We start from the raw sequence: 72,089 nt of genomic DNA on the forward strand, positions 1-72,089 counted from the left end.
CCCCAATGACGGCAAACCTCTCTGGATGCTCGGGGTCAAGGGGTATCTTCTTCGTCTCCTTGGCCGGCTGGAAAGATCCTTGATCATCATGCTCCTTGGGGTCGGGGGACACGGCCGGCTGCTTGCCGGCTAGAGCCGCGACTCGGTCCAACATCTTCTTCTCTTCGGCGATCACAAGGGACTCGGCCAGCCGGCTGCTGGCCGTTGCGCACTCGTAGGACTTCTTGTAGTCGCCGGCTACGGTGATGACGCCTTTGGTGCTTGGTATCTTCATCTTGATGTATGCATAATGGGGGACCGCCATGAATTTGGCCAAGGCAGGTCGGCCCAACAGTGCATGGTAGGGGCTCTCCAGGTCCACCACTTCGAACCAGATTGCTTCCCAGCGGAAATGCTCCTTGTCCCCAAAAAGTACATCAATCTTCATTTTGCCAATGGGGGCGCAGGACAGGCCGGGCACGATGCCGTGGAACACTGTCCGAGTGGGCGTGAGCTGCTTCGTCCTGACGTTCAGCTTCTCGAGGGTGTCATGATACAAGATGTTGATGCTGCTCCCGCCGTCTATCAACACACGGGAGAAGCGGGCGACGCGTCTGTCCATTGCAAGGGTGGCTCCCAGGACCAGAGCGTAAGAGCCGGGAGACGGCATCACCTCTGGATGTTCGGCCCGGCTCCAGCTGATGGGCTTTTCTGACCAATGCATGTGTTCAGCGGGGTTGGCAGCGACCACGCTGACTTCCTGGTGCTCTCGGCGTTTGCTGCGCCGGTCTTCGGGTTGGCTGGTGAAGATGACGTAGGTTGCTTGCTCATCGGGAAACTCATCGCGCACGGCTCCGACTGCGGGCCGAGCGGCCGGAGGCGGCGGAGGCGGAGGCGGTGGGCCGGCAGGCGGGGGCGGCAAGAGCCCCTCGCCCTTAGAGATTCGGGTGAGCTAGTTGCACTTCCGGGTCGTGTGGTTGGACGGCTTCGCGCCGCTGTGGAACTTTCAAGGGGCGTCGAGGGTTTGCTCGTAAGAGAAGGCGGGCTGCCAAGCCGGCCTGCCGCCCTTGGGCTTCTTGGGCGCCGGTCGTTCTTCAGGCGGCGCATCTTCGACCGTGGCCACCTGCCGGCTAGCGGGAGGTGGCGCAGGGCCCTTGCGCTTGTTGTCGTTCGAGTTGGGGTGTCGGTCGGGCTCTCCAGCCGGCGTCTTGGGCGCCGGGTTGAGCACCTTCCCGAACGCGTCTACCCGAAGCTCGGTCTTCATCGAGGAGTCGGCGGTGGCGTACTTGTCCGCTATGTCCAGAAGCTCGTCGAGAGTAGCCGGCTCGTCGCAGAGGAGCTTGTGCTTGAGGAGGGTGCCTTCTCGGCATCCGGCTGTGAAGTACTCTATGGCTTGTACCTCATGCACCCCTTCACAGGAGTTGCGGAGCTCGGCCCAACGCGTGAGGTAATCGCGAGTGGACTCGGCGGGGCCTTGTACGCACAAGGAGAGCTGTCTGGGCTTGGGAGCCCGCTTGTAGGTGCTGGTGAAGTTGCGGATGAAGGCTTCTGTGAAGTCTAGCCAGCTGTTGATGCTACGCGGCTTGAGGCTGTTGAGCCAAGTCCGCGTCGTGCCTTGCAGCATGAGGGGCACGTACTTCACGGAGACTCGCCGGTTGCCGTTGGCTATGCTAACTGCGGTGGAGTAGTCGATCAACCAATCTTCCGGCTTCACGGAGCCGTTGTACTTGGGCGTGTCTCTTGGGAGCGAGAACCCTTTGGGAAAGGGCTCGTCGTGGATGCGGGGGCCAAAGCAAGGCGGGCCGACATCGTCTTCTTCTTCCAATGCCAGGGATCGTGCCAGGTGGTCGATCCGATGACGGGCGTCGTTCTCGCCGATTCCTTCGCGGCGGCCCAGCCGGCCGCTGAGAGTCGGGTGCGCCGCTGGCGGTGAGGCGGGTATCTCTCTCCGCGGGGCGGAGGCGGAGGCGGGTCGCCCCGCCATTCCATGGCTCGGGGACGACCGTCCGCATCCAGCTCGATGGAGATCCGGGTCCGGCTGCGGCTGGTAGCCGGCTCCTTCTCGCCTCGCGCGCGGGTATCGCTCGTAGTCGGCGTCCGGGACGTCGCGCCGTGCTCTCGGCGCGGGGGAAGGCTTTCCGCGCGAGCGTCGGCTTCGTGCCGCTGCGTGGCGGCATCGATCAACTGCTGGATGCGCCGGGTCATGTGGGGAAGGTCTTCGGCCTCCATGCCGTCCAGCTCATCTACGGCCGCCTGAGCGGCACGCAAGTTCTCGAGCGGAGTGGCATAGACCGGGCGGTCGACTCCCAGTGTGTCGGCGATGACGGCGCCGCGTTGCTTGACAAGGCCGGCCCAGCTTGGCCCGCCCGGGGCCGGCGTGCCGAAGGCGGCGCGGTCAGCCTCGCGCCGATAGGCCTCAGTGAGGCGTCTTACGGAGGCCAGCCTCCGGCCCTCTGCGAGGAGGGCGAGGCGGCGTGCTTCCAGGGCTTCGTCGTTGGCGTCGGCCGGGAGAGGAGCGGACAAGTCATGGGCCGCCACGCGCGAGGCGTCGCGGGCGCTCTCGTCGGCTGGGCCACCGTGGCCGACAACCATCACTTCAGCGGCGACAGCATCGTGGCCGTCGGCTCGAGGAAGCGGGTCGTTGTAGATCGTGACGTTGGTGGGGAAGGCGTCGTAGGAGGCCATGTCGGAGTCGAGAGGCATCGGGTCGGTGGAACCAACCGACTCCAGGTCCACAGCGGGCTTGCTGGAGACATGGAGCTGGCCGAGAAAGTTGGCGAGGCGGTCAGCGCCCGCATCGGAGGCGAGCTCGTCGGGGAGATCGGCGAGGCCGCTTGCCGCATAGATGCTGGTGACGCCTTGCAGCGCGTCGTGGCAAGGGCCATCGGGCGTGCCGGGCTGGCTACGCTCGCTGGGGAGGAAGAGGGTTCCCGTCCAGAACAGGTCTCCGGACGACGGTGCGCCTGGCCCCACGGTGGGCACCAAATGTCGTGTGGTAGGTGCGACATATGCCAACGGGTGGCTTATCTTTGTGGGAACCAGTAAGACGTCGCCGGTGCCTGGAAGCGGGATGAGGCGAAGACATGCACGCCGGCGGATCTTACCCAGCTTCGGGGCTCTCCGAGGAGATAACACCCCTACTGCTGCTCTGCGGGGTCTCCGCATGCTCACTAGATTAATCGAGTAGCTACACAACGCTCCTTGAGCTGTTTTGGGGGAGGAGGAGGTAGAAAGGGCACGGCTAGCCTGCTTCTTCTCCTTGTATGGTATCTAGAACTAGCAGGGGGTCGAACCCTTTGCATGGGTGCTCCGGGGGGTTTATATAGGCCTACCCCCCGGGGGTACAATGGTAATCCGGCTGGGCGCGGGGCCCAGCCGTCTGTGACTGTGCTCGCCGGCTTCTGCGCCGACTGCTGGGGCCCGCCGACTGGTGGGCCCCGCCGGCTGCCAACTCCTGTGTCACTGTGGCTTCATCTTGTTGACGTGGGCTTCATCGTGGTAAGCGCGGCTACAGTACCGCCGCCTGTCGGACGATTGCTGTAGCCTTACCGCGTCTTGTCTCCTTAATGGGGCGTCCTCTTCGAGGGAAGCAGCGGGCCGGCTGTGGGAGCTGGCTCCGTCTTGGGCCGGCTGGTTGGAAGCGCGGCCGCCTTCGGCCATCTCCCTGCTCTAAGGGGCCCACCGCCTGTGGGCCACGCTGGCGGCCCGTCGTGGGTGACGCCAGGGTCAAGATGGCAACAGTGCTGCGCCGGACGGGTCATGCCTACCTCGTACGGCGCACTGTGCCAGGCGTGCTCCGGGATTCGGGGGTGGCAGGCTCTTCTGTAGCCATGCCCCGTCGCACCGCCGTTAGGTGGGTGCAAACTTTGTGGGTACGGTCTTGACTACTTTATGGGGAGCCGGCTTGAAGGAGTCGGCTTTCTCGTAGCCGGCTTCTTGGAGTCGGCCCTCTCATGAAGGTTGAAGTCGGACCGCCTTCCCAAAACCGGCCTAGATCGCAGCCGGCGGGGGGAAGGTGGCCCCATGTCTTGGATTCTTGAGAGCCGGGCGGCCTCGTAATTTTTGCAGAAGTGCCAGGGGAAGCCGGCTAGGCTACCCATGGCCATTTACTCCGACATCTTGGCCTCGTTGCACCGATATGGCAACCTTTGCTTGATGCCTCGGTACTCCACGCCTGCGCCTGCCTCCTTAGCACCAAAGAGGAAACAAGGACGCTGCGCATGCTGGCGCCCGCCTGGTCTCGATCGTCATGGCTCACGTCATGAGAGCCTCGTGAGGTTTGTCCCACCTTGATATCTCCGCTCCTCGTGAGCCTGCCTGGCTAGGCCGCTCCTGAGGAGGTCTTGCGTCGTCCGCCTCGCGAGGCTTGGCCCCTCGCGAGGGTCTTGGATGCTTTGTTGATGAAGATGGGTCATACGGCCCACTAGCACAGCCACACCGTGGGCCGCAGGTAGGCAAGTCTGGGGACCCCCGTTCCCAGAACGCCGACAGTAGCCCCCGGGCCCAAGGCGCGCTTTGGCTTGGCTTCGAGGTGAAGCCAAAGGTCAAGTTCGACGCGTGGCAGTTGATTGGACGTGGGCGTCTCCGCTTCCCCATGCCGCCTCGGCAACTGCTCGACTTGACAAGTCCCTGCGACATGCAAGGAAAACCATCATTACCTACGGTCATGGGAGGCGTCGGTTGGCCTTCTTCTGCTATAAATGGGGAGGCGGCGGAGCCCCCGTCGCCCATCTCTTCCTCGCTTACTTGCTTCTTCCTTCTCGTTCCACAGCTAGCAGCGCCATTCATGGCGCCACGAAGGAAGTTCTCTACCGCCGAGAAGGGGAAAACCCCTCACGAAGGACCCGGCTCCCCTGCGCCCAAGCGCGGACGCGGCCGTCCGCGCAAGCACGTCGCGACCCCCGTCGTGGCCCGCGGAGGGGGTCGTCTCAGCCATGGCAGCCCAGTTGATGAAGGGAGGCGCACCATGGCGGCGCGGCCTCCCCATCCATGCTTCCACTCGGCGGAGGTGTCGTCGGAGTTCGTCATCTGGTCGAAGAACCCGGCCGGCAACTGGCTCCAGCTTCCGCGCTTCTTCGTCGACGAGCTGCCGGCCTCTGGTCCAGGCGGGCTCTGCTTGTAGGAGGATGGCTGCTGCAGCAAGGCCTCCTTGGTCACGGTCGATACTTCCGCCGCGGGTAACATAGCCCTGGCCCGTGGCTGGCAGACGTTCTCCCGCGCGCACGGCTTGTGCAGGCGGTGCACCCTCCATTTCAAGTATGATGGTGGGACGACCCTCTACGTGAGGGTGTTCGGGGAAGATGGTCGCCGCGCCAAGTGCTGCCCTGAGGCGAACGACGGCGAGGAGGTGCTCGGCCTTGGTGACGGCCGTGGTGAGGATGAGGGCGAGCCCGCCCTTGGTGGCGACCGTGTCTCGTCCAGCTATGGCGGCTCTTCCTCTGGCAACAGCTCCAACAACGGTGGGTACGACCAGCCGCCATGCCGCCGCACCTGCTTCGAAGGCGGCAGCGGGTCGTCTCGTCGCCGCGCCTCCGTGAAGCACGAGGAGGGGTCTGGCTAAGCTTGGGGCGCTGCTAGGGGCCTGCCTCCGTGGATCGCTGGAGCATTGCTTTCGTTTTGCTCTTTTACCTGCATCAAAGATGAAACCAGTATGGGCCCAGAGGGGCGTGTATCAAACTGTGGTTCCTTGGTTATTGCACTATGCGCGTTGTTCCTATGCCATGTTGTTATTTTGCGCAAAGATAACTTAACCTGATGCATTCAGAACGCCCTCTTCCTTACGAGGTGTTTGTTTCCTCGTTTCCATCTTGACCTATTTGCTCAGGAATTGCGAAAATTCGTTAGAAGGTGCGCTAGGAGATTCGCCGTTCACTCGAGCCTTGACCTGGCGCTTTGTATCGCGGTACATGAGGGGCACGGACTAGGAGAGATGTGCCAGGTTTTGGGCTTGAATGAGGGTGGCCCGTGAGAAGGCAGAGAGGAGAGAACTACTTGTGAGGGCACCTGCCTAGCCCCCTCGCGAGGTATGCGAGAGAGAGAACACGAGCGAACCAGAACCGGAAAATGCCGTAAGAGGTGAGGGAATCGAATCAGCAAGGAACACCAAAGGAAAACTTCGATTAAGGAAACGTGACCCAACTATGGAAAGTAAATGAAAACCCGCATCCGGCACCTAATCTTGTCTTAAAGTCTTCTCACCAACGTGGAGCTAAGTGCTGCCACTAGGCATGGGAGGGAGCCCCAGGGCCTGAGGCCGGCGCTCCTGAGACTCCGGGGCGTGTACAACCCCACTAATTATTATGTGAGAGTGTGACGGGCAGGGATTATTCACAGGCTCTGGGCCTTTCTTCTCAGGCTCTGGTCCTTGCTTCATGGATAGAACTTCCGGAGGTGCTGGATGTTCCAGGCGTTCTAGATGGGCATCCCGTCCTGCGTCTCCAGGCACACTGCACCAGGCCTAGAGACATGGATGACCTTGAACGGGCCCTCCCACATGGGTGAAAGCTTGTGCAGCCCTTCCTTGGAGAGGACCCGTCTCAGGACGAGGTCGCCCACCTCAAGCGTCCTGGAGCGGACGTTACGACAGTGGTATCGCAGCAGCGCTTGCTGGTACCTTGCCGCCCTCAATGCAGCTTCGCGACGGTGTTCCTCCCCCAGCATGAGATCCATCCTCCGCGTGGCGTCCTGCTGCGTTTCGTCAATGCCAGGACCCATGCAGAGCGATGCTTGACCTCGTGAGGGAGGACTGCTTCAGCTCCGTAGACGAGGAAGAATGGAGTCTCGCCTGTTGGCTTGGTGGCGGTGGTGCGGATGGACCACATCACGGACTGAAGCTCGTCGTGCCAGCCCCTGCCGCAGGCCTCTAGCTTCTTCCTGAAGGTCCTGGTCTTGAGGCCCCTCAGGACCTCCGCATTGGCGCATTCGGCCTGAACATTGCTCCTGGGGTGCGCCACCGAAGCGTAGCAGTTCTGCGTTCCAAGGTTAGCACAGTAGGTTTTGAAGAGGTTACTAGTAAACTGCGAGCTGTTATCTGTGATGATGCGGTTGGGGACCCCGAAACGGCTCACGAGGCCCTTGATGAACTTGACAGCAGAGCCGGCCGGGATGGTACAGACGGCTTCCACTTTCGCCCACTTGGTGAACTTGTCGATGGCGACGTAGAGATAGCGGTAGCCCCCTGGCGCCCGAGGAAACGGGCCTAAGATGTCCAGCCCCCAGACCGCAAACGGCCATGTGAGCGGGATGGTCTGGAGGCCCTGAGCCAGCTGATGAATTTGTTTGGCGTGGAATTGGCAAGCTTCGCAGGACTTCACCAGCTCGGTTGCGTCATTGAGTACCGTAGGCCAGTAGAATCCACTGCGGAACACCTTGCCGACGAGGGTCCGTGACAACAAGTGGTGCCCGCAGTAGCCACCATGTATGTCAACCAGCAATTCCTTTCCTTGATCACTGGAGATGCAGCACAGCGTGACGTCGTTCGGTTGTTTCCTGTACAACTCACCGTCTTGGATACAGTATGCCATGGCCTGCCGGGCCACGTGCTCTGCGTCCTTTTCCTTCTCCAGCAGTGTCCTTGCATCAGGCACTCTTTGAATTCCTTGGTCCTGCATTCCTCCTGAGGCTCAAGTGCCAAGAGCAGGCGAGCTCTTGAGGTCGGGCCACAGGCCGGGGCTCCCGTGGCTGGAGGCTGTGGGAGCTCCTCCTGAGGCTGAGTCATGCTTGAAAGTGGTGGTGTAGCTGATGGCTTGAAGAGCCGTTCCTCAAAGACACCGGGCTCTTGCGGTTGCCACTTGGATGCTCTCCAGGCGATGTCGTCGGCTTCCTTGTTGGTGCCCCGGGGCACGTGCTGTAGCTCCAGGCCCGAGAACTGCTTCTCCATCTTACGCACCTCCGTGAGGTATGCCTCCATGTGCTCATCCTTTGGCTCATATACATTGTTGGAGAAGTTGACGAGGAGTTGTGAGTTGCCTCTAACGGTAAGGCGCTTCACCCCCAAAGCTGTCGCGGCCTTCAGGCCAGCTACATGGCCCTCGTATTCCACGATATTGTTGGAGACCTTCTCGCTGTGCTGAAAGCAGAGTTGCACGGCGTAGTAGATCTTGTCCTGAGTGGGCGAGATGAGCACCGCTCCAGCCCCCGTGCCCTGGTGCACGAAGGCGCCACCGAAATACATGATCCAGCCGTCTGGTGCCTCGCTTCCTGGCGAGGTGGATCGGTCTTCGCCTTCTTCAAGTGTCGGGGCATCCGTCCATTCCGCCACAAAATCAGCGAGCGTGGCCCCCTTGATGACCTTGGTAGTGCTGAACTCCAACTGGAATGCTTGCAGCTCGATGTTCCACTCAGTAACCCTTCCAGTTGAGTTGGGGCTCCTGAGCACCCTTTCCAATGGGTAGGCCGAGACGACCTTGATGGGGTGTCCCTGGAAGTAGTGCCACAGCTTGCGTGAGGCCACCAAGAGCGCGAGCAGGAGCTTCTGAGGCATGGGGTATTGTTCCCTCGCATCTCGCAACACGGTGCTGACGAAGTACATCGGGTGTTCGACGAGTGCTGGCACACCGTTGAGGCTCGGGTCTTGTGGAGATTGGGGCATCTCCTGAGGTGCAGGGGCTCTTGAGACCCAACTATCTTCAGGAGTTGTGGCGATGTGGTCCTGCCAAGCTAGGTCTTCTGCCGCTGAGGCCTTTGCTACGCCTTCCTGACCCTGGGCTACTTTAGCTACGGCTTGGCGCAGCGCGGCCTTGGCTTGTCGCTCCTCCCGAATCGCCACCAGCGCCGCGCTGGCGGAGTACGGGGTGGCGACAAGTACTAGGGGCTCGAGAGGTCGTGGTGCCACCATCACCGGAGGGCTGGTAAGGTATTTCTTGAGGTCTTGGAAAGCTCGGTCGGCCTCCAGGGTCCACTTGAATGGGCCCTTCTTTTTTCAAGATCTTGAAGAAGGGTAAGGCGCGCTCTCCCAGCTTGGAGATAAAACGCCCCAACGCGGTCACCCGCCCTGCTAGCTTCTGCATCTCTTAGAGGGTTTGTGGTGGGCTCATGTCTTCCATGGCCTTGATCTTTTCCGGGTTCGCCTCGATCCCTCCGTGGGACACGAGGAATCCCAGCAGCTTGCCGGAGGGGACGCCGAACACACACTTCTCCGGGTTAAGCCTCAAGTTCACCTGGCACATGCTTTCGAAGGTCTCCTCCAAGTCTTGAATTAATGTTCTTGCCTCCCAAGACATTACCACTGTGTCATCGACGTAGGTCTCTGTGTTTGTCCCAAGCTGCTGCCCCAGGGCGATGTGCATCAGCCGCTGAAAAGTCGCGCCCGCGTTGCGCAGCCCGAAGGGCATGCAGGTGTAGCAGTACACCCCACATGGTGTCAGGAGGGCTATCTTCTCCACATCTTCCACTGCCATCTTGATTTGATGATACCCTGAAAACGCATCCAGGAAGCACAGCAGGTCACACTCGGCAGTGGAGTCGACGATCTGGTCGATGCATGGGAGCGGGAATGGATCTTGGGGGCAGGCTTTGTTAAGGTTGGTGAAGTCGACACACATCCGTTCCTTCCCGCCTTTCTTTGGTACTACAACGGGGTTCGCCAGCCATTCGGGATATCGGACTTCGCGAATGGCACCCGCCGCCTCCAGCTTGCGGGTCTCCTGGACGATGAAGGCCTGCTTCTCAGTGGACTGCCGTCTTGTTCGCTGCTTCATGGGGTGTATGTTGGGGCATACCCTTAGATGATGCTGAATTACCTCCCTCGGGACCCCTACCAGCTGATTAGGCTCCCATGCGAATATATCCTTGTTTGCACGCAAGAACCTCACCAATGCTTCCACTTGACTCGGGTCGAGGCCGGCGCCTATGGTAAAGGTGGCCCCTAAGGATCCGTCCTCGCTGGCCGGCACCTGCTTGGTTTCTGCCTTGTCTTGGGTGAATAGCTGCTTCTTTTTGGTGGGCACGACCTCCTTGGCTTCGGGGGTACCAGCGCCGGTGGGCTGTGCTACCGCCGCAGTCTTGAAGGCAAGCCCGAGTGCCATCACGGCCTCCTTGGTGTCCTCCTTGATGGTGAGGACGCCTTTGCTCCCAGGCATCTCCATGAGGTTGTAGGATGGGTGAGTCGTCGCCATGAACTGAGCGAGAGCCGGGTACCCGAAGATGGTGTTGTACGGGAGACCGATGCGGGCGATGTCAAAGTCAACCAGCTCGGTGTGGTAGTTGTCGCGTGTGCCGAAGGTGACGGGGAGACGGATCTGCCCCAGAGAGTGGGCAGCACCACCAACTCCTGAGAAGGGCTTGTTGAGACTGAGCCGCTCGAGCGGCACATGAATAAGGCTGAAGGCCTCTACGGAGAGCAAGTTGAGGCCGGCATCGCCGTCGATGAGGTTCTTGGTAACAGCCATGTTGCAGATGGTGGGCGTGCAGAGCATTGGGAGCATGCCCGAGCCGGCGGTAGAGTCGGGGTGGTCTTCTGAGCCGAAAGTGAGGTCGGCCTCTGGCACAGCCCAACCCGGCGGAGCCCCCGGGCGCTTGGAGGCGGCCCCAATCTGACGGAGGAGCGGTTTGACGTGACGATCTGAAGGCAGTGCTTGAGAGCCGCGTAGCAGGGCCGCGATTGCATGGTGCGCCGGCACTATGTAGCGAGCAGTGAAGAGGTCGCGGAGTTCCCCCCAGGACGCCGCTGTGGATCCAGGGAGGTTGAGCAGCTAGGCGCGCGGCTCGCCGGCGAGGGCCATGGGGAACTAGTTGGCCATGACCTTGTCGTCGCCCCCGGCCTCGAGGACGGCCTCCTCGTACACCAGCAGGAACGGCGACGGGTCTGCCGCTCCATCGTAACGCGGCGGCATCTCTGGCTTGAACTTGGTCGGCCACCGCACCCGTTGTCGGTGTGAAAACCGGCGGATCTCGGGTAGGGGGCCCGAACTGTACGTCTAAGGCGGATGGTAACAGGAGGCGGGGGACACAATGTTTACCCAGGTTCAGGCCCTCTCGATGGAGGTAATACCCTACTTCCTACTTGATTGATCTTGATGATATGAATATTACAAGAGTTGATCTACCAAGAGATCGAAGAGGCTAAACCCTAGAAGCTAGCCTATGGTATGGACTAAAACCCTCCGGTTTATGTAGACACCGGAGGAGGCTAGGGTTACACAGAGTCGGTTACAAGGGAGGAGATCTACATATTCGAATCGCCAAGCTTGCCTTCCACGCAAAGGAGAGTCCCATCCAGACACGGGACAAAGTCTTCAATCTTGTATCTTCATAGTCCAACAGTCCGGCCAAAGTATATAGTCCAGCTGTCCGTGGACCCCTTAATCCAGGACTCCCTCACCCGCCATAGGGCGGGGGCTAGGGCTCGGTACCTAGATGTCCCGTCGTCGATGCTGGCCACAGAAGCGGATGTCGGGGCACCTGACATGGGGGCGAAGTGCAGCGGCGCGGGGCGTAGGCTGGTGGAGAGGAGCTACGGCGCACCCCTACCTGGCGCGCCAAATGTCGGATGTGGGGTTCTGGCAAAACCCTTAAGGTTCGAACTCTGGGGTGCGCGCGAAGTTCTTTCCCTCCTACCAATCCATGCCCTAGCTCAATAAGATCTCGTGGACGAACTCGGCGAACTCACAACACGGAAAGACACGAGATTTATACTGGTTCGGGCCATCGTTGTGGTGTAATACCCTACTCCAGTGTGGTGGTGGTGGATTGCCTCTTGGGCTGATGATGAACAATACAAGGGTAAGAACAGCCTCATGAGGTTGAGGTGTTCTTGTGCGTGGTGTATAAGCGAGGTGCCTATGGATCAGCCTAGGATTAGTTGCCCCCTACTACATGGCTAGCTCTACTTATATAGGCCCTGGTCCTCTTCCCAAATAATGAGCAGGAAGGGAGCCAACAACGGCGGGAAAATTTGAAAGGGGACAGCTAGTACAAGCTATCCTGGCAAAAGTGGTCTTCGCCTGCTAAAGGCTCTGATGATGACGCCATCTTGGGCTCCACGGTAACCTCCGCCTGGCCGTCCTGCTGGTCTTGGTCTTGTTGCACCGATATGGCAACCTTTGCTTGATGCCTCGGTACTCCACGCCCGCGCCTGCCTCCTTAGCACCAAAGAGGAAACAAGGATGCTGCGCGCTGGCGCCCGCCTGGTCTCGATCGTCATGGCTCACGTCACGAGAGCCTCGTGAGGTTTGTCCCACCTTGATGGCGCACGTCACGAGATGCTCATTGTTGATGTAGATCATTTGGAGCAATCCATTGGAGTGAGTTGCACTTTCAATACCTACATGGGTTAGTCCCATAAGGAACAAACAAGGATATCCATGGACATAGAGTGAAGTACACACAAGATGATGTCCATGAAAGCATTAGGTTACCTTGTCCCTTGACTTACCAACAAGAGGGTTTGTGACTCCTTGAACTAGTGCAAGATGTGGAAGTTGTTTGCACTTGTACTTGCCAATATGAATATGAGTGAAGTATGTTGGCGGAGTCACCCTCAAGAACTCTCTAGTTCTTCTTCTCCAGGATCCACATAAACTTGATGGGAATCCTTGGAGTTGTAGTCGTACTTGATGAAGTAGAACTTGATGCAGTCTTGGGAACCCACTTGACCAAGGACTTAGGAGCTTCTTCGAAAGTATCAATCTCCTCTTAAAGCTTGTCCTTGCCTTTTAGCTTGTGGTCTTCTGGTGGAAGATCATCTTGAGCTTGTGTCCCCTTGAAGGAATTAGGACCATACTTCTCTTGCTGAGGAACAAACTTCGTCTTTGGGTATTGATCTTCTTCCCAGTCAACTCCATTGGCATTGAACTTCCATACAAAACCAACACCTTGATTCTTCCGGTGCCTTCCTTGCTTGCATACAATTTCCTCAAATTGCTTACTTCCGTCAAGGCTCTTGTAAATACCTTTCTCTATAATTCCCTTCAATAAGCTATTTTCTTGCTCAAGTGTATCTTGGCTAAGAGAATCATTAGTGGAATCAGGAGAACTACTAGAAGCAATAACATTGGATTTAGCATGATCATTTGTACTACTAGAAGAAGAATCCTTCTTACTCTTGCTGCTAGATTTTACTTGTGGCATGTAAGTAGACAAGAGTAAACGCTTGGCAATGTAAGAACTTTTCTTACGAAGAGCATGATTGATTGTTTTTAAGAACCCATGTTCTTGCTCTAGGTTGAGATTTTCAAAGTGTAGCCTCTCATGAGTCTTTAAAAGCTCTCGATGATCTTCTAAGGTAGTTTCATGAGATAACTTTAGAGTGTTTAGTTCTTTAGTTAGACGCTCAATCTCCTTCTTATCATCGTCATTCGTTTTATCTTGATTAGCATAATTAATAGCAAGTTCATCATAGTTTTCACCACTAAAGTTGTCAACAAGTAAATCATCATCACCTAGCAAATCATCTTCATCACTATTGAAATCAACATACTCAGGGTGTGATACCTTTGGGCCTTTAGCCATGAAGCATCTTCCAATCCCTTCATTTGGTGAGTCAAATATGTCATAGGAGTTGGTTGACACAAGTGCTAGACCGGCAACACCTTCATCTTGAGTATATTTGGAGTCGGAGTGATAACTTCTCTCGGAGTGGTGGTCGGAGTCAGAACCGGATAGCCATTCATCAACATGAGCTTGACTTCTTCGTTTTGTATATCTTCTTGATGACTTGTCCTTCCTTTCTAAATCCTTGCTTTTGCGAGAGGTTCTTCGTTCATAACGACCATCTCTACTCCTTCTTTCTCTTGGAGGTGATTGTTCCCTTTTTCTTCTCCTTTGAGGTGAGTCTTCTCTTCTTTTGTAGGGAGCCGTACACTCATTGGAGTAGTGTCTGGGTCTTCCACAATTGTAGCAGTTACGCTGAAGACTAGAAGATCTTTTGTCATTGTAGGACCTTGACTTGGAACTTCTTTTTTTGCTTCTACTCTTGTAGAATTTATTGAAATTTTTACCATTAAGCTCAATTCTTCATTGAAAGCTTGTTTCTCACTTGATGATGTTGGAGCATCACATGAGGCTTTGTAATCACCACCAGACTTGTTGTGAAGCTCTTCTTTATCATTGAGTGACATCTCATGAGCAACAACTCTACCAATGACTTCCTTTGGCTTGAGATCTTTGTAATTGGGCATTATTTGGATCAATGTGCACACGGTATCATATTTTCCATCCAAGGCTCTTAGGTTCTTCTTGATGATGAATCTGTCGGTCATCTCTTCACTTCCTAAGCCAGCAATCTCATTTGTGATGAGAGCAAGCCTAGAGTACATTTCAGCGACATTCACCATCCTTCATTTTGAACTTGTCAAGTTGACTTTGAAGAACATCCAATTTGGATTCCTTGACGGAGTCGGTACCTTCGTGCATATCAATCAAAGTATCCCAAATTTCCTTTGCATTCTCAAGACGGCTGATTTTGTTGAATTCTTCGGGGCACAATCCATTGAAGAGGATATCGCAAGCTTGAGCATTCTATTGCAGCATATTCAATTCTTCCACGGTAGCTTCACGATTTGGTTCTCTTCCATCGAAGAATTCACCTTGAAAGGCAATACACATAATGGCCCAAACAGTGGGGTTATGTCCAAGAATATGCATTTTCATCTTATGCTTCCAACTAGCGAAATTAATACTATCAAAGTAAGGACCTCTAGGGTGGTAATTTCCCTTGCTAGACGCCATACTCTCCTAGGTTGTGAAACAAAGGCTATGATCACCAAAGCTATGGAAATCAAGGCAAATGGAGACCAAAGCTCTGATACCACTTGTAGGATCGAAAGTATGTCTAGAGGGGGGAGGTGATTAGACTACTTGTCCAAATAAAAATCTAGCCTTTTCCCAATTTTAAGTCTTTGCATATTTTAGCAACTTACCACTAGTCAAGCAATCAACCTACACATGCAATTCTAAGAGTATAGCAGCTGAATGTAAATCATTGCATATGAAGGTAAAGTCGAGGAGTTTGAAGCGAGCAAATGCAATGTGGACATGGAGATTTTTGGCGTGGTTGCGATAGGTGGTGCTATCATACATCCACGTTGATGGAGACTTCAACCCACGAAGGGTAACAGCTGCGCGACTCCACGGAGGGCTCCACCCGCGAAGGGTGTACGAAGAAGCAACCTTGTCTATCCCACCATGGCCATCTCCCACGAAGGACTTGCCTCACTTGGGTAGATATTCACGAAGTAGGCGATCTCCTTGCGCTTACAAACTCCTTGGTTCAACTCCACAATCTAGACGGAGGCTTCCAAGTGACACCGAACCAATCTAGGAGACACCACTCTCCAAAAGGTAATAGATGGTGTGTTGATGATGAACTCCTTCCTCTTCTGCTTCAAATGATAGTCTTCCCAACACTCAACTCTCTCTCACAGATTTGTATATGGTGGAAAGATGATTTGAGTGGAAAGCAACTTGGGGAAGGCTAGAGATCAAGATTCTTGTGGTTGGATTGGAATATCTTGGTCTCAACACATGAGTAGGTGGTTCTTTCTCAGAAAATGAATGCTGGAAGTGTAGGCACGTTATGATAGCTCTCTCCATGAATGGAGGAAGGGTGGAGGGGTATATATAGCCTCCACACAAAATCTAACCGTTACACACAATTTATGAAACTCGGTGGGACCGAATAATGAAACTCGGTCACACCGATTCAGTTCAAAATTTGAACGTTAGGATTTTCTGTGGGACCGACATGATCAACTCGGTGGGACCGATGCGTTAGGGTTAGGGCATAACTTGATCTCGTTGAGACCGATCACATGAACTCGGTGAGACCAATTTCAGTAATAGGCAAACAGAGAGTTGGTCAGGCAAACTTGATGGGACCGATCGCTCATTTCGGTGAGACCAAAACGTTACGAAAAGGAAACAGAGAGTTTGCATTGTGAACATGGTGGGACCGATTGCTCATCTTGGTTGGACCAAAACATTACGAAGGGAAATAGAGAGTTTGCAATCCCATCTTGGTAAGGCCGAGATCCCTGTCGATGAGACCAAATTGAGTAGGGTTTCTGGCTATGGCTATGTCAAGTGAACTCGGTGGCACCGGATAGATCAAATCGGTGGGGCTGAGTTTGACTTTAGGTTTAGGACATATGTGGAAATGAGAAAGTGGTTGAGGGCTTTTGGAGCATATCACTAAGCATTTTGAGCAAGCAATCCATTAAGCAACACCTTATCCCCTTTTAATAGCATTGGCTTTTCCTACGGACTCAATATGATCTTGGATCACTAAAATTAAAATGGAGAGTCTTGAGCTTTTGCCAATATAAGTCCTTAGCATTTTGAGGGATCCACATCTCTAGTCCATGCCATGCCAATCATTGAACTTTCTGAAAAGATTATCTTGAAAGAATGTTAGTTCCATGAGGTATATGTTGTTAAGAATTACCAAAACCACCAGGGATTAGTTGTACTTTCACGATGTTACCTTCGTCGTTTCCCTCAACTTGCTGTTTCCACTGTTTCAGGGTCATACGCTAGTGCGTTCGAGCCATCAAGAATGCTTTTGTTAAGCTTTGAAGCCTGCATATGTATGCATCATTTATAAGTCAGTGACACCAACTATAGAAGTTTTCGTCCAACCGATGATAGCTCAAAACAATAGAGTATAACACTTACCACTTTGTTCATCAGGTGTGCATACTCCCTGAAATCACCTTTGAGCTCTCTGAGGCGGTCTCGGTAGGATTCTTCCTCAGAGTCATCCTCCTCCAATGATGCGATATCGGCCTCCGTTCACCATGGCCTTAGGCGCAGACGATACTTCTCGCCATCGTCAAACCACTTCATGTGTTCTTTTACGCTTCCCAGTCAGTTGTTTTCCTCTCGCCGTCTTTGCGATACATCCTCTCGTACCACGCTTTCACGTGGTCCGCATGCTCGTACCCCCAGTATGTGATCGACTAACAATTCTTCCTACTCTTCCTGTAAGGCATACGAAGCAATAAAACACAAAACGTCATGATAAGGTCAAACAGAATGAAAACATGGCAATAGAGAACAATGTCCTCACTAGTGAAGCTGGAAGACACCGGTGTTGGCTGGGCGTCCCGGTCGGGTATTTTGGAATCTACCAAATTACGTGACCACGCGCTATGGTAAGCGTCACTCCACGGTGTACACACATATCATTGGCACAATGCACCGCCAGGCAGCCCCGTCCTTGATACGCCTCCAACATATCTATAATTTTTGATTGTTCCATGCTATTATAGTATCAATCTTGGATGTTTTATATACACTTATGAGCAATTATATATCATTTTTTGGGACTAACCTATTGACTTATTACCTAGTGCCAGTTGCTGTTTTCTGTGCCTGTTTTAGGTTTTTCAGAATACCAGTACCAAAAGATGTCCAAATGCCACAAAACTTTTTGGATACTTTTTTCTGGACATAAGAGACCCTAAAAGCATCGGGAGGGGACGAGAAGATGGAGCAATGACCCACAAGGCACCAGGTGGCTTGTGGGGCCCATGTGGCTCCGTTTGAGCTAACTCAGCCTCTATAAATTCTCTAAAATTGGGAAACCAGCAGTGTAGTCCACGAAATACTTTTTCCGCTGCCGCAATTTTCCGTTCTCGAGAGATCCCATCTGATGGCCTTTTCCGACACTCTGCCAGAGGGGGATTCGATCACGGAGGGGCCCTACACATCAATCTTGTTGCCATTCCAATGATGCGTGAGTAGTTTACCATAGACCTGCGGGTCCATAGTTAGTACCTAGATTGCTTCTTCTCTCTATTTGATCTTCAATACAATGTTCTCCTTGATGTTTTCAGAGTTCTATCCGATGTAATAACTTTTTGTGGTGTGTTTGTTGGGACCCAAGGAATTGTGAGTTTATGATCAGATTATCCATGAATATTATTTGAGTTTTCTCTAAACTCTTTTACGCATGATTGTCATAGCTTCATATTTCTCTCCGATCTATCAATTTAGTTTGGCCAACTAGATATCTTGCAATGGGAGAGGTGCTTTGTAATGGGTTCGACCTTACGGTGCTCAATCCCAGTGACAGAAGGGGACCTGACATGTATTGTATTGTTGCTATTAAGGGTAAAACGATGGGTTTTATTCATGCATGAGTTTACTTTGTCTACATCATGTCATCTTGCTTAAGGCGTTAGTCCGTTCTTTATGAACTAAATACTTTCGATGCATGCTGGATAGCGGTCGATGTGTGGAGTAATAGTAGTAGATGCAAAACCGTTTCAGTCTACTTGTCTCGGACATGATGCCTTTATACATGACCATTGCCTTGGATACCGTCATGATTATTTGCTTTTCTATCAATTTCCCAACAGTTATTTGTTTACCCACCATATGCTATTTTCAAGAGAGAAGCCTCTAGTGAAAACTATGACCCCCAGGTCTACTTCTATCATATAATAAAAATCCTAAAAATTCTTTGCTGCACTTTTACTTTATTTATTTATTTTGTATTTTTGTTCGATCTATCTATCTATCTATCTATCACCATACAATTTAATCTTGCAAATAACCGCCAAGGGATTGACAACCCCTTGTTCGTGTTGGGTGCGAGGATTTGTTATTTTGTGTGTAGGTGCTACTAATGAGTTATTGCATGATTCTCCTACTGGATTGATAACCTTGGTTCCATAACCAAGGGAAATACTTATCTCTACTGTACTGCATCATCCCCTCCTCTTCAGGGAAATCCCAATGTAGATCACAAGTAGCAGGAAGAATTTCTGGCGCCGTTGCCGGGGAGACATCATCAACATCTAGCAAGTAACTATGCATAAAATTTCACGTCCTTGCATTTTTTTTATTTGCCTTTGCCTCTCGTTTTCAGCCCCCTCTCTTCTAAAAAGTTTTACAAAAATAAAAAATATTTCTCTTTTGCCTTTTTGCGTGTTTTCTTATTTATTTGCTTGAAGTTGCTATCATGGGTGATTTTGGCATGGCGGAAAGTGAGGATGGTAAAACTCTTAAAATTGAAATTTCTACCAATCTTGATGCTAAAACTTTTGTGTTGGGACACGAAAATGTTATAGGAAAAAGTGTTATCCAAGAATTCTTCAATTGCATTGGAACCTTGACTTCTGATGATGCTCCTATACTTAAAAGAACCAAAAATTATGCGGAAGCTATTTCTGCACTTGTTCTTAAACTTGAGAGCAAATTTATCTGTACCCATCGTACCTTACAATGATTGTTTTATGAGATGCCCATTATTAAAAATTATATAGCTAAGAAGATAGCTAGCCTTGTCCTCATGAATAAATTTGATTACATAGTGCGAGAAGCTAGAGAGATCTTTGATTTTTACGATATGAATTGTGAAAAACCAATGATAGATGAGATTTTATATAATAGTGATTACTTGTTGAGATATTTATTTCGTGATGACCATACTTATTATGAGAATACTAGAAAGGAGGTCCCTCCCTTAAATATAATCCAACAAGTCTTTAACGGTGTTAATAAATAGTATTCTTGGATTGTAAAGGGGAATCAAGAGGGATTCGAGGATGGTCAAATTAGTAATGCTAAAATTCCCATGGATGACGTGTTTCATATTATCTTTGAAAAACCTTCTGATGAGAAAGCATCCTTAGAAAATAGAAGAAGTATGAAAATACTTGAACCTATGCATTATGCCTAGCTAGAGGGGTAAAACAATGGCGCTAGTTGGGAGGCAACCCAATAGTTATCTTAGTTATTATCTTTATTTTTCTCTTTTCTTGTGTGCACACAATTGTGCTACTGTTATGATTGTGTTTTTGTGTTTTAGTTAGTGTTTGTGCCGAGTAAGGCCTTTGGGATGATTTGGATGATAATTGCTTTGATTCTGTGCAAAAACAGAAACTCTTGTGTCTAGTACCAGAACTGTTAAAATTTTATGGAGCATGGTAAAATTCTATTTTTTACACATAATTGATTTAAAAATTTCCCATGTTTTCTAGATTTTTCAAAAAATTAGGAGTTAGAGAAGTATGGTCAATGTTCATATTGCTACATATTGTTATGTTTTTGACATATTCTGTTTTTGTCGCATTGTTTTGCTTGGTTTGATGAAACTATTGATTGTATCGGGGGGTATAAGCCATGGAGAAGTTAGAATACAGTAGGTATAATGCAAAAATAAAATATGAATGGGATTGAAGCAGTACTTAAGGTAGTGATTTTCTTTATTATACTAACGGATCTCACGAAGGTTTTGTTGAGTTTTGTGTGATTGAAGATTTCAAGTTTTGGGTGAGATCACGATGGATGAAGGAATAAGGAGTGGCAAGAGCCTAAGCTTGGGTATTCCCGAGGTACCCCAAGGTCATATTCAAGGACTCCCAAGCAACTAAGATTGGGGATACCCCGGAAGGCATCGCCTCTTTCTTCTACCAACTATCAGTAATTTTACTTGGAGATATATTTTTATTCATTAGATATCATGAGTTTTGCTTGAAGCGTCGTGTATTATATGAGTCTTTGTTTTGTTTGCTTTTTAGTTTGTCACAATTATCTTTTCTGGACACACTTATTTGAGAGAGCCACACGTTTATGATGATTTGTTAGAATACTCTATGCGCTTCACTTAAATCTTTTAAGCTAGGCAGTTGCTCTAGTGCTTGACTTATATCTTTTTGAGCATGACGATGATTAAATTTTGAAGAAACGTTTGCACTATCATGCTTCACTTATATCTTTTTGAGACTTGATAATAGTAATGGTTATTTGCACAAGATACGAATTTGGTCCCAGAGTGATGAATATTCAAGAGGGATATTGTCGTGGACTTGACACGGCAGATGTCCTAGCAGAAGGACTTAGTCGTGGAGCCATCGCAACTAGGTTAGCTTAAAGGGGTTAATCGGGACAAAGGACACAAAGAGTTTATGCTGGTTCGGCCCCTCGCTGTGGAGGTAAAGGCCTGCTCTAGTTTGGGGTTGTATTGCTCGGGTTTCGATTACTAGGGAGCGAATACGCTTGACCTAGTTCTTGATTTGTTGTCTCTTGAGTTAAACCGCTGCCGGGTCACCCCTTTATATATACAAGTTGAAGCTCGGCGGCTTACAGAGTCCCGACCGGCTCATACACAGCTTGTCCGGCTCGGTGACTAACTAAGCTTGCCTTACAACACAAGTTATACATGTGGCAGTTCATCCCTTTGGGCCTCCAGTCACCTCTGGGTCTTGGGCCGTCAACGGGCTTGCTATGACCCGCCATCTTAATTGATAAGTCGCAAGTGGTATGACCCGACCCCTCCTGGGCGGGTCATATCCAATCATTATATCCCCAAACATTAGGCCCTAGGTTGATTTGAACTTGTTCACATCAATATTCAATACCCGACTTGTCAGAATTTTGCATCGCCCGTTTGAAAAACTTTGTTGTAACCCGCCATGACGTCAGCTCATAGAATCTTCTTAACCCGCCATGACATGATTTTGCATTAATTTTGCACGAGGCCCAGAATATCTTAACTGATCCTTATCTTAATGAACATCCTGAAAATCGAGGCATCCATATAGCCACATGATGATTTCGGCCTCCTTGATTCCCGCGCATGCCTTGTATCCATCCTCTCATTTTCCCCTCGCTTCCTCATCTTTGTCTTCCTCCTTCACAAAGCCGCGCATGAACTCGACCTCCTCCTCCTCGACCTCCGTCCGCTGCGTCAACTCAGGTCGCTGCATCACCCTGACCGGACCAGAGAACGCCAGCGCGCGACCGCTGCTCATCAGCATGCGTAAGTCTTATCTTCCCAATCCTTAGATCTGCATTAGGGTTTGCTCTATTCATCGGCGTTCTTTGTTGTTCTTCATTTTCTTCCTTAGCTCGAGTAGCTTCTTTAATCTGATCATGGAATGAGTCTTGTGCAGTAGAAGTTTAGCATTCATTTTCAACATTAGAATATGTCCTTTTCATAGAAAATCTCATTAGAACACACAAACGTTTCTGCTGCCGCCACCTTAGGTTTTTACTGCCTTTTCTGAACTATTGTAGATCCAAAATATAGCTCTCTCCTTTGAAATCTGTTTGTCCATCATTAGGCCAAATTTTCACTAATAAATTTGAAGTATCATAACTGCCATGGTGGCTTATACCATAAACCGTGATCCACCATATAACATTAGACCCTGTTTAAACCGCCATCATATGCTTCATAGCCTGCATAACCCGGCAATACTCTCCGGTTTAACCATGCTTGCTTATTCATCCTCATAAATTGGTTTTGCATAACACTTTTGACTTTTAAAATCTGTCCGGCTTAACATCAGAATCCTTAATCCAGTGGGTACCATTAGTCCCCTTTTAAGCCGCCAATATGAATGTCTGCGTACCTCAACGTTCACCTTCTGGCTTAAACTTTCAGCCTTTTATAACACTTTATCTTTGAATCCATGTTTCGGTGTAACAGCATAGTCTTAAACCGGCAATATTTATTTCTTTTAGGCTTTTAACCTCCAAATGGGCAAAACTGTCATTGCCTACAACTCGGTAGTTTCTCGGGTCATCAAGGAAGACTTGAACGAATATGCTTAGACCGGCGTCTTAGCCAAAAAAGATGTTATTCATTGGACGGTCCCAGGCACTGAAACTCCTCCCGAGCCCAAGGATGGTGAAGTAATTGTCTTCACGGATCATATGCTCCGGGGCTTCAGCCCTCCCGGCTCAAAATTCTTTCGTGATATGCTGCACTTTTTCAAGCTGCATCCTCAGAACATGACCAAATTCCGTTTCAAACATCTGCAACTTCCAAGTATTCTGCGAGGTGTACCTTCAATAGGAGCCCACCGTAGAACTATTCATGGAGTTCTATTACTTAAACCGGCGGAACAAGTTCACAGATGGGCCCAACCTAGAGCTAGGTGGCATTTCTATACAACACCGGAAAGAAGCTACCTTCCTAGCCGCCACTCTTCCCAGTCATCCCAAAGACTGGAACCAAACTTGGTTTTATTGCAAAGATACTTCTCCAGAAGGGGAACATCCCTTGCCGGGTTATTGCCCCAGCCGGCTTAGTAATAGACACCATCTTCCAAACCGCGTCAGCACAGCAGAGCGGAAGAAGTACATGCCAATCTTTTCCAAGATCCGGGCCTTGTTGGCCAATGGCTTGACCAGAATTGATCTGGTTTGATGCTGGATTGCCTGGAGAGTCTTGCCTTTAAGCCGTCGGCGTAGCTTAATGTGCGAGTACACCAGCGAGTTAAAAGATCCTCAACGTCACTGTCAAATTGAAATGACTGACAAAGACATCAATAATATGACAAAAACTCTATTGAATGAGAGCGTGGAAGACTGCAGCAAAGTCGGATTGAATGCTTTCTGCATTCTTAACAAACCACGAGCCGTAAGCTTTTAACCAACTTCATAATTGAATCATACCATCTCTTAAATTGCCTTTTCATACCCATATAATTTTTTGTAGGCCGATTCACCTTTTTGGACTAGAAAGTTGCAGGATAAGCTAACAAAGAAAACCCAGACGAAGAGCAAGGCTATCAAAAAGCCTGCTAAAAAGTAGACCAATCCAGCCGAGCTATTCAATTTGGATGATAAATATGATGATAACGAGTCGGAGGTAGAACTTGATTCCCTTGGCTTGTTTTTTATACATCTTATTGACAATGACCATTATCAGGATGATGCACAGGCCAGCCTTGCAGATGATCAAGAGGTAATTACTCTTTCCTCCTGATCAGAACCTCTGCCAACACAGAAAACTCGACAAACAAGCCGGAATGTAAGATTTTTTCACCCTTTAGCTTACTTGGATCCCAACTTTCTTTTGAAGAAACATCAACATGAATCTCGCCCCACAACCCGGAACAGCGGTGGTGGAGTTTTATCTTTTGGTTTACTGAACACTCCAGCACCTCGCAAACGTCGATCAGAGGTTTCAAATTTTTCTGACTTATCTTATCCAAAGGCGGGTCTTTTTCAACAACCTCTTAACCCTTCTGATTCAATTTATCAGGGCACATCTCATTCCTCCTCCGGCGACTCAACTGGGACTCAAATCCCAACTTTCAAAAATGTACCTGGGTGAGAATATTAAGTCTTATCCACTTGGAATCATGCACTTAGCTGTCATATTAATTCTGTATGATGCTTCCTTTTCAGTGCTATGGCAAAGCCTAGCAAGAAGCATAGAACTGACAAACCGGCTGAAGAGCCCAAAAATATTGATCTAGATCAACATGCGACAACTGAAACTTTACATCAAGTGTCAGAAGTTATTATAGATGATTCTCCTCCAAAAGACCAACCCGTTACACAAGATGCCATGGATGCTGATCCAGAAAAAGATAAACCACCCAGTCTTGCTCAACCAACTCCGGAATCAGATGATATAATGATCACTGGGATGGCTTATCAGGCCCCAAGCAACTGTTGGCGTTGGGGTTTGGCAAAGCCTTAAGGTTCGAACACTGGGGTGCGCACGAAGTCTATCCCTCCAACCGATCTACGCTCTAGCTTGCTAGGATCTCGCGGACGAATGATACGTCCATTTTGCATCATGCTTTAATATCAATATTTATTGCATTATGGGTAGTTATTACACATTATGACACAATACTTATGCCTATTCTCTCTTATTTTACAAGGTTTACATAAAGAGGGAGAATGCCAACAGCTGGGATTCTGGGCTGGAAAAGGAGCAAATATTAGAGACCTATTCTGCATAGCTCCAAAAGTCCTGAAACTTCACGAAAGATGTTTTCCAAATATATAAAAAATACTGAGAGCAAGAACTTCACCAGGGGGGCCACACCCTGCCCACGAGGGTGGGGGCGCGCCCTACCCCCTTGGGCGCGCCCCCTACCTCGTGGGCCCCCTGGTGGCCCTCTGGTGGCCATCTTCTGCTATATGGAGTCTTTTAATGGGAAAAAAATCATAAGCCATCTTTTCGGACGAAACTCCGCCGCCACAAGGCGGAACCTTGGCGGAACCAATCTAGGGCTCTGGCGGAGCTATTCTGCCGGGGAAACTTCCCTCTTGGAGGGGGAAATCATCGCCATCGTCATCACCAACAGTCCTCTCATCGGGAGAGGGCAATCTCCATCAACATCTTCATCAGCACCATCTCATCTCAAAACCCTAGTTCATCTCTTGTATGCAATTCTTGTCTCCAAGTTCGGGATTGGTGCTAGTAGGTTGCTAGTAGTGTTAATTACTCCTTGTAGTTGATGCTAGTTGGTTAAATTGGTGGAAGATCATATGTTCAGATCCTATATGCATATTAATACCCCTCTGATTATGAACATGTTTATGCTTTGTGAGTAGTTACTTTTGTTCCTGGGGACATGGGAGAAGCCTTGCTATTAGTAGTCATGTGAATTTCGTATTCGTTCGATATTTTGATGAGATGTATGTTGTCTCTCATCTAGTGGTGTTATGTGAACGTTGACTACATGACACTTCACCATTATTTGGGCCTCGAGGAAGGCATTGGGAAGTAATAAGTAGATGATGGGTTGCTATAGTGACAGAAGCTTAAACCCTAGTTTATGTATTGCTTCGTAAGGGGCTGATTTGGATCCATATGTTTCATGCTATGGTTAGGTTTACCTTAATACTTTTGTTGTAGTTGCGGATGCTTGCAATATAGGTTAATCATAAGTGGGATGCTTGTCCAATTGAGGGCAGCACCCAAGCACCGGTCCACCCACATACCAACTTATCAAAGTACCGAACGCGAATCATATGAATGTGATGAAAACTAGCTTGACGATATTCCCATGTGTCCTCGGGAGCGCTTTACATCATGTAAGAGTTTGTCCAGGCTTGTCCTTTGCTACAAAAAGGATTGGGCCACCTTGCTGCACCTTATTTACTTTTGTTACTTGTTGCTCGTTACCAATTATCCTATCACAAAACTATTTGTTACCACTTATTTCAGTACTTGCAGACAATACCTTGCTGGAGACTGCTTATCATTTCCTTCTGCTCCTCGTTGGGTTCGACACTCTTACTTATCGAAAGGACTATGATAGATCCCCTATACTTGTTGGTCATCAAGACTCTTTTCTGGCGCCGTTGCCGGGGAGTGAAGCGCCTTTGGTAGGTGGAATTTGGTAAGGAAAAATTTATATAGTGTGCTGAAATTTACTGTCACTTGTTACCATGGAAGGTAATCCTCTGAGGGGCTTGTTCGGGGTATCTTCACCCCAACCAGCAGAGAAAAGAATTGCTCCTCAACCTACTGAACCTACTGAAAATCAAAATGAAAATTCTTGCTTTGAAGTTCCTTCGGGTATGATAGAAAAACTGCTAGCTAATCCTTCTCTAGGAGATGGAACAAAACATCCTGATGAACATCTGATATATGTGGATCAAGTTTGTGGATTATTTAAGCTTGTAGGTATACCCGGAGATGTTGTTAAGAAGAAGTTCTTCCCTTTATCTTGGAGGGGAGATGCATCGACATGGTATAGGCTATGTGATGATATGAGGTCTTGGAATTAGAAATGATTGAAATTGGAATTTCATCAGAAGTTTTATCATATGCACCTTGTTCATCGTGATCGCAATTATATATATAATTTTTGGCCTCGCGAAGGAGAAAGCATCGCTCAAGCTTGGGGGAGGCTTAAATCAATGTTATATTCATGCCCCAATCATGAGCTCTCAAGAGAAATGATTATTCAAAAATTTTATTCTCGGCTTTCTGGTAACAATCGCACCATGCTTGATACTTCTTGTGCTGGCTCTTTTATGAAGAAGACTATTGAATTCAACTGGGATTTATTGGAAAGAATTAAACGCAACTCTGAAGATCGGGACCTCGACAATGGTAAGGAGTCAGGTATGACACCTAGTTTTGATTGTGTTAAATCTTTTATGGATACCGATATTTTTCGTAAATTTAACACTAAATATGGACTTGACTCTGAGATAGTAGCTTCTTTCTGTGAATCTTTTGCTGCTTATGTTGATCTCCCCAAGGAGAAGTGGTTTAAATATCATCCTCCCATATAAGTAAAAGTAGATGCACCTATTAAAGTTGAAGAAAAGACTACTACTTATAATGATCCTATTGTTCCTACTTCTTATGTTGAGAAACCACCTTTCCCTATTAGGATAAAGGATCATGCTAAAGCTTCAACTGTGGTTCGTAAAAGCAATATTAAAACATATACACCTCCTGAGCAAGTTAAAGTTGAAACTAATATTGCTATTGTTAAAGATCTCTTGTCTGATAATATAGATGGGCATGTTATTTATTTCTGTAATGAAACTGCTAGAATTGCTAAACCCCGTGATAAAGATAAACCTAGACCTGTGGTAGGCATGCCTATTATTTCTGTTAAAATAGGAGATCATTGTTATCATGGCTTATGTGATATGGGTGCTAGTGCTAGTGCAATACCTTATTCCTTATACCAAGAAGTTATGCATGATATTGCACCTACTGAGATGGAAGATGTTGATGTCACAATTAAACTTGCCAATAGAGATACTATTTCACCAATGGGAATTGTTAGATATGTTGAAGTCTTGTGTGGGAAAACTAAATATCCTGATGATTTTCTTGTTCTTGGTTCCCCACAAGATAGCTTTTGTCCCATTATATTTGGTAGACCCTTCTTAAATATTGTTAATGCTACCATAGATTGCAAAAGAGATGTTGTTACTATCGGTTTAGATGATATGACTCATGAATTTAATTTTTCTAAATTTAGTAGACAACACTGTGAAGAAGAATTACCTAGTAAGGATGAAATTATTGGTCTTGCTTCTATTGCCGTACCTCCTAGTGATCCTTTAGAACAATATTTGCTAGACCATGAAAATGATACGTTTATGAATGAAAGAAGGGAATTAGATGAAGTATTCTTTAAATAGGAACCTATTCTGAAAAACAATTTACCTGTTGAAATCCTAGGGGATCCTCATCCACCCAAGGGTGATCTCGTGTTTGAGCTTAAACCGTTACCTGATACTCTTAAATATGCTTATCTTGATGAGAAAAAGATATATCCTGTTATTATTAGTGCTAACCTTTCAGAACATGAAGAAGAGAGATTATTGAAAATTCTGAAGAAGCACTGCGCTGCTATTGGGTATACTCTTGATGATCTTAAGGGCATTAGTCCCACTCTATGTCAACATAAAATTAATTTGGAAGAAGATGCTAAACCAGTTCATGATCATCAACGTCGGCTAAATCCTAAAATGAAACAAGTGGTAAGAAAGGAGATACTAAAGCTCCTTGAGGCAGGTATAATTTATCCCGTTGCTGATAGTCAATGGGTAAGCCCTGTCCATTGTGTCCCTAAGAAGGGAGGTATTACTGTTGTTCCTAATGATAAAGATGAATTGATTCTTCAAAGAATTATTACAGGTTATAGGATGGTAATTGATTTCCACAAACTAAATAAGGCTACTAAAAAGGATCATTACCCCTTACCTTTTATCGATCAAATGCTAGAAAGGTTGTCCAAACACACACATTTTTGCTTTTTAGATGGTTATTTTGGTTTCTCTCAAATACATGTGTCAGCCAAAGATCAATCAAAGACTACTTTTACATGCCCTTTTGGTACTTTTGCTTATAGATGTATGCCTTTTGGTTTATGTAATGCACCTGCTACCTTTCAAAGATGCATGATGGCTATATTCTCTGACTTTTGTGAAAAGATTTGTGAGGTTTTCATGGACGACTTTTCTGTCTATGGATCTTATTTTGATGATTGCTTGAGCAACCTTGATTGAGTTTTGCAGAGATGTGAAGAAACTAACCTTGTCTTGAATTGGGAAAAGTGCCACTTTATGGTTAATGAAGGTATTTTCTTGGGGCATAAAGTTTCTGAAAGAGGTATTGAAGTTGATAAAGCCAAGGATGATGCTATTGAAAAGATGCCATGTCCCAAGGACATCAAAGGTATAAGAAGTTTCCTTGGTCATGCTGGTTTTTATAGGAGGTTCATTAAGGACTTCTCAAAAATTTCTCGTCCTCTGAATAATTTATTACAAAAAGATATACCATTTGTCTTTGATGATGATTGTGTAGAAGCATTTGAAATACTTAAGAAAGCATTGATCTCTACACCTATTGTTCAGCCACCTGATTGGAATTAACCCTTTGAAATTATGTGTGATGCTAGTGATTATGCTGTAGGTGCTGTTCTAGGAAAAATAGTTGATAAGAAACTAAATGTTATTCAATATGCTAGTAAAACTCTAGACAATGCTCAAAGAAATTATGCTACCATTGAAAAAGAATTCTTAGCAGTTGTATTTTCTTGTGATAAGTTCAGACCTTATATTGTTGATTCTAAAGTAACTATTCACACTGATCATGCTGCTATTAAATATCTTATAGAAAAGAAAGATGCCAAACCTAGACTTATTAGATGGGTTATCTTGCTACAAGAATTTGATTTGCATATTGTTGATAGAAAAGGAGCTGAGAACCCCGTTGCAGACAACTTGTCTAGGTTAGAAAATGTGCTTGATGACCCACTACCTATTGATGATAGCTTCCCTGATGAGCAATTAAATGTCATAAATGCCTCTCATACCGCTCCATGGTATGCTGATTATGCTAATTACATTGTTGGTAAGTTTAGACCACCTAGTTTCACATACCAGCAAAAGAAAAGGTTCTTCTATGATTTGAGGCATTACTTTTGGTATGACCCACATCTTTATGAAGAAGAAGTAGATGGTGTTATTAGACGTTGTGTACCTGAGCATGAACAGGAATAGATCCTACGCAAGTGTCGCTTGAAGCTTATGGAGGACACCATGCTGGAGATAGGACTGCACATAAGGTACTGCAATCTGGTTTTTATTGGCCTATTGTCTTCAAGGATGCCCGTAAGTTTGTCTTATCTTGTGATGAATGTCAAAGAATTGGTAATATTAGTAGACGTCAATAAATGCCTATGAATTATTCACTTGTTATTGAACCATTTGATGTTTGGGGCCTTGACTATATGGGACCTTTTCCTTCCTGTAATGGTTATACACATATTTTAGTTGATGTTGATTATGTTACTAAGTGGGTAGAAGCTATTCCAACTAGTAGTGCTGATCATAACACTTCTATTAAAATTCTTAAAGAAGTTATTTTTCCAAGATTTTGAGTCCCTAGATATTTAATGACTGATGGTGGTTCACATTTTATTCATGGTGCTTTCCCTAAAATGCTTGCTAAATATGATGTTAATCATAGAATTGGATCTCCTTATCACCCTTAGTCTAGTGGTCAAGTAGAATTGAGTAATAGAGAACTCAAATTAATTTTGCAAAAGACCGTTAATAGATCTAGAAAGAATTGGTCCAAGAAACTTGATGATGCATTAGGGGCCTATAGAACTGCATATAAAAATCCTATGGGTATGTCTCCGTATAAAATGGTCTATGGAAAAGCATGTCACTTACCTCTCGAACTAGAACACAAGGCTTATTGGGCTATTAAAGAACTTAATTATGATTTTAAACTTGCCGTGAGAAGAGGTTATTTGATATTAGCTCACTTGATGAATGGAGAACCCAAACCTACGAAAATGCCAAGTTGTTTAAAGAAAAAGTTAAAAGATGGCATGATAAAAGGATACAAAAGCGTGAGTTTAATGTAGGTGATTATGTATTGCTATACAACTCTCGTTTAAGATTTTTTGCAGGAAAGCTTCTCTCTACATGGGAAGGTCCTTACGTTATCGAGGAGGTCTACCGTTCCGGTGCTATAAAAATCAACAACTTCGAAGGCACAAATCCAAAGGTGGTGAACGGTCAAAGAATCAAACACTATATCCCAGGTAATCCCATAAATGTTGAAATCAATGTTATCAAAACCGTAACCCCGGAGGAATACATAAGGGACACTTTTCGAAACGTTTCAGACTCCGAAAAGGAATAGGTATGTGGTACGGTAAGTAAACCGACTCCAAAATAGTTTTAAAGGCAATATTTCTCCGTTTTGGAATATTTAGAAAAATTGAAAAATAAGCAGCAGTCCGGGAAGGACACAAGGGCTCCACGTGGGTGGAGGGCGCGCCCTACCCTACTGGGCGCGCCCCCTACCTCATGGGCACCTCGTGTGCTCTCCGAACTCCGTTTTCGTACACGACATGTATTTTGGTCGATAAAAATTCATTATATAATCTCCCGGGGGTTTTGACTCCCGTATCACGCAAAAATCTCATGTCTTTGTTTCGAGCTGTTTTGGTTGTCAAGGCCAGGCACTATGTCGTCTCCCTCCTCCTCCAACCATGAGGTCAACGATGCTTGGCTAATGAAGATAGAGCTGATGAGAGAAGAACCTTGGAGATCAACAAGGATGAAGGGATCAAGAAGGCCATGGAGGACCAAGTTCCAGCAACAGAAGACACCCTTCAACAGTTTCACAATCTTCTTACCCCAACAGAAATCGAAGCTTTCAAGATGATTGAGTTGGCTCGTATACAAAATAAGTATCTCACACGTGAAAATACTTTGTTGAAGGAGCATATCACCGCACTCAAGGGCATTATCCGCAAGTTAGAAGACCTCCTACGCTCGATGTGCGACTATCCATCATCAACAACCCCAGCTTCTCCACCAACAAAGGTGACATAATCACCTGGGTATGGGCACTCCACTTGGCAACTGCCAAGCTTGGGGGAGTTCCCCGGTATCGTATCACCATCACTTTTATCTTTACCGTTTTTCTTAGTTCGATCCTTTTGGTAATATCTTGATCTAGTAGAATAAAAGTTCTTAGTATGATCTAGTTGTGAGTCTTGCTTTATTATCCTTCTATGTAATCGAGTCCGTGAGCTATATAATAAAGATTAGTGTTGAGTCAACGGCTTGATTATTTTGCCATGATCCTAAGTGAATAAAAGAAAATAGAAAGAAATAAAAAGAAAGAAAGAGATCATATGAGTCTTATGGAGAGTAATGAGCTCACATAGAAAGAGTATGATGAATAAAAGTTGTTGAGAGGTGACAAACACAGTTTTGGTCATCGTTGCAATTAATAGGAAGTAATAAAGAAAGAGAGGTCTTCACATATACATATACTATCTTGGACATCTTTTATGATTGTGAGCACTCATTAAAATATGACATGCTAAAGAGTTGACGTTGGACAAGGAAGACAACATAATGGGTTATGTTTTCTTACATCTGAGATAAATTATATTGTCTTGGATCTTCCAACATGATGAGCTTGCCTTTCCCCCTCATGCTAGCCAAATTCATTGCACCAAGTAGAGATACTACTTGTGCTTCCAAATACCCTTAAACAAGTGTTGCCATAAGAGTCCACCATATCTACCTATGGATTGAGTAAGATCCATCAAGTAAGTTGTCATCGGTGCAAGCAATAAAAATTGCTCTCTAAATATGTATGATTGATCGGTGTGGAGGAAATAAGCTTTATACAAGCGTGTGATATGGAAGTAATAAAAGCGACAGACTGCATAATAAAGGTCCATGTCACAAGTGGCAATATAAAGTGACGTTCTTTCGCATTAAGATTTTGTGCATCCAACCATAAAAGCGGATGACAACCTCTGCTTCCCTCTGCGAAGGGCTTATCTTTTACTTTTATCTCCTACATTGCATAAGAGTCATGGTGATCTTCACCCTTCCTTTTTATATTTTATCCTTTGGCAAGCACAACATGTTGGAAAGATCCTGGTATATATGGCTATTTGGATGTGAGTTTTCATGAACTATTACTATTGACATTACCCTTGAGGTAAAACGTTAGGAGGCAAAACTATAAGCCCCTATCTTTCTCTGTGTCCGATTAAAACTCCATACCCATAAGTATTGCGTGAGTGTCAGCAATTGTGAAAGATTATATGATAGTTGAGTATGTGGACTTGCTGAAAAGCTCTATTAAATTGACTCTTTCCTATGTTATGATAAATTGCAATTGCTTCAATGACTGAGATTGTAGTTGTTAGTCTTCAATGAAGTTTACGATTCATACTTGATATTGTGATTGAATTATTACTCTAGCATTAGATATTATATGACAAGAATTATATAAGTTTCTGTTCTAAGAATGATCATGATGCCCTCATGTCCCTATTTTAATTTGATCGACACCTCTATCTCTAAACATGTGGACATATTTTTTGATTTCGGCTTTTCGCTTGAGGACAAGGGAGGCCTAAGCTTGGGCGAGTTGATACGTCCATTTTGCATCATGCTTTTATATCAATATTTATTGCATTATGGGCTATTATTACACATTATGTCACAATACTTATGCCTATTCTCTCTTATTTTACAAGGTTTATATAAAGAGGGAGAATGCCGGCAGCTGGGATTCTGGGCTGGAAAAGGAGCAAATATCAGAGACCTATTCTGCACAGCTCCAAAAGTCCTGAAACTTCACAGAAGATGTTTTCCAAATATATAAAAAATACTGAGAGCAAGAACTTCACCAGGGGGGCTACACCCTGCACACGAGGGTGGGTGCGCGCCCTACCCCCTTGGGCGCGCCCCCTACCTCGTGGGCCCCTTGGTGGCCCTCCGGTGGCTATCTTCTGCTATATGGAGTCTTTCGATGGGAAAAAAATCATAAGCCATCTTCTTGGACGAAACTCCACCGCCACGAGGCGGAACCTTTGCGGAACCAATCTAGGGCTCTGGCGGAGCTGTTCTACCATGGAAACTTCCCTCCCGGAGGGGGAAATCATCACCATCGTCATCACCAACGCTCCTCTCATCGGGAGAGGGCAATCTCCATCAACATCTTCATCAGCACCATCTCATCTCAAAACCCTAGTTCATCTCTTGTATCCAATTCTTGTCTCCAAGTCCGGGATTGGTGCTAGTAGGTTGCTAGTAGTGTTAATTACTCCTTGTAGTTGATGCTAGTTGGTTTAATTGTTGGAAGATCATATGTTCCGATCCTATATGCATATTAATACCCCTCTAATTATGAACATGTTTATGCTTTGTGAGTAGTTACTTTTGTTCCTCAGGATATGGGAGAAGTCTTGCTATTAGTAGTCATGCGAATTTGGTATTCGTTTGATATTTTGATGAGATGTATGTTGTCTCTCTTCTAGTGGTGTTATGTGAACATCGACTACATGACACTTCACCATTATTTGGGCCTAGAGGAAGGCATTGGGAAGTAATAAGTAGATGATGGGTTGCTAGAGTGACATAAGCTTAAACCCTAGTTTATGCATTGCTTCGTAAGGGGCTGACTTGGATCCATATGTTTCATGCTATGGTTAGGTTTACCTTAATACTTTTGTTGTAGTTGCGGATGCTTGCAATATAGGTTAATAATAAGTGGGATGCTTGTCCAAGTAAGGGAAGCATCCAAGCATCGGTCCACCCACATACCAAATTATCAAAGTACCGAACGCGAATCATATGAACATGATGAAAACTAGCTTGACGATATTCCCATGTGTCATTGGGAGCGCTTTACATCATATAAGAGTTTGTCCAGGCTTGTCCTTTGCTACAAATAGGATTGGGCCACCTTGCTGCACCTTATTTACTTTTGTTACTTGTTGCTCGTTAAAAATTATCCTATCACAAAACTATCTATTACCACTTATTTCAGTACTTGCAGAGAATACCTTGCTGGAAACTGCTTATCATTTCCTTCTGCTCCTCGTTGGGTTCGACACTCGTACCTATCGAAAGGACTACGATAGATCCCCTATACTTGTGGGTCATCAATGAACTCGACGAACTCACAACACAGATGGACACAGGGTTTATACTGGTTCGAGCCACCGTTGCGGTGTAACACCCTACTCTAGTGTGGTGGTGGTGGATTGCCTGTTGGGCTGATGATGAACCATACAAGGGAAGAACGACCTCCTGAGGTTGAGGCGTTCTTGGGCTCGGTGAGGTTGTGTGTCTCCCCCCTCCACTGTGGTGGCGAGTCCTATTTAAAGAGGCCCTGGTCCTATTCCCAAATACCGAGCGGGAAGGGAGCCAACAATGGCGGGCTAATTTGAAGGGGGACAGCTAGTACAAGCTATCCTGACAAAAGTAGTCTTCGCCTGCACAAAGTTCTGGTGGTGACGTTGCTCCGGGCTCCACGATGACCTCCGTCTTGCAGTCCTTGGTCTTGGTCTTGTTGCACCGAAATGGCAACCTTTGCCTGATGCCTCGGTACTCCGTGGCTGTGCTTGCCCCCTTTGCACCAAAGAGGAAACAAGGATGTTGTGCGCGCTGGCGCCCGCCTGGCGCCCGCCTGGTGTCGATCGTCACGGCTCACGTCACGAAAGCCTCGTGAGGTTCGCCCTGCCTTGATATCTCCGCTCCTCGTGAGCCTGCCCAGCTAGGCCACTCCGGAGGAGGTCTTGCATCGTCCCCCTCGCGAGGCTTGGCCCCTCGTGAGGGTCTTGAGTGGTTTGTTGGTGAAGATGGGTCGTACGGCCTGCTGGCTCATCCAAGCCTTGGGCTGCAGGCAGGCAAGTCTGGGGACCCCCGTTCCCAGAACGCTGGCAGTAGCCCCCGGGCCCAAGGTGCGCGCGGGCTTGGCTTCACGGTGAAGCCAAGGGTCAAGCTCGAACGCTGCGGGCCCCAAAAGCCTGCGGCCTCGGTTGACGTGTGGCGGTTGATTGGACGTGGGCGTCTCCGCTTCCCCACGTTGCTTTGGCGACTACACGACTTGACAAGTCCCTGTGACATGCAAGGGGAACCATCATTACCTGTGATCGTGGGAGACGCCAGTTGGCCTTCTCTTGCTATAAATGGGGAGGGGGGCAAAGCCCCCGTTGCCCATATCTTCCTTGCTTGCTCCCTCCTTCTTGCTCCATTGCTTGCAGTGCCTCTGATGGCGCCTCAAAGGAAGTTCTCTACCGCCGAGAAGGGAAAGGCCCCTCACGAGGGCCCTGGTTCCCCGGTGCCCAAGCACGGTCGCGGCCGCCCGCGCAAGCATGCTGCGACCCCCGCTGCGGCCCACCGTCGACGCGGCACCACGGCACGCGGAGGGGGCCGCCCCAACCGTGGCGGTCCAGCTAACGGGGGAGGTGCGCGATGGCGGCGAGGCCTCCCCGCCCGCGCTTCCATGCAGCTGAGGCATTGCCGGAGTTCGTTGTTTGGTCAGAAAACCCGGCCGGCAACTGGCTCCAGCTTCCGCGCTTCTTTGTCGATGAGCTGCCGCCCCCTGGGACAGGGGGGCTCTGCTTGCAGGTGGATTGTTGCTGCAGCAAGGCCTCCTGGGTCACGGTCGAGACTTCTGCCACGGGCAACATAGCCCTGGCCCGCGGCTGGCAGACGTTCGCCCGCGCGTGCGGCCTGGGCAGGCGGTGCACACTCCACTTCAAGTATGACGGCAGGTCGACCCTCTTCGTGAGGGTGTTGGGGGAAGATGGCCATCGCGTCGGATGCTGCCCCGAGACGAACGACGACAAGGAGGTGCTTGGCCTTGGCGATGGTCGTGACGAGGGTGAGGGCAAGCCTGCCCTCAGCGGCCACCGCATCTCCTCCAGTTACGGCGGCTCTCCCTCCTGCGACAGCTCCAGCAGCAGTAGCTACGATCAGCCGCCGCGCTCGCTTCGAAGGAGGCAGCGGGTCATCTCATCGCCGCGCCTCCGTGAAGCGCGAGGAGGGGTCCGGCTAGGCTTGGGCATCGCTAAGGGCCTGCCCCCGCAGATTGTTGAAACGCCGCTTTGTTTGGTTTTTCCCTTTCTTTCCCTGCACCAGAAAATGAAACCAGTATGGGCCCAGAGGGGCGTGTATCGAACTATGGTTCTTGGTTAATGCAACATGCGAGTTATTCCCGTGCCATGCGATTATTTTGCGAAGAGATAACCTAACCTGGCGTGTTTGAGACGCCCCTTCCTTCAAGAGATATATGCGTTTGCTCAGGAACTGCAAAAATTTGTTAGGGGGTGCACTAGGGGATTTGGCCATTTACCTGAACCTTGACTTAGCGCTTTGCATCGCGGTACCCGAGGGGCACAGATTTAGGAGAGTTATGCCAGCTTCCAGGCTCGAACGAGGGTGACTCGCGAGAAGGCAAAGAGAAGGGAAAGCTCGCAAGGGCACCTGCCTACCTAGCCCCCTCGCGAGGTATGCCAGAGAGAGATCACGAGTAAACCAGAGCCGAAAAAATGCGATAAAAGGCGAAGGAACCAAATCAGCAAGGAATGCGAAAGGCAAACTCGATTATGGAAAAGCAAGCCAACTACGAAAAGCAAATGAAAAGCCGCGTCCGGCACCTAATCTAGTATTCCAGTCTTCTCACCAGCGCGGAGCTAAGTGTTGTCCACTAGGTGTGGGAGGGAGCCCCAGGGCCTAAGGCCGGCGCTCCTGAGACTCCGGGACGTGTACAACCCCAACTCATTATTACGTGAGAGTGTCACGGGCGGTGATTCTTCACAGGCACCGGGCCTTGCTTCACAGGCTCTGGGCCTTTCTTCTCAGGCCCTGGGCCTTGCTTCTCAGGCCCTGGGCCTTGCTTCTCAACCCCTGGGCCTTGCTTCTCAGGCTCTGCGCCTTGCTTCATGGGTAGAACTTCTAGTTTGGGTGTGCCGGTTTCTGATGATGGCTTTATTGCATTGCTTACGAGAGCTTGCTTTCTTGGCCCATAAATGGACCTAACTGGGCCATGATGCGAATCCTTAGGTGGGTTGCATGCCGATTTAAGTGCGGCGCCGCTTGCCGCTTTATGGGGTCGTCTATCCGACCGTGTGGCTTTCTTATTTTTTGAGTGCGAGGGCTCTAGGGCCTCTTTGTCGAATTCAGGCAGTAGCTTTCTTTTCGGATAGCTTTTAGTGCGGCGACCGTCGCTGTATTTATCTGCGGTATTGATTACGTTTCTCCATCTAATCCGGAGTGCATCTTCCGCTGTTTTTAGCTTCCGCTTCTGCTTTTTCAGGCTGCATGCAGTTGCAACGAGCCTCTCGTGGAGATTCGTCTGCTCCATGTGTTTATCCGGCGTGAGGTCGTCCGGAATGTCGTTTTCGCCGGAGGAGGGATGTTCGGTTTCTCTATCCGTGTTGCCCTGTTCGGACGGTTGCTCTAAGGCCTGCTCGTTGTCTACCGGCTCGTCCTGCTCTATGGCTGGGTTTTTATCGAGGCGGGGCTTGGGTCGGCATTTACGCCGACGCTTTGATTGCTTTTCGGGGGGTCGATCTCCCGTTCCATCCCCTTTTTCCTCGTTGTCGCTTCCTTTAGGGGTATCCATCATGTACACATCGTGAGATGAGGTGGCTGTCCAATGCCCTATGGGCGTTGGTTCATCTGTATCTCCTGCATCATCATCCATCCTGTCGATGTCTCTGGAGTCGAAGTTGAGCACGTCGTTTAAATTGTCGACAGTGGCTACCAAGTGGGTGGTGGGTGGGCTTTGAATTTCTTCATCGTCCATATCCCATCCTCGCTGACCGCAGTTCGGCCAGGGCTCTCCTGATAAAGAGAGAGACTTGAGAGAATTCAGGATATCGCCAAAAGGCGAGTGCTGAAAGATGTCCGCGGCGGTGAACTCCATTATTGGCGCCCAATCGGATTCGATCGGCAGGGGCGCGGTGGGTTCGGAATCCGGAGAGGAGTCCGGATCCTCGGAGTCGTGAGTCACGCGGAGTGTCGGGCCAGCGTTCGGCTCGATCGCCTTTGAGATTGCAGCCCCCGAGGTGACGTGCAACCGCTCATCCTCGATTGACACAACTGGCTCCGAATTAAGGGTCAGAGCTGGTGCATTTGCGGCCTCTGGGATACTGTTCGGTGACAGAGCTAGATCATGCCCCGCGAGACAGTGCGGCGCGCTTGGTTGTGGCTCGAATCCATCGAAGTTCAAATCTCCGCGGATGTCTGCCATGTAGTTTAGGCTTCCAAACCTGACTTCATGGCCAGGGGCGTAGCTTTCGATCTGCTCCAGGTGGCCAAGCGAATTGGCCCGCAGTGCAAAGCCGCCGAAGACGAAGATCTGTCCGGGGAGAAAAGTCTCACCCTGGACCGCATCGTTGTTGATGATCAAAGGAGCCATCGGGCCTAAAGGCGACGACACAGAGGAACTCTCAATGAAAGCACCAATATCGGTGTCAAAACCGGCGGATCTCGGGTAGGGGGTCCCGAACTGTGCATCAAGGCCGGATGGTAACAGGAGACAAAGGACAAGATGTTTTTACCTAGGTTCGGGCCCTCTCGATGGAGGTAATACCCTACTCCTTCTTGATTAATATTGATGATATGGGTAGTACAAGAGTAGATCTACCATGAGATCAAGGAGGCTAAACCCTAGAAGCTAGCCTATGGTATGATTGTTGTATATGGAGTTGATATACTATGAACTACAACCCTCCGGTTTATATAGACACCGGATAGGGTTAGGGTTACACAGAGTTGGTTACAATGGTAGGAGATCTTGAATATCCGCATCGCCAAGCTTGCCTTCCACGCCAAGGAAAGTCCCATCCGGACACGGGACGAAGTCTTTAATCTTGTATCTTCATAGTCCTGGAGTCTGGCTACCCGAACACCCCCTAATTTAGGACTCCCTCACCTTGTTTAGGTTGGTGAAGTCGACGCACATCCGTTCCTTCCCGCCTTTCTTCGGCACTATGACGGGGTTCGCCAGCCATTCGGGGTAGCAAACTTCTCGGATTGTACCTGCCGCCTCCAGCTTGCGTGTCTCTTGGACGATGAAGGCCTGCTTCTCGGTGGTCTGCCATCTTGCTCGCTGCTTCACAGGACGTACGTTGGGGCACACCTTTAGATAATGCTGGATTGCCTCCCTCGGGACCCCTACCAGTTGATCGGGCTCCCACGCGAATATCTCCTTGTTCGCGCGCAAGAACCTCACCAAAGCTTCTTCTTGCCCCGGGTTAAGGCCGGTTCCTATGGTGAAGGTGGCTCCCAAAGACCCATCCTTGTTGACCGGCACCTGGTTGGTCTCTTCCTTGTCTTGGGTGAACAGCTGCTTTTTCTTGGTGGGCGCGGCCTTCTTGGCCTCCGGTGCACCGGCGCCGGCTGGCTGCGCCGCTGCCGCGGTCTTGAAGGCCAGCCTGAGTGCCATCACGGCCTCCTTAGCATCCCCTTGGACGGTGAGGACGCCCTTGCTCCCTGGCATCTTCATGAGGTTGTAAGCCAGGTGACTTGCAGCCATGAACTGAGCGAGGGCCGGGTACCCGAGGATGGCATTGTACGGGAGACCGATGCGGGCGATGTCGAAGTCCACCAGCTCGGTGCGATAGTTATCCCGCGTGCCAAAGGTGACAGGGAGGCGGATCTGCCCCAAGGGGTGAGCAGCTCCACCGCCCACCCCTGTGAAGGGCTTGCTGAGGCCGAGCCGTTCGAGCGGCACATGAAGAAGGATGAAAGCTTCTACGGAGAGAAGGTTGAGACCAGCGCCACCGTCGATGATGGTCTTGGTGAAGGCCACATTGCAAATGGTGGGCGTGTAGAGCATCAGACGCATCCCTGAGCCGGCGGTGGAGCCGGGGTGGTCTTCTGTGTCAAAGGTGAGGTCGGCTTCTGGCGCGGCCCAACCAGCGGAGCCCCCGGGCACCTGCAGGCGGCCCCAATATGGCGGAAGAAATGCTTGACATGGCGATCTGAAGGAGGTGCTTGGGAGCCGCCCAAAAGCGCCGCGACTACGTGGTGTACCGGTGCCGCGTAGCGCGCAGTGAAGAGGTCGCGGAGCTCCCCCCAGGACGTCACCGTGGATCCCGGGAGGCCGAGCAGCCAGGCGCGCGGCTCGCCGGCGAGGGCCAGGGGGAACAAGTTGGCCATGATCTTGTCGTCACCTCCGGCTTCGAGGATGGCCTCCTCATATGCTAGCAGGAATAGCGTCGAGTCTGCCACGCCGTCGTAACGTGGCGGCATCTCCGGCCTGAACTTGACCGGCCACTGCACCCGCCGGAGAGCGGGGGCCAGGGCTCGGTACCCAGACTCCCAGCTGCAGGCACCGGCCGAGGAGGTCGGGGGCGAGGTACCTGTCATGGGAGCGCGGTGTAGCGGTACAAGGCATTGGTTGATGAAGAAAAGCTCCGGCCCACCCCTACCTGGCGCGCCAAATGTCGGGGTTGGGGTTCCGGCAAACCCCTAAGGTTCGAACACTGGGGTGCGCACGAAGTCTATCCCTCCAACCGATCTACGCTCTAGCTTGCTAGGACCTCGCGGACGAACTCGACGAACTCACAACACAGATGGACACAGGGTTTATACTGGTTCGGGCCACCGTTGCGGTGTAACACCCTACTCCAGTGTGGTGGAGGTGGATTGCCTCTTGTGCTGATGATGAACCATACAAGGGAAGAACGGCCTCCTGAGGTTGAGGCGTTATTCGGCTCGGTGAGCTTGTGTGTCTCCCCCCTCCACTGTGGTGGCGAGTCCTATTTATAGAGGCCCTGGTCCTCTTCCCAAATATTTAGCGGGAAGGGGGCCAACAATGGCGGGCTAATTTAAAGGGGGACAGCTAGTACAAGCTATCCTGACAAAAGTAGTCTTCGCCTGCACAAAGTTCTGGTGGTGATGCTGCTCCGGGCTCCACGATGACCTCTGTCTTGCAGTCTGAGGGAGTCCTGGATTAGGGGGTCTCCGGACAGCCGGACTATATCCTTTGGCCGGACTGTTGGACTATGAAGATATAAGATTGAAGAATTCGTCCTGTCTGTCTGGATGGGACTCTACTTGGCGTGGAAGGCAAGCTAGGCAATACAGATATGCATATCTCCTCCTTTGTAACCGACCTTGTGTAACCCTAGCCCCCTCTGGTGTCTATATAAACCGGAGGGTTTTAGTCCATAGGACAACATACAATCATACCATAGGCTAGCTTCTAGGGTTTAGCCTCTCCGATCTCATGGTAGATCAACTCTTGTACTATCCATATTATCAAGAATAATCAAGCAGGACGTTACCTCCATCAAGAGGGCCTGAACCTGGGTAAAACATCGTGTCCCCTGCCTCCTGTTATCATCCGCCTTAGACGCACAGTTCGGGACCCCCTACCCGAGATCCGCCGGTTTTGACACCGACATTGGTGCTTTCATTGAGACTTCCTCTGTGTCGTCGTCATTAGGCTGGATGGCTCCTTCGATCATCGATAGCGATGCAGTCCAGGGTGAGACTTTTCTCCCCGGACAAATCCTCGTATTCGGCGGCTTTGTACTGCGGGCCAAATCGCTTGGCCATCTAGAGCAGATCGAGAGTTTCGCCCCTGGCCACCAGGTCAAGTTCGGAAGCTTAAACTACACGGCCGACATTCGCGGAGACCCGATCTTCGACGGATTCGAGCCCCTGCCATGAGCGCCGCACGGTCATGATGAGCATGATTTAGCTCTACCATCGGAAAGTGTTCAGGCAACCGCTCCGACCCTCAATTCAGAGCCAATTGCGCCATCCATGGATGGGTGGATAGACCCCGCCACGGAGGCCGCACTCTTATCGGCGATCGAACCGAATATCGACCTTACCCTTCACGAGAGCCGTGACATCGAACTGCCGGATTCTTCCCGGCCACGGACTCTGAACCGCCTGCGCCCGTGCCTATCGGATCCAACTGGGCGCCGATCATGGAGTTCACCTCCGCAGATATCTTTCAGCACTCTCCCTCAGCGACATACTGAGCTCATTAAGGTTTCTCTCCCTGTCAGGAGAGTCCTGGCCGAACTATGTTCGGCAGGATTGGGACGCGGATGACGAAGAAATTCGCCGCCCACCCTCCACCCACTTAGTAGCCACTGTCGATGATTTGACCGACATGATCGACTTTGACTCCGAAGACATCGACGGTATGGACGACGATGCAGGAGACGAACAGGAACCACTGCCCACAAGGCACTGGACGCCCACTTCATCATATGATGTATACATGGTGGACACACCCAAAGAAAACGACGACGAGGAACGGAAGGACGCAACAAAGGGTTGTTCCCTCAAGAAGCAGTCAAAGCAGCGGCGTAAGCACCGCTCCAAATCCCGTCTCGGCAGAAACAGCGATCATATAGACCCAGCGTTAGAGCACGGTGAACCATCGCCCGAGCACGGCAACACGGAGAATCAAACCGAACAACCCGACTCCGTCGAAGATAACAATCCGGACGACATCACACCGGATAGGCGCCCGGAGCAACAGAAAACCCATCAAAGGCTTGTTGCCACTGCGAGGAGTCTGAAAAAGCAGAAGCAAAGGCTCAGGGCTGCACAAGACACACTCAGAATCAGATGGAGTGAAGTACTCAACACTGCAGCGAAGTACGGCGGTAATCGCCACACCAAGAGCTATCTGAAGCGAAAGTTCCTACCTGAATTCGATGACGAGGCCTTAGATCCCCCGCAATTGAAAAACAAAATGTCCATCCGGTCGGGCAGACGACCTCGTGGCCAACATAGAGTGGCAAACGACGCCGCACATAAGCCAGTACGCGATCCACGCGAGGGCTCGCATCAAAAGGACGGCACAACCAGATCCATATACGGGCCACGCAAGCGCGCTCCAGTATGCAATGCAACACAACAAACATCCGAACATCACGGGGCACCCAAATACAGGGGTGCCGCACACACCCTATGTTTCACCGATGAGGTGCTGGACCATGAATTTCCAGAGGGATTCAAACCCGTAAACATAGAGGCGTACGATGGAACGATAGACCCTGGGGTCTGGATTGAGGACTACATCCTCCATATCCACATGGCTCGAGGAGACGATCTCCACGCCATAAAGTACTTACCCCTCAAGCTCAAAGGGCCAGCTCGGCACTGGCTTAAAATCCTCCCCGAGAACTCCATCGGAAGCTGGGAAGAGCTTGAAGATGCTTTTCGGGCAAATTTTCAAGGGACCTATGTCCGACCACCGGATGCAGACGATTTAAGTCATATAACTCAACAGCCCGGAGAGTCAGCCCGAAAGCTTTGGAACAGGTTCCTCACTAAAAAGAACCAAATAGTCGATTGTCCGGACGCCAAAGCCTTAGCAGCTTTCAAGCACAGCGTTCGAGACGAATGGCTCGCCAGACACCTGGGCCAAGAAAAGCCGAGAACAATGGCAGCATTAACAAGCCTCATGACCCGCTTTTGCGCGGGCGAGGACAGCTGGTGAGCCCGGTGCAGCACCAGCGACCCAAGTACATCCGAAGTCAGGGACAAAAACGGGAAACCACGACGCAGCAAAAACAAGCGTCGGAGTAAAGAAGACAGCCCGAAGAGCACAGCGGTAAACGCCAGATTGAGAGCTCTTGGCCAGGTCAGCAAAAGCTGCCCTCCAAAGGCACCAGAGACGAACTGTCCAGCCTAAACAAGATTCTGGACAAAATATGTCAGATCCACAACACCCCCGATAAACCTGCAAATCATACCCATAGAGAATGTTGGGTCTTCAAGCAGTTCGGCAAGCTCAACGCCGAACACAAGGGGCAGGATACACCAAGCGAAGACGAGGATGAGCCTCGCAAGCAAAGCACTGGGGAACAAAAGAAATTCCCACCAGACGTTAAAACAGTAAACGTGTTACACATGACAAAGGGGAGAAACAAAGCGGCACTCCTAGAGACACATGTCCCAGGGCCTATCACAGCGGAGTTCTGCCACTGGTCGTTCCAACCGATCACCATCGACCATCGGGATTACTCGGCAAGTATCCGGCATGCAGGATGGGCTGCCTTGGTGTTAGACCCGATAATTGACGGATACCAGTTCACATGAGTCTTGATGGACGGCGGCAGTAGTCTAAACCTGATATATCAGGACACAGTCCGCAAAATGGGGATAGACCCAACAAAAATTAGCCGTAGCAATACTACCTTTAAACGAGTAACTCCAGGCCCAGAATCCCATTGCACGGGCTCCCTACTACTAGAGATTATATTCGGCTTCCCCGATAACTTCCGCAGCGAAAATTTAACCTTCCACATCGCTCCGTTCCAAAGTGGCTATCAAGCACTACTCGGACGCGAAGCTTTCGCTCGCTTTAACGCAATACTGCATTACGCTTCCCTCATGCTTAAAATTCCCGGTCCACCTGGCATTATTACAGTAAATGGGAATATTGAGCGCTCCTCGCGCGCGGAAGACCGCGCGGCTGCCTCGGCAGCCGCACACTAAACGGCCTCACCAACTAAAGCATCTGATAGGTCGTTAAGACCACGGACATGGTTGGATGAGTCCGATGCAGCTATATGTAATTGATACAGGTTTGATGGCTATACCCCTATTACAATACAAGGGGCTCAATGCGCGCGCACAAGTGGGAATCATGCTCAACTTTACTCATTTTGAACTATATATTGTTTATTTAGTATAACTTACCTTTTGCACGGCAACTTTTCAACTAAGTTCCTCTCTTTTACAGATGACCATCGTGCTACACCCGTCCAGCATACGGCACAATGGAGACACAGGCGCAGACGTGTAGCAGGGACCCATTCCAAGGATTCTTTTTAGATTAAGACCCTGTGCAAACCTTTTTTATTGTCTCTTGTTGATACACATCCCCCGGATTCTCAGTACAATTGAGAAGGATGATGTCGTATTGGCATGTGGCCACGTTAGAATATTGCACGTACCTGGACACCACGGGCTTATTACAAAGGGCACTGCTTAAGCCCAGTTTCCACCATAAAGACCGAATACCTTAGGGAGTGTTCGGCGTCGCGAGTTTGGCCTTATATGCATCAGCTCCGAATCATGTCTTTGGTCAAATGTTGGGTTTGCCCGGCTCCTGTGTTTTGCTGCCTTACGTTCCGCTCTATCGGCTAAGGCGGCACCAGGAGAACTACTGCGATTGTGCCCTGGTTCATCTGGACGAGCACCTCAGTAGAGAAAGCCGAAAGCTGACTATCATGATATAGCGTGAGACTTGTCAACCACTCAATGACCTAGCGGAATCTTCCGGATTCCTCCGCTTTAACGAAGGGCCGTTTCCCGGCCAAGCATATACGCACCCCGAATTTGGATGAGCGCGGAGCCACCAGGGGCTATATAGTAGCCCCACTATCAAACTCCTCTGGCTAAGTGAAAGTGTTAAAGCATTATAGTCCGGTTGCCTAGTTCGCTGCGCTATCACCTCCTTAATGGACCAAGACAATGGATCAAGTGTGAACATGCGTCTTCTGCGAACACCCCGCATTATATGCGTGGGGGCTGAAGCGGATGACTGCAATCTTTCAGGTTATATACATATATACATAAATGGCCGCACAGGAGCCATCATAGTACTTTTGGGCAAAAGTATAAATACAGCCTTGATAAATTCAATAAAACATTGTTTTAACAATGGGAATACATGTCACTCAAACATAATATTCTTCGAGCACTGAGCCTCTATCGAACGAGCGCCTTCAAGAACTTCTTCAAAGTAGTGCTCGGCAGCCACTCGGCCTATGGCCAAACGTTGTGTCGCAACAGTGGTGGCATCCATCTCCGCCCAGTATGTTTTGACACGGGCAATGGCCATCCATGAGCCTTCTATGCACGCAGACCTCTTTACTGCATCGATGCGTGGTACAGCGCCAAGGAACTGCTGCACTAAGCTAAAGTAGCTATTCGGCCTTGGCCCTCCTGGCCACAAATGATCTACAACGGACCTCATGGCCAGTCCGGATAATCTATGGAGCTCGGCCCAACTGGTCAATCGCTCATTCAGCAGCAGTGGACGGACTGGAGCGTGAAACTGTGACCAGAACAGCTTCTCCACTTCGGGACCTTTTTGATCCTTGAAGTACTCAGCGGCATCAGCAGCGCTGGCAGCCAAATCCATGTACGCGTCCGCAGAACTCCATAGCCGGTCCAGAGGAGCATACTTCGGATCTCCGAACTTAGTCCGCAACAAGAAGGGCTTCCCAGACACGATATCTGCAGCTTGATTTAGCTCCTCCTTCGTCGCTCTAATTTTGGAGCGGGCTTCCTTGGCAGCAACCCGGGCCTTCTCTAGATTCGTCGCTTTCGCCCGGTTTTCCTCTTCAAGAAGCCGGTACTGGTCAGCAGCATCTTTTAACTCCACGGCCATCTTGGCAATTTTTTCTTTCCTCTTGCAATGTGCGGCCTATTCGGCCCTTAACTCTTCGGCCGCTTGTAAAGCAGCCGCATTGCTACTCCTTGCTTGCTCCTTGGCTCGGGCAAGCTCGGCCCGAAGGGTCTCCACGGCGGCCGCTCCATCTGCAGTCACAAACATATTAAAGACACTGACATCAGGCCACTCTTATTATGTGACAATCGCCAGAAAAATCAGTGACCCTGCGCCTCGTCAAGCCGCTTGTTGACAAGCACGATGTCGGCATCAGCCGCATCCAGCTGCCGCTTTAGTTCGGCATACCCATGAGTCCGGCTAGCCACCGGAGCCTCCACCACCTGCACATAAAGGCAGTCTGGTTATTACCTGGGACTATGATCCTCTGTTTGCTGCCATTTGCGATGACAACCAGAGTCTCGGGGGCTACTATCTACACAGGGCACATCTAAAAACGTGCGGTACTTTCAAAAATGTACATCATTTCACATACCTCAAAACCCGTCAGTAGACTCATAAAGGCTTCATGCAGCCTGCTTTCGGCAGACGAAATCCTTTCAATCACCGTACCCATCAATGTGCGGTGCTCTTCTGAGATAGTCGCTTTCTCCAGCAGATCCCTTTGTACGTCCGAACGCACACCAGACGGTGCCGGACTCTTTTAACTGCTCTCTTCGAGATCCGGATACTGAGGACTCCAGGTGGCCATAGGATTACCTTCTGGCCTTGCCGGATCAGGAGAAACCCTCCGCGACGACACCTTAGGGTCGCCCGCTTCGTAAGGCAGTGTGGCAGGGGTAGGCGTTTCGCTCTCCATCATCTCCGGAAGAAGATCCCCCGAAGACGAGCTCAGCTGAGAAGGGCTAAGATCCAAACTGCAAGATAAATGCTTCGATTATTTTCCTCAGAAATAGAGCAAGATATTTTCGTTATTGAATACCCTTTTACTTACAGCTCGGTAGAGGGCTGATCCCCGCACGGACATTGTGCGGCAAGAGTACCCTCCGAGGCAGGTCCCTCTGGCGGAGATTTCTTCTCCCGTTTGGAAACCTTAGTTTCCGGATCTTCAGAGGTAGACCTCTTCCTTCCCCGGGAAGAGAGAATGTCAGATTCTTCCCCTTGGTTATCCTCCCTCGCGGAGGCGCTCATTCCCTCGATTGGAATAGGTAGCGATGGAGGACCGCTTTCGCCCTCTTTATTCCCCCCTTCATCTTCCTTTGAGGGCACTAGACAAGGTGCCGGCTCGAGCATCTTTTCAAGCACCGGATTGTCCAAGCCTTCAGGAAGGGGGGTCGAACACCGGATCATCTTCTCCTTTGTTATCCAGTCCTGGTCAAAGAGCAATTCTTCAAAATGATATCATGATAAATAAAAGGACAGTGTGTTCGGCCATGGGATTACTTACTTGGGGAGTGGGGCAGTTGCAGCTCAGGCCCACGTCCTCGGTAGTGTCCGGACACTCTATTTGGGGTCCGAAGAATGATTTGTACATCTCCTCGTGCGTCATGCCAAGGAAATTCTGAATAGTGCGTGGTCCTTCCGGGTTGAATTCCCACATGTGGAGGGGACGACGTTTGCAAGGCTGGACTCGACGAACCAACTTAACTTGCATTAGCATAACCAGACTGAAATCTCCCTCGAAGAGATCTCGGATACGACTCTGCAGTATTGGCACGTCCTTGGCTGGACCCCAGCTCAGCCCCCTGCTGATCCATGGCATCAGTTGTGGTGGAGGGCCCGAGCGAAAGGTGGGGGCAGCTACCCACTTGGCACTTCGGGGAGCTATGACGTAAAACCACTCCCGTTGCCACAGTCCAGACACCTCTGGAAAGGAACCCTTCGGCCATGGAGCGTCAGCAATTTTGCTTATTAGAGCACCTCCACACGCTGTGTACTGCCCCTCGACCATCTTCGGCTTCACATCGAAGGTCTTGAGCCACAGGCCGAAGTGAGGGGTAATGCGGAGGAAGGCCTCACACACGACAATAAATGATGAGATGTGAAGAAGGGAATCCGGGGCCAGATCATGAAAATCCAGCCCGCAATAGAACATGAAACCCCTAACAAAGGGATCCAGAGCAAGGCCTAGTCCTCGGAGGAAGTGGGAGACGAACACAATGCTCTTGTTGGCTTCGGGAGTAGGGACGACCTGCCCTTGGGCGGGCAGTCTATGCGAAATTTCGGCGGTCAGATATCTGGCCTCCCTCAACTTCTTGATGTCCTCCTCCGTGACAGAGGAGGGCATCCACCGGCCTTGAAGGATGGATCCGGACATGATTGAAGGTTCGAGGCACCTGACCTAGGCTTTGGGTGTTAGAACTCGAGGCGGGGGAAGGATTCGATTGAGCACGGGGAAAAAAAAGAAAAAGCCTTGTCCCTTTATAAAGGGGATGAATATCAGGCGTCCTCCTCGTGGCCGTTCTAGACTTACCTAAATTCTAGGAGTCATACCAACAGGCACGGTTGGGTTACCCACGTTTGTATTGATGAGAATCCCATGATAAAGGGAACACAATCTCTGCTTTGACAAGACGTGTCAAGAAACCGCCTCACATTATGTGCGGGGCTGGTTAAAGAAAAACGGTTCAAATAATTACCGGGCCATGGCCTGATTTCATGCTGCCAAAACGTGTCAGCAGATTAGATTTGTGGAAATGTTATTTTCTCTCTATGATGGTATGTGGAACTTATTTTGTAGGGTCGGACACTATCCTTGTATTCAAACTCTTCGATGGTGTATTCGGAGAAGGAACCCGCCTTGCAATGCCGAAGACAACACTGCGCGTCGGACTCATCGTCATTGAAGCCTGGTTCAGGGGCTACTGAGGGAGTCCTGGATTAGGGGGTCTCCGGACAGCCGGACTATATCCTTTGGCCGGACTGTTGGACTATGAAGATATAAGATTGAAGACTTTGTCCCGTGTCCGGATGGGACTCTACTTGGCATGGAAGGCAAGCTAGGCAATACGGATATGCATATCTCCTCCTTTGTAACCGACCTTGTGTAACCCTAGCCCCTCCGGTGTCTATATAAACTGGAGGGTTTTAGTCCGTAGGACAACATACAATCATACCATAGGCTAGCTTCTAGGGTTTGGCCTCTCCGATCTCGTGGTAGATCAACTCTTGTACTACCCATATTATCAAGAATAATCAAGCAGGACGTAGGGTTTTACCTCCATCAAGAGGGCCCGAACCTGGGTAAAACATCGTGTCCCCTGCCTCCTGTTACCATCCACCATAGACGCACAGTTCGGGACCCCCTACCCGAGATCCGCCGGTTTTGACACCGACACAGTCCTTGGTCTTGGTCTTGTTGCACCGAAATGGCAACCTTTGCCTGATGCCTCGGTACTCCACGGCTGCGCTTGCCCCCTTTGCACGAAAGAGGAAACAAGGACGTTGTGCACGCTGGCGCCCGCCTGGTGTCGATCGTCACGGCTCACGTCACGAAAGCCTCGTGAGGTTCGCCCCGCCTTGATATCTCCGCTCCTTGTGAGCCTGCCCAGCTAGGCCACTCCGGAGGAGGTCTTGCATCGTCCCCCTCGGGAGGCTTGGCCCCTCGCGAGGGTCTTGAGTGCTTTGTTGGTGAAGATGGGCCATACGGCCTGCTAGCTCATCCACGCCGTGGGCCGCAGCCATGCAAGTTTGGGGACCCCCGTTCCCAGAATGCCGACAACAACCCCATTACCATGTCCAAACACAGCGCCAAAGAGGAGTTCTCTATTGTTGACAAGGGAAAATGGAAAGTTGACTTGGAAATCTATGCTCAATTTAATGCTCAAGAAATTCACTCTGGTTATTGATACGTCTCCGTCGTATCTACTTTTCCAAACACTTTTGCCCTTGTTTTGGACTCTAACTTGCATGATTTGAATGGAACTAACCCGGACTGACGCTGTTTTTAGCAGAATTACCATGGTGTTATTTATATGCAGAAACAAACATTCTCGGAATGACCTGAAACTTCACGGAGCAACTTTTTGGAAAATATAAAAAATACCTGCAGAAGATGAAGGCCAGGGGGCCCACCACCTGTCCACGTGGGTGGGGGCGTGCCTGCCCCCCTAGGGCGCGCCCCCTACCTCGTGGGCCCCCTGGTGCCTCTCCGACTCCAACTCCAATTCCATATATTGTGTTTCGGGGAGAGAAAAAATTAGAGAGAAGGATTCATCGCATTTTACGATATGGAGCTGCCGCCAAGCCCTAAAACCTCTCGGGAGGGCTGATCTGGAGTCCGTTCGGGGCTTCGGAGAGGGGAATCCGTCGCCATCGTCATCATCAACCAACCTCCATCACCAATTTCATGATGCTCACCGCCGTGCATGAGTAATTCCATCATAGGCTTGCTGGACGGTGATGGGTTGGATGGGATCTATCATGTAATCGAGTTAGTTTTGTTAGGGTTTGATCCCTAGTATCCACTATGTTCTAAGATTGATGTTGCTATGACTTTGCTATGCTTAATGCTTGTCACTAGGGCCCGTGTGCCATGATTTCAGATCTGAACCTATTATGTTTTCATCAATATATGAGTGTTCTTGATCCTATCTTGCAAGTCTATAGTCACCTATTATGTGTTATGATCCATTAACCCCGAAGTGACAATAATCGGGATACTTACCAGTGATGACCGTAGTTTGAGGAGTTCATGTATTCACTATGTGTTAATGCTTTGTTCCAGTACTCTATTAAAAGGAGGCCTTAATATCCCTTAGTTTCTGTAAGGACCCTGCTGCCACGGGAGGGTAGGACAAAAGATGTCATGCAAGTTCTTTTCCATAAGCACGTATGACTATATTCAGAATACATGCCTACATTATATCAATGAACTGGAGCTAGTTCTGTGTCACCCTAGGTTATGTCTGTTACATGATGAACCGCATCCGGCATAATTCTCCATCACTGATCCATTGCCTGCGAGCTTTCCATATATTGTTCTCTGCTTATTTACTTTTCCGTTGCTATTGCTATCATCACTACAAAATACCAAAAACATTACTTTTGCTACTGTTACCTTTTGCTACCGTTACCAATACTATCATATTACTTTGCTACTAAATACTTTGCTGCAGATACTAAGTTTCTAGGTGTGGTTGAATTGGCAACTCAGCTGCTAATACTTGAGAGTATTCTTTGGCTCCCCTTGTGTCGAATCAATAAATTTGGGTTGAATACTTTACCCTCGAAAACTGTTGCGATCCCCTATACTTGTGGGTTATCAAGACTATTTTCTGGCGCCGTTACCGGGGAGCATAGCTCTATTCTTTGACTCACTTGAGATTTATATCTGCTTATCATCATGAAGAACTTGAAAGATCCAAGAACCAAAATTTGTCCCTCAACTACGAGGAGAGGTAAGGAACTGCCATCTAGCTCTGCACTTGATTCACCTTCTGTTTTGAGTAAGCTTGCGACACCTAAACCTGCTTCTGTTATTCGTTCTGATATGTCGCATGTTATTGATGATGCCACTTCTGCTATGCATGATACTTATGATGAAACTACTTCTATGCTTGATACTACTGTGTCACATGGTGATTTTCTTGATGAACAACTTGCTAGGGCTAGAGAAATTGAAAATATTGAATCAGATGATACTGATGAAAGTGATGATGAAGAATCACTTGTTATTCCTAAGGGTTATTTTTTTGATCACGAAGCTTCTTTAGCTATTTTAGCTTGCAAAGATAGATATGAACTCAAAAGGTTATTAGCTAAATGGAATAAGAAATCTCTAAATGCTAGAATGAAACCTGACCCTTCTTTAGCTACTTCACCTATCGGTGTTACTGATAAGGATTATGAATTCTCTGTTGATCCTGATATAATTACTTTGGTTGAATCTGATCCTTTTCATGGCTATGAATCTGAAACTGTTGTGGCACATCTTACTAAATTAAATGATATAGCCACCCTGTTCACTACTGATGAGAGAACTCGTTACTTTTATATCCTTAAAATATTTCTTTTCTCATTAAAGGGTGATGCTAAGATATGGTTTAATTCTCTTGATCCTAGTTGTGTGCGTAGTCCCCAGGATATGATTTATTACTTCTCTGCTAAATATTTCCCTATTCATAAGAAACAAGCTGCTTTAAGGGATATATATAATTTTGTGCAAATTGAAGAAGAGAGTCTCCCACAAGCTTGGAGGAGGCTTCTCTAGTTACTGAATGCTTTGCCTGATCATCCTCTTAAGAAAAATTAAATACTTGATATCTTTTATAACGGACTAACGGATGCTTCCAGAGATTACCTGGATAGTTGTGCTAGTTCTCTTTTCAGGGAAAGAACACCGGATGAAGCTGAAATTCTACTGGATAATATGTTGGAAAATGAAAATAATTGGACACCTCCTGAGCCAGTTCCTGAGCCTATTCCTAAACCAACTCTGAAGAAGAGGGGTATTCTATTTCTCAGTCCTAAAGATATGCAAGAGGCAAAGACATCTATGAAAGAAAAAGGTATTAAAGCTGAACATGTTAAGATTTACCTCCTATTGAAGAAATACATGGTCTTAATTTACCGCCTGTTGAAGAAACATATGATCTTGATCCATCAACTATTGAAGAAACTCATGGTCTTGATAACCCGACACAGGTAGTAAAGGTAAATTCTCTCTATAGATATGATAAAGCTGTAATCCTGTTTACTAAGTTTGCTAGCCCATGCTTAGATGAGTTTGATAAATTTATGCCTAAGCAAGAAGACTTTAATGCTTATTTTGGTAGACAATTTAAATACAATTCAAATATGCTTGAACACTTGGGTGATTATATGGCTAATGTCAAAGGTGAACTTAAACTTATTAGTAAACATGCTTCTATGGTTACCACTCAAGTAGAACAAGTACTTAAAGCTCAAAATGATTTCCTTAATGAATTGAATAGTAAGAATAATGATAATGTTGTTAGAGTTATGACTAGAGGTGGTAGAATGACTCAGGAACCTCCATATCCTGAAGGCCACCCTAAGAGAATTGAGCAAGATTCTCAGAGAAATAATATAGATGCACCTAGTCCTTCTAAAAGGAAGAAAAAGAAAAATAATATGACCTTGCATGCTTTTAGTGAACCTATTGCTCAAACACCTGAGAACCCAAACGATATTTCTATTTCTGATGCTGAAACACAATCTGGTAATGAACCTGAAACTAGTGATAATGTTAATAATAATGTTCATGATGATGCTCAACCTAGTAATGATAATGATGTAGAAATTTAACCTGCTGTTGATCTTGATAACCCACAATCAAAGAATCAACGTTATGATAAGAAAGACTTTGTTGCTAGGAAACATGGTAAAGAAAGAGAGCCTTGGGTTCAGAAACCCATGCCTTTTCCTCCCAAACCATCCAAGAAAAAGGATGATGAGGATTTTGAGCACTTTGCTGAAATGATTACACCTATCTTTTTGCATATGCAATTAACTGATCTACTCAAAACCAATCCTTATGCTAAGTACATGAAAGATATAATTACAAATAAAAGAAATATACCAGAAGCTGAAATTTCCACCATGCTTGCTAATTATACTTTTAAGGGTGGAATACCAAAGAAACTTGGAGATCCCGATGTACCCACTATACCATGCTCCATTAAAAGAAACAATGTTAAAACCGCTTTATGTGATCTTGGAGCCGGTGTTAGTGTTATGCCTCTCTCTTTATATCGTAGACTTGATTTGAATAAGTTGACACCTACTAAAATATCTTTGCAAATGGCTGATAAATCAACTACTATACCTGTCGGTATTTGTGAGGATGTGCCTGTTCTAGTTGCAAACGTTACTATTTTAACGGACTTTGTTATTCTTGATATTCCTGAGGATGATAGTATGTCTATTATTCTTGGAAGACCTTTTTTGAATACTGCAGCGGCTGTTATTGATTGCACTAAAGGCAATGTCACTTTTCATGTTAATGGTAATGAGCACACCGTACACTTTCCAAGGAAACAACCTCAAGTTCATAGCATGAACTCTATTGGAAAAATTCCATCGATTATATTTGGAGGTTTTGAATTTCCTCTTCCTACTGTCAAGAACAAATATGATATTCTTATTATTGGGGATGTGCATGAGGTAACATAGTGTTATTCGAAATTTCTCCGGTTCCATGTTATTCGGAATGAGTTCGTTAACAAGACTTAATCAACCTTGTTAGTGGATTCCTTTTGATGAGCATGAGATGGATGAAACTAGAAAGCACAACCTTCTGTACCCCACTTTTACTTTCTGTTATTTATATTAAATAAAATAAAAATAAATATTTTTCTATCTGTTATCTGACTATCCGTGCAATATAAAAATGCCCCGAAAATAAAAGTTCTCCAAATGCCCTGAAATTTAAATATGATTTTTTTCCAGAATATTTGAGAATATTTGGCACTAAGAACAAAGCAGGGGGCCAACCACCTGCCCAGGAGGGTGGAGGGCACGCCCTACCCCCCTGGGCGCGCCCCCTACCTCGTGGGCCCATGGTGGCCCTCCTCCACTTATCCTTTCACGCACACACTCCTTCTTCCTCCCCCAAACACGAATAACCAGCTCAAACCCGAGTCCAAGCTCGTTTTGCTGCCATTTTCGATCTCGTTGTTCAAAGCACCTCTCACAAAACTGCTTGGGGAGATTGTTCCTTGGTATGTGACTCCTCCATTTGTCCAATTATTTTTTGTTCTAGTGATTTATTCGTTGCAAATTTTTGCTGCTTAGGTGACCCTGTTCTTGAGCTTGCATGTCAAATTTATATGGTTCCAAGTAGTTTTGATGCATGATATAGGCCCTAGGCACTTGTAGGAGTAGTTGCTATCAATATTATTGAGTTTGGTTTACCTTTAATTTGAAGTTACTAAAAATTTCAAAAAAATTCAAAAAATGATGACGAGACTTTTGAGGGGCTCATCGAGCCAAAGCTCGAAGGAAAAGGCACCGAAGCCTAAGTATAATCTGCCTCGCACCATGGAGGTTCGGGCGTGTGAATGGCCTTCCGATGATTTCTTGAGGGCAGTCGGGATTTATGAAGTTTTTCATGAATTGGCTAAGAATGCAGGCCTCACCGCTTTCCTCCACGACCAATGCGATCAGTATCTCTTACTCACAAATATCTTTGTGCAAAACTTTCACTTCCATTCTAGGAGCTCACGACCTACGATGGAGTTTTATTTATATGATGAGCATAAGGAGATGTCACTTTATGATTTTTGTCGGGTTTGTTTGGTCCATTTCGAGGGAAAGACAGAAGAACCACATCGCGAGGATGTGGACGGGTTTATTGATACTATCACTGTAGGGGAAACAAGGAAGGTTTCCAATGGACGAATCACTAGCATACATTTTCCTGTTTTACGTTATTTTGCATTATTTGCTAGTCGTTGTTTAATTGGTCGCGGAAACTGTGGAAACCTTAGTATCCCTGATATTATTATTTTGCTCCACGGTTTATATGGTGATAACTCTGTTAGTATGGGCGGCATTATTGCCAAACGGTTAAGTCTGAACCGTACCAAGGGCCCCATCTTTGGGGGCATCTATGCTTCACGCCTAGCTGCACATTTTAGCATACCTATTAGGCATTATGAGAAGGAAAAAAAGTGCTACCTCGTGTTTATCTAGATTATAAAAGTATGGTGGCACATGATTTTATTATTAAGAATAGGGAAGGAGAGCTTAAATACAAATTGTTCTTTAATAAACAACATCCTGAGACTATTACCCTGCCTACTCCTTCTTTGTTTGATTTATCTGCAGGCCAGTACCTTGTTCCGTTGAAGGCTATTCACGCCTACCGGAACCCTGCACTAGCGATGGAGCCAGATCTGGAACCACAAGTTGATCCTTCACGACAGTCTAATTACCAGTGGGATCTGAAGATGATTGTCAGCCAGTGGCAATCGGAGTCTTCCTCTTCTTCTTCTCAGTACGATCCCAACTACTATTATGGATATCCGCCAGGACAGCCGTGGCCATAGACCAACTTAGGCCAAAAGCCTAAGCTTGGGGGAGTACGTATTTCCCACCAACATTACATTTATGTTCACATACTCATTGCTAGATGTCCGTGCTCATACTTTTTCATTGTATCATCCATGCTAGTTTAATTTCCTTTTTATGCCTTTCTTCTTGTGTGTTTGATAAACCTTAAGAAAAACCAAAGTAGCTTTTAATTAGTTTACTTTCCATGCTTGTAGAGTATTACAAGAGTTGATCTACCACGAGATCGTAGAGGCTAAACCCTAGAAGCTAGCCTATGGTATGATTGTATGTTGTCCTACGGACTGAACCCTCTGGTTTATATAGACATCGGAGGGGGCTAGGGTTACACAGAGTCGGTTACAAGGGAGGAGATCTACATATCCTTATTGCCAAGCTTGCCTTCCACGCCAAGGAAAGTTCCATCCGTACACGGGACGAAGTCTCCAATCTTGTATCTTCATAGTCCAATAGTCCGGCCGAAGGATATAGTCCGGCTGTCCGAACACCCCCTAATCCAGGACTCCCTCAGTAGCACCTGAACCAGGCTTCAATGACGATGAGTTCGTCGCGCAGTTTTGTCTTCGTCATTGCAAGGCGGGTTCCTCCTCCGAATACTCCATAGAAGATTTTGAAGACCAGAATAGTGTCCGGCTCTGCAAAATAATTTCCACATACCCCGAAGAGAGAATAATATTTCCACAAATCTAATCTGCTGATGCGTTTTGACAGCACGGCGTCACGTCATGGCCCGGTCATTATCTGAACCGTTTTTCCCAACTAGCACTGCACATATTGCGAGGCGGTTTTCTTGACACGTCTTGTCGAAGCAGAGATCATGTCCCCCTTATTATGGGATTCTCATCAATATGGACGTGGGTAACCCACTCGTGCCCATTGGTATGACTCCTCGATTTTAGGCAAGTCCAAAACGGCCGCGAGGAGGACGCTTGATATCCACCCTCTTTATAAAGAGGCCAAGGCCTATCCTTTCTTCCTCTCGTGCTCAATCGAATCCTTCCCCCGCCTTGAGTTCCAACACCCAAGGCTCAGGTCAGGCGCTTCGGACCTTTAATCGTGTCCGAATCCAACCTCCAAGGTCGATGGATGCCTTCCTCTGTCACAGAGGAGGACATCAAGAAGCTGAGAGAGGCCAGGTATCTCACCGCCGAAATCTCGGACAGGCTTCCCGCCCAAGGGCAGGTCATCCCCACTCCCAAATACAATGAGAGTGTTGTGTTCATCTCTCACTTCCTCCGAGGGCTAGGCCTTGCTCTGGACCCCTTTGTTAGGGGGCTCATGTTCTATTATGGGCTAGATTTCCATGATCTGGCCGCGGATTCCCTCCTTCACATCTCGTCGTTCATTGCCGTATGTGAGGCATTCCTCCGCATTGCCCCACACTTCGGCCTATGACTCAAGACCTTCAATGTACAACTGAAGATGATCGAGGGGCGACACACAGAGTGCAGAGGCGCTATAATAAGCAGGAACACTGATGTTCCATGGCCAGAGGGTTTCTTTCCAGAGGTGTCCAGTTTATGGCAGCGGGAGTGGTTCTATATCACCGCTCCCAGAAGTACCAAGTAGGTAGCCGCCCCTGCCTTTTGCGCGGGCCCCCCACCGCAACTGACGTCATGGGTCACCAAGGGGATGAACTAGGGGGCAGCAAATGATGTGCTGATATTGCAGGGTCGCATCAGATATCTCCTCAAGAGAGACGTCAACCTGGTCATGGTGATGCAGGTCATGCTAGTTCGCCAGGTCCCGCCTTGCAAACGTAGACCTCTCCGTATGTGGGAGTACAACCCCGGAGGGACCACGAATCATTCAACACTTCCTTGGCATGATGCTCGAGGAGATGTACAAGTTATTCTTCGGACCATGAATAAAGTGTCCGGACACCACCGAGGATGCGAGTCTGAGCTGTAATTGCCCAGATACCCAAGTAAGTAATCCCATGGCCGAACACACTATTTCTCTTATTTATCATAACATCATTCTGAAAAGTCGCTCTTTGACCAAGACTGGATAACAAAGGCGAAGATGATCAGGCGTTCGGCCCCCCTTCCCGAGGGCTTGGCAAATCCAGTACTAGACAGAATGCTGGAGCCGGCGCCTTATCAAGTGCCCTCGAAGGAAGATAAAGGGGGGAATAAAGAGGCCAAAAGCGAGCCTCAGTTGCTACTCGTCCCAACCGGGGGAATGAGCGCCTCCGGGAAGGAGGATAACCAGGGAGAAGAATCTGACATTCCCTCTCCCCTAGGAAGGAAGAGGAACACCTCTGAAGATCCGGAAACAAAGGTTTCCAAACGGGGGAAGAAATCTTTGCCAGAGGGTCCTGCCTTGGGAGGTACTCTTGCCGCACAGTGTCCGCAAGGGAATCATCCCTCTACCGAGCTGTAACTAATCAAAAAGTACTTAGTAGTGAAAATATCCTACCTTACTTCTAAAGACAATAACTGAATCTTTATATCTTGTAGTTCGGATTGTAGCCCTTCTCGACAGAGTTTGTCTTCGGGGGATCTTCTTCCGGAGATGATGGAGAGCGAAATACCTCCCCCTAACACCCCGCCTCATGAGGCGGGCAACCCTGAAGTGTCGTCTCGGAGGGTTTCTCCTGATCCGTCAAGGCCAGAGGGTAATCCCTTGGCCACCCGGAGTCCTCAGTATTCGGCTCCTAAAGAGAGCAACAGAAAGAGTCTGGAACCGTACGGTATGTGGTCGGACGCACTGAAGGATCCTCTGGAGCAAGCGGCCATCTCAGAAGCGCATCATACGCTAATGGGTACGGTAATTGAAAGGATTTCATCCGCTGAAAGCGGATTGCATGAAGCTTTTATGAGTCTGCTGAAAGGCTTTGAGGTACGTGAAATAGCGTATATTTTTGATAGTACCGCACACGTTAGGTGTGCCCTATGCAGACAGTAGCCCCTGAGACTCTGGTTGCCGTTGAAAACAGCGGCGAATAGAGGATCATAGTCCCAGGTAATAGCCAGACCGCTTTTATGCATAGGTGGCTGAAGCTCCGGTGGCTAGCCGGACTGATGGGTTTGCCGAGCTAAAGTAGCAACTTGATGCGGCAGATGCCGACATCGTGCTTGTCAACAAGCGGCTTGACGAGGCACAGGGTAAGTGATTTCTCCGGTGATCAACACATAGTAAGAGGAGAAGGATGCCAGTATCTTTAATATGTTGTGACTGCAGATGGAGCTGCCACCGTGGAGTCCCTTCGGGCGGAGCTTGCCCGAGCCAAGGAACAAGCAAGGAATAGCGATGCGGCTGCACTAAAGGCGGTCAAAGAGCTGAGGGCCGAATAGGCCGCGCATCGCCAGAGCAAGGAAAGAATAGCCAAGATGGCCGTTGAGTTGAATGATGCCGCTGGCCGTTACCAGCTTCTTGAAAAAGAAAGCCGAGCGAAGGCGACGGACCTGGAGAAGGCCATGGTAGCAGCCAAGGAAGCCCGCTCCAAAATCAGAGCGATGAAGGAGGAGCTGCGTCAAGCTGCGGATATCGTGGCTGGGAAGCCCTTCTGGTTGCGGACTAAGTTCGGACATCCGAAGTATGCTCCTCTTGATCAACTATGGAGTTCTGCGGACGCCTACGTGGATTTGGCAGCAAGTGCTGCTAATGCAGCCGAGTACTTCAAGGATCAAAAAGATCGTGAAGTGGAAAAGTTGTTCTGGTCACAATTCCATGCTCCAGTGCGTCCGGTGCTGCTGAATGAGCGAATGGTCGAGTGGGCCGAGCTCCATAGGTTGTCCAGACTTGCCATGAGGTCTGTTGTGGATCATCTGTGGCCGGGAGGGCCAAGGACGAATAGCTACTTTAGTTTAGTGCAACAATTCCTTGGTGCTGTGTCGCACACCGATGCTATGAAGAGGTCGGCGTGCATAGAGGGTGCGCGGATGGCATTTGCCCGTGTCAAAACATACTGGGCAGAGATGGAGGCCACCACTATTGCAACACAGGGTTCGGTCGTGGGCCGAGTGGCTGCCGAGCACTACTTTGAAGAGGTCCTTGAAGGCACTCGTTCGATAGAGGCTCAATGCTCGAAGAATATTATGTTCTAGTGACAAGTATTCCCATTGTAAAAATAATGTTTTATTGAATTATAAAGGTTGTGTTTATACTTTTGCCTGGAAGTATTATGATGCCTCCTATGCGGCTGTTTATGTATATATGTATATAACCTAAAAGTTTGTAGTCGTCCGCTTCCGCCCCCACGCATATAATGTGGGGGTGTTCGCAAAAAATGCGTATTCACAATTGATCCAATGTCTTGGTCCATGACGGAGGTGGTAGCGCAGCGAATGAGGCAATCGGACTATATTGCTTTAACACTTTCACTTAGCCATAGGAGTTTGACGGTGGGGCTACTATATAGCCCCTGGTACTTCCGCGCTTGTCCGAATACGGGGCGCGTACGTACATGACCGGGAAACGGCCCTTCGTTAATGCGAAGGAATCTCGAGGATTCCGCTGAGTCATCGAGTGGTTGACCACTCTCGCGCTACATCATGACAGTCAGTTTTCGGCTTTCTCTAGTGAGGTGCTCATCCGGATGAACCAGGGCACAATTGCAGTAGTTCTCCCAGTGCTACCTTAGCCGATATAGCGGAACGTAAGGTACCAAAACATGGGAGCCGGGCAAACCCAACATTTGACCAAAGACATGATTCGGAGCTGATGCATATAAGTCCAAACTCGCGACGCTGAACACTCCCTAAGGTATTTGGTCTTTATAACATATACTGGGTTGAATAATGCCCCTTAATAATAAACACCGAGTGTCCAGGTACGTGCAATATCCTGACGTGGCCACATGCCAATAACATCAGTATCCTTCTCGGTTGTATTGAGTATCGGGAGGATGTGAGCAACAAGAGACAGTAAAAAAGGTTTACGCAGGGTCTTAATCTGAAAAGAAACCTATGAGCGGGTCCCTGCTGCACGTCTGCGCCTGTGTCTCCGTTGGGTCGTGTCCTGCACGGGTGTAGCACGATTGTCATATGTAAAAGAGAAGAACTTAGGTGAAAGTTGCCGTGCTAGAAAATTTGTTACTATTAATAAACCATTAAAATTTAAGATAATCAAGTTTGAGCCGGACTAGCCCTGATTACATGCGGGAAGCCCTTGGTACCGTCTATGAGGGTTTGACCATCAAACCAATCTCATGTGTATGTGGTGATGCGCCGGCCTCGTCTAACCGTGTCCGTGGTCTTGACGACCTGTCATTTTTTCTAGTTGGTGAGGCCGTCTAGTGTTCGGCTGTTAAAGCCGCCGCACATTCTTCCGCGCGTAGAGAACGCTCAGTGTTTCCACTAACTGTAATGGTGCCCCGTGGACCGGGCATCTTGAGCTTGAGAGAAGCGTAATGCGGTATTGCATTAAAACGAGCGAAAGCCGCTCTTCCGAGTAGTGCTTGATAGCCACTTCGGAATAGAGCGATGTAGAAAGTTAACCTTTCGCTTTGGAAGTTGCCGAGAGAGCCGAATACAACCTCTAGTAATAGAGAGCCCATTCAGCGGGCCTCTGGGCCTGGTATTACTCCCTTGAAGGCAGTATTACTGTGGCTTATTTATGTTGGGTCTATCCCCATTTTGCGGACTGTGTCCTGATATATGAGATTTAGACTACTATCGCCGTCCATGAGGACTCGTGTGAGATAGTATCCATGTATTATTCGGTCTAACACCAAGGCACCAAGTCCTTTGTGTCGGATGCTTGTCGTGTGGTCCCCGCGATCGAAAGTGATCGGGTAGGCCAACCAGGGGTTGGACCTAGGGGTGACGGGCTCTATGGCCCATGTGTCTCACAGTGCATGTCTGCTTCTCCTCTTCGTCACATGGATCATGTTTACTGTTTTAACCTCTAGTGGTAATTTTTTCTGTCCTCCAGTGCTTTGCCGGCGAGGTTCACCCTCGTCTTCGCTTGGTGTCTCTCCCCCCTTGTGTTCGGTGTTTAGCTTACCAGCCTGTTTAAAGACCCATCATTCTCTGTGGGTGTGATTCGCTGGTTTATCGGGGGTGCCATGAATCTAACATAGTTTGTCAAGAATACTTTTTAGGCCAGATGGTCCCTCTCTGCTGCCTTTGAAAGGATTTTTCTGCTGACCAAGTCGAGAGCCCCTGAATCCGGCGTTTACCGCCGTATTATCTGGGCTATCTTCTTTATTTCGATGCTTGTTTTTACTGCATCGTGGTTTTCCATTGCCATCCCTGACTTCGGATGTGCTTGGGTCGCTGGTGCTACTGCGGGCTAACCAGCTATCTTCGCCCGCGCAAAAGCGGGTCATGAGGCTTGTCAGGGCTGCCATTGTTCTCAGTTTTTCTTGGCCGAGGTGTCTAGCGAGCCATTTGTCTCGGACGCTGTGTTTGAAAGCTGCTAAGGCTTCGGCATCTGGACAGTGGACGATTTGGTTCTTCTTAGTGAGAAACCTGTTCCAAAGCTTTCGGGCTGACTCTCTGGGCTGTTGAATTATATGACTTAAATCGTCTGCATCCGGAGGTCGAACATAGGTCCCTTGAAAATTAGCCCGAAAAGCGTCCTCGAGCTCCTCCCAACTTCCAATTGAGTTTTCGGGGAGGCTTTTTAGCCAATGCCGAGCTGGTCCTTTAAGCTTGAGGGGCAAGTATTTGATGGCATGGAGATCGTCTCCGCGAGCCATATGGATATGGAGGATAAAGTCCTCAATCTAGACCCACAGGTCTATGGTCCCGTCGTACGCCTCTATGTTCACTAGCTTGAATCCTTCTGGGAATTCGTGATCCAGCACCTCATCGGTGAAACATAGGAGGTGTGCGGCGCCCCTGTATTTGGATGTACCATGGCGTTCGGACGGTTGTAGTATTCGGTTTTGATTTTGTGCTGGAGCGCGCTTCCTAGATTCATAGATGAATCTGGTCATACCGGATTTTTGGCGCAAGTCCTCACGTAGATCATGTGTTGACTTATGTGTGACCTTGTTAGCCACTCTATCACGGTCACAAGGTGGTTGATCCGGCCGGTTGGCCATTTCATTTTTCGGCTGTGTGGGCTCTAAGGCCTCATCATCGAATTCAGGTAGTAGGTTGCGCTTTGGATATCTCTTTGTGTGGTAACTTCCACTATACTTTTCTGCATTGTCGAGCACTTTGTTCCACCTGCTATTGAGAGTATTTTGTGCGACCTTAAGCCTTTGCTTCTGCTTCTTCAGACTCCTCGCTCTGGCAATAAGCCTTCTATGGAGGTTCTCTTGCTCTAAGTGCGTTTTGGAGATGATGTGTGCATCTTCGTCCGGACTGTTTTCTTCCCTAGAGGGGGTTTGATGAGGTTTATCCTCAGCGTCGCCGTGTTCGGACGTCGGATCCGTACTATGTTCGCCGCTTGCAGCTTCGTCATGCTCTACCGCCGGGGCGACGTGGTCGTTGTTTCCTCTGGAGTCGACTGGAGTGTTATTTTCTCTTGCGCTGTTATCGCTGTTTTTCTATGGCGGGACTTAGAGCGGCACCGCTGACGTCGGCACTTAGGTTGCTTCTTGGAGGGGCCGTCCTCCGCTGTCTCTTCGCCATTGCCTTCTTTGGGTGTGTCCACCATGTATATGTCATGTGATGAGGTGGCGGTCCAGCGCCCTGTGGGCGGTGGTTCCTGTTCGTCTCCTCAATCGTCGTCCATACCGTTGATGTTCGTAGTCGAAGTCGAGCATGTCGGTTAAATCATCGACAGTGGCTACTAAGTGGGTGGTGGGTGGGCAGAGAATTTCTTCATCGTCCGCATCCCATTCTAGCCGGACATAGTTTGGCCAAGGTTCTCCTGACAGGGAGAGAGACCTTAATAAATTTAGAACATCGCTAAAAGGCGAGTGTTGAAAGATATCTGCGGAGCTGAATTCCATGATCGGCGCCAGTCAGATTCAACGGGTACAGATGTATGCGGCTCGGAGTCCATGGCCGGAGATGAATCCAGTGGTTCAGCGACACGGCTCTCGTAAGGGGTGAAGTCAGTATCCGTCTCTATCGCCACTGAGAGTGCGGCCTCCATGACGAGGTCTATCCCTCCGTTCTCGGATGGCGCGATTTTCTCCGGATTGACAGTCGGAGTAATTGCAGATGCGATCTCCCGAATATTGTCTGACGGAAGAGTTACGTCATGCTCATCGTGACTGTGCGGCGCACCTGACATGGGCTCGAATCCGTCGGGGATCAAGTCTCCGCGGTTGTCGGCAGTGTAGTTTAAGTTTCCGAACCAGACCTGATGGCCAGGGGCATAGCTCTCGATCTGCTCTAGATGGCCAAGCGAATTGGCCCACAGTGCGAAGCCGCCGAATATAAAGATCTGTCCGGGGAGAAAAACCTCACCCTGGACCGCATCGCTACCGATGATCGAAGGATCCATCGAGCCTTACGGTGACGGTACAGTGGAACTCTCAATGAAAGCACCAATGTCGGTGTCAAAACCGGCGGATCTCGGGCTGGCGGTCCCGAACTGTGCGTCTAAGGCGGATGGTAACAGGAGGCAGGGGACACGATGTTTACCCAGGTTTGCGACCTCTTGATGGAGGTAATACCCTACGTCCTACTTGATTGTTTTTGATGATATGAGTATTACAAGAGTTGATATACCACGAGATCATAGAGGCTAAACCCTAGAAGCTAGCCTATGGTATGATTGTATGTTGTCCTACGGACTAAACCCTCCGGTTTATATAGACACCGGAGGGGGCTAGGGTTACACAGAGTCGGTTACAAGGGAGGAGATCTACATATCCGTGTTGCCAAGCTTGCCTACACGCCAAGGAAAGTCCCATCCGGACACGGGACGAAGTCTCCAATCTTGTATCTTCATAGTCCAACAGTCCGGCTGAAGGATATAGTCCGGCTGTCTGGAGACCCCCTAATCCAGGACTCCCTCGGTAGCCATGATGGTCTCTTTTCGGCGGAGTCCGGGAAGAGAACACGGTCTCGTGATATGCTTGAACGTAAGTAGTTTCAGGATCACCTTTTGATCTTTATAGCTTCTCGACCGTGCTTTGTTTCTCTTCTCGCTCTCATTTGCGTAAGTTAGCCACCATATATGCTAGTGCTCGCTGCAGATCCACCTCACTACCTTTTCCTACCCATAAGCTTAAATAGTCTTGATCCCGAGGGTGTGAGATTGCTGAGTCCCCGTGACTCATAGATTACTTCCCACACCAGATGCAGGTGCCGATGATGCCAGTGCAGGGGACGCAACCGAACTCAAGTGGGAGTTCGACGAGGATTCGGGACGTTACTATGTTTCCTTTCTGGACAATCAGTAGAGGAGGCCAGTTGGGGCGATCGAGGTTCTATTCATTTAGGGTTGTCTTTATTTATGTTGGTTCCGTAGTCGGAGCTTGATTGTATTCGGGATGATGTAATGCTATATTTATGTATTGTGTGAAGTGGCGATTGTAAGACAACTCTTTATCCCTTTCTTATTCAGTACATGGGATGTGTAAAGATTACCCCTCTTGCGACATGCCTACTATGCGGTTATGCCTCTAAGTCATGCTCCGACACGTGGGAGATATAGCCGCATCATGGGTGTTACAAAGGAAGTGCCTCCTTATTACACACAAAATAATTATTCCTCCACCTGACAGCGGGGACCCACTAGACGGGCCACCGTATTTTGCAAAAAAACGTTTCCCCCTGACTGCCGGGACCCACCAGCTACATCTTTGCACACAAGGAAGTGCGACCGAGCAAAAAAACGATTCGCCCCCTGACTGTTGGGACCCACCAGCTACATCTTCGCATGCAAGGAAGTGCCTGACAGTTGGGACCCACCTGGTCGAAGCGTACATAGCATTGTCATTCTGGTCACGAACGTGTATGTACATACTGGTCGATGTAGAGGCGCACACGTGTCGTAGTAGAGGCGTGCACTTAGCATGTACACATACGTACAACGGCCAGGGTGCAAGAAAGTAAATACGGCCACGTACGTACATACGGGCGGCGTCTCGAACGCCTACTCACACGTACGTATGGCCAGGGCTCGTGTACATGGCTGGGTCGAAACAGAGAAACAACGTCGTCGTCATGTTCATGGGTAGCCAACTGGCTGTGTCGGAACGGAATGCGCCATCGTGTTCATCAGGAGGGCTTGGACGGAATGACCGATGGAAACGAGGCCTGGCGTACCGCAGAACGGAGGAAACGGCCTTGTGTTCGACCGGCCACAGTCGAAACGGGATCCTGTTCATCGGGAGGGGTCCGGCGTACCGCAAAACGGAGGAAACGGACCTCCTACGGTCGTAATGGGGGTCCTGTTGATCGGGAGGGGTGTGGCGTACCTCAAAACGAAGGAAACGGACTTGTGTTGGAGCGCTATGGTCAAAACGTGGGTCATGTTCATCAGGAGGGGTGTGGCGTACCGCAAAACGGGACTCCACGGGAAACTGTTCATCTCCACCGTCGACCCCCTACAGCCTCCACGGGCTACTGTTCATCCACCGTCGACCTCCTCCAGCCTCTAGCTGCGACTGTTCATCCATGGGCTCCTGTTCATCCAGCCTCCACCGCGCGCTACTCCACTGGCTACTGTTCAACCAGCCCTCTCCACGGGCTCCTGTTCAACCACCCCTCCACGAGCTACTGTTCATCTAGCCCTGCACCGTCTACTGTTCATCCAGCCCTCCACGGGGTGGTCCTGTTCATCCAGGCCTCCATGGGGTCCTGTTCATCCAGCCCCAACCGGCTCGATCGATCGGGGTCCTGTTCATCCAGAGGCGACACCACGGGGTCCTGTTCATCCACCCCCGGAACTGTTCATCCAAACTATAACACCCCGGATGTAATTTACCTTATATGTATCCCAACTCTTGCCGTTTCCGGCGCTAAGTTATTTTATTTCCACGGGTTTGGGTTTTTGTCTCTGTGTGTTGTTGCCTTTGTCATGCATCTCATATCATGTCATCATGTGCATTGCATTTGCATACGTGTTTGTCTCATGCATCCGAGCATTTTCCCCGTTGTCCGTTTTGCATTCCGGCGCTCCTATCTCCTCCGGTGGTCCTTTCTACCTCTTTTCGTGTGTGGGGGTTAAACATTTCCGGATTGCACCGAGACTTGCCATGCGGCCTTGGTTTACTACCGGTAGACCTCCTGTCAAGTTTCGTGCCATTTGGACTTCGTTTGAGACTCCAACAGTTAACCAAGGGACCGAGAAGTCCTCGTGTGTGTTGCAGCCCAACACCCTTCCAAAGTGGCCCAAAACCCACCTAATATCTCTCCATCATCTCGGTCCTTCGATCACGATCGCGTGGCTGAAAACCGCACTCCATTTGGAGCTTCCTAGCTCCCTCTACCTCTATAAATAGACCCTCCTCCGAAATTTCCGGATCTCCTCTTCCCCTAACCCTAGAAATCAGCTCCGCCGCCATCGGACAGGTCCAGCCACAACCGGACGCGTCCGCCCGCCGCGCCCAGCCAGCCACACGCCGCCACGTGTCACCGCCGGGTCTCCCCCGTCGCCGGCCCGCTCGGCCCGGGGAGAGCCCCCGAGGCCCGCGCGCCCCGTGTCGCCTCTTACCGCGCGCGCCGCCGCCTTCGTCCGCGCCGCCGCCAAGGTTCGCCGCGCCGCCACCGCGCCGGCGAGCGCCGCTGCTCCGTGCCGCCGCCTCAGCTCGCGGCTTCCTCGCCGCCCTCGCCATCCCTCGTCGCTCCGGCGACTCCGGCCGTCCTCCTCCTCATCTCCTCGCCCCGGCAAGCCACCTAGTCCGACAAAGTACTCCATCTCCGGCGAACTGCTACTGTTCCGGCGAGATCTGGATCCGGTGCTACAGTAACCCTAGTTTGGGTTGACTTTTTCCCCTCTCCTCCTGTTATTTTTGCTATCTTTGACATGTCGTAACTTTGCATCCGTAGCTCCGATTTGAGCGTGTAGCCTATCAAAATGTTCGTCTCAAAGAGTACATCAATTCATCTCATTGCATATTTTTCATTTCAGCTCATCTTGATGCCCAAAATGCTGTTGGAAGAGGGCTATGTAATATATTTGTCAGATCTGTTTCATCAAATAGCTATTTGTCATTTTTGCCATGATTAATGCGTGCATGATATGCTCCTAAGTTCGACATGTGTTCTGTTATATGCCATGCCATATTTACAAAAGTGCTTACCATGTATTTTTGTGACATGTGTGGTGACTAGCACAAGCTTGCAAAGTAGTGCATTCGATAATGCTGATTTCAGGGACTTAGAATTTCACTAAGTCCTTGATCTGATTTTTTTGACTGGGTCCTTGATCTGATTTTGTCAATATGCCATATGTTCATGTTGTTTCCTAGTGATCCGTTCCTCTTTTGAGGATGATTAGTAAGGATGTTTTGTTAACATTGTGGTGCTCTATCCATCCATGTCTTTGTTTGCATTTATGGAGCATCCTAGCTTGAGTCAATCGAGCTCTACTTTTGCTACTTCGTGAATCCTGGCAGATTGTTGACTTGTTAGCGATTTGGCCGAGGATGTTGCTAGTGATCCATGCATGCTATGTTGTTGTTCTTTCCATTTCTAGCTTCTATGATCTGTATTCTTGATGGTTGTATGCTTAGATTGTCATGCCATGCTCCGTAGTGAGTGCATCGAGCTCGTAAACATGCCTACTCATTAACAGATTTGTATGCTCCAGTTTTTCACTAAGTCTGTAACCTGATTATGTTTTTGCCATGTTCACATGCTTGCAATTGTATTTTCTGGTCCCTTTTGGCTCAGGGTCACTAAGGAACTTTTGTTAAGTGCTTTGAGTAGCTTCATGTCATGCCTTGCTTTGCTTTGACATGTAAATTCCTGTGGAATATAGTTTTCATGCTCCAAAGTGTGCTACCTGATGTTAAATTCCAGACTTGTGTTAATTTCACTAAGTCTGAAACCTGTTTATCATTTGCACTTTTGCCATGCTTGTTTGAACCTGTTAATGGATGTATTAGCCATAGCTCAGTGTTCATCTTTTGTCAAGAATCATGAGTGGATCCCTGCCATGTATTTTGTTGTCATGTTTGAGTGATGTAGCATATTTATCTTGATGCTTTTAGATGGCTACTTGCTGATTATCGTAGACCGGCGCCATATTTGTTTTGCTTGCCATTTCCAAACCGTGCATCCCATTCCGGTGATCTTTATATCGATTTCAACCGAAATCACCTCACCTTTCCAGTGGCACTCTTGGATTTCCATTTTGAGGCCAGGTTCAATCATTCCTTGTCGAATCTTGCATATGCATCACAAATCGCATCCCGCATAGCATACCTTGTTCGCATCATGTTGTTTGAGCTTTGCACGTGGTTGATTGTGTTCCTTTTGCTTGTTTGTATTGTTTGGGTAGAGCCAGGAGACGAGTTCGCTAACGAGGAGCCCATTGAGTTTGCTTACGAGGATCAAGTCAACTCTGACAACTTTGCAGGCAAGATGACCATACCCTCGAAATCACTTCTATCTTTGCTTGCTAGATGCTCGCTCTTTTGCTATGCCTATGCTACGATACCTACCACTTGCTTATCATGCCTCCAAAATTGCCATGTCAAACCTCTAACCCACCATGTCCTAGCAAACCGTTGATTGGCTATGTTACCGCTTTGCTCAGCCCCTCTTATAGCGTTGCTGGTTGCAGGTGAAGATTGGAAATCGTTCCTTGTTGGAACCTTGTTTATTGTTGGGATATCACTATACTATCTTGTTATCTTAATGCATCTATATACTTGGTAAAGGGTGGAAGGCTTGGCCTTTTGCCTAGTGTTTTGTTCCACTCTTGCCGCCTTAGTTTCCGTCATATCGGTGTTATGTTCCTGGATTTTTGCGTTCCTTACGCGGTTGGGTGATAATGGGAACCCCTTGACAGTTCGCCTTGAATAAAACTCCTCCAGCAATGCCCAACCTTGGTTTTACCATTTGCCACCTAGCCTATTTTTCCCTTGGGTTTCCGGAGCCCGAGGGTCATCTTATTTAAAACCCCCCGGGTCAGTGCTCCTCTGAGTGTTGGTCCAAATAGAGACACTTGCAGCGCCACCTTGGGGAAACTTGAGGGTTGGTTTTAGTTGTACATAGTGTTCATCTGAGTGTGCCCTGAGAACGAGATATGTGGAGCTCCTATCGGGCACTCAACGTAGCCTAGTAGTTCAGTTCGACTCTATTTGAGAGACCTCGCTTGCTTATTGCAATTCAGAATTGAATTGATTCTATCCTTGTCGGCACATTCGGGCGGTGTTGCTGGACTTGTTTTACCCTTGTCGAGGATGCCTTGTAGAACCGGGATGCCGAGTCTGATCGGAATGTCTCGGGAGAAGGAATGTCCATCATTGACCGTGAGAGCTTGTAATGGGCTAAGTTGGGACTCCCTGCAGGGATTTGAACTTTCAAAAGCCGTGCCCGTGGTTATGGGCAGATGGGAATTTGTTAATGTTCGGTTGTAGATAACATGAAACTTAACTTAATTAAAATGAATCAACCGCGTGTGTAACCGTGATGGTCTCTTCTCGGCGGAGTCCGGGAAGTGAACACGGTGTTGGAGTAATGTTTGCCGTACGTTGTTCTTTAGTTCTTCGTTTGTGCTTTGCCTTCTGTTCTCGCTCCCTTTTGCGAACAGGTTAGCCACCATATATGCTAGTCACTTGCTGCAGCTCCACATATTACCTTGCCTTACCTATAAGCTTAAATAGTCTTGATCGTGAGGGTGCGAGATTGCTGAGTCCCCGTGACTCACAGATTACTTCCAAACCAGATGCAGGGACCGATGATTCTGTTCCAGATGATGCGCTTGAGCTCAAGTGGGAGTTCGACAAAGACTCTCGCCGTTACTATGTGTTTTTCCTTGATGATCAGTAGTGGTGCCCAGTTGGGGCGATCGGGACGATGTCGCATGTTGGGGTTGATCTTTTATTTTGGTACCGTAGTCGGACCATGAGTGTATTGGATGATTGTAATGCTATTCATGTATTTGTGTGATGTGGCGAGTGTAAGCCAACTATGTACCTTTTTCCCCTATTATCTATTTACATAGGTTGTTATGAAGATTACCTTACTTGCGACATTGCTTTCAATGCGGTTATGCCTCTAAGTCGTGCTTTGACACGTAGGAGATATAGCCGCATCGAGGGCGTTACCAGTTGGTAATCAGAGCCTTCCCCGACCTTAGGAGCCCCCCTGCTTGATCAAATAGCTGACGTTGTTGTGTCTAGAAAAATGTTTTGAGTCATTTAGGAATTATATATCAGAGAGTTTAGGAATTCTTTTTACTCCCCAGTCCCTTCATCGCTCTGGTAAGGCATCCTGACGTAGAGTTTTGACTCTTC

Source organism: Triticum urartu, chromosome 5A (genome assembly GCF_056163025.1).
Source record: "Triticum urartu cultivar PI428250 chromosome 5A, HENAU_Tu73, whole genome shotgun sequence".
Lineage (NCBI taxonomy): Eukaryota > Viridiplantae > Streptophyta > Magnoliopsida > Poales > Poaceae > Triticum > Triticum urartu.